The sequence below is a fragment of the Podarcis liolepis genome (genome assembly GCF_965112155.1).
Source record: "Podarcis liolepis genome assembly, chromosome: 5".
Classification (NCBI taxonomy): Eukaryota; Metazoa; Chordata; class Lepidosauria; order Squamata; family Lacertidae; genus Podarcis; species Podarcis liolepis.
In genome coordinates, this window is record NC_139556.1 from 19,634,086 (window position 1) to 19,706,174 (window position 72,089).

A 72,089-nucleotide genomic window follows, 5' to 3' on the forward strand; every position below is an offset into this window, starting at 1 on the left:
CACACACCAGCCCCTTCATAACCACACTCTGTCACTATGTAGAGGGGAAATGGTAGCCACAAGAGGAGGAACCACCCTTTCTTCCCACAGTGACACCACATACAGCGTTTTTCTAAGGGAGCAGTTTAGGCTGGGGTGAGGTGCTGAGGTGTGTCGGCCAAATAGAGCTCTGCCACAGCACAGCTCCCTCCTCGTATTCAACAGGCACAATGTTATTTGATTCGGATGCAAAAAAACAAAACAAAAAAACCCACCTTTGCGTTCTCTCAAGCCTTTGCAGCTTGGTGATTAAAATCTGAAATAAGTAGTGTTTCTGTGTCCTTCAAGCATTGGTGGTTATTTTCGTTTTCGTTTTGTGTAAATCTGAATTGCTTCGCTATCGATCGAGTTTTATTTGTTCTGTTCTGTATTGGAATGCTTTATCTTATGACATGAGCCAACTTGGGAGTCCCTGACAGGGTCAAAAGGCAGGAAATAAATATTTTTTAATCTAGATAGCACCCCATTGAAGTGAATGGCAAAGTACCAGTGTGAGAGAGATGTGTGAATAGCTCCCTCAGGATGTTTGCCTCAGCTCTAAGATCACTTGTTTCTTATTAAGTTCTAGAAGCTCAAGTCACAAGAGGATGTATTTAGATTGGCTGTAAATCTTACGTTTTTGCAGGTTCATTCAAAATAATGCCTCCATTGATCTTACTGTAAAATGTAAGGGTTTCAGGGCAGCGACATTAATGACGTTAACGAAACTATCAGCCCAAATCTGTGAAGGGAAATGCGTCTTTGGAACTCACTTCTTGGATAGGAATAAATGCCTCATTAATCTTAAACCATCAGCCCAAGAATACTGTTTATGTTAAATAGAACAATAAATTACTTTACATGAAATATACAATAGCAGATGCCTGGGTGTACTCATTCATTAGTCACCCTACATAGCTGTGCCCTGATTTCCATCCTGAGACATTTTAGGCACACTGTGATACAACTGTAAAGTTTAATGGCTTAATGGCTGGCAGCTACATGGGTACATAAGCCAATTTTGCCGGCCGCAGCTTTCTCCCGATTGAAGTGCAGAGGAAACCAAAATGCTTGTTTACAAAGCTATTGTACTACCAACCTTACTTCATGCTTGTGAAACATGGACCACTTACAAACGCCATCTCCAACTTCTCGAAAGATTCCATCAATGGTGTCTCCGAAAAATCTTACACGTCACTTGGGAAGACAGGCGAACTAATATCAGTGTGCTGGATGAAGCAAAGATCACCAGTGTTGAAGCAATGATTCTTCAACATCAACTTTGTTGGACTGGTCATTTTGTAGGGATGCCGGATTATCATCTTCAAAAGCAACTATTCTGAACTCAAAAATGGAAAGCGTAATGCTGGTGGTCAGCAAAAGAGGTTTAAAGACTGTCTCAAGGCAAATCTAAAAATAATGTAGTATAAACACAAATAAATGGGAAACACTGGCCTGTGAGCGCTCCAGTTGGAGAACAGCCTTTACCAAAGGTGTCATGGGCTTCGAAGACACTCGAACTCAAGATGTAAGAGAGAAACATGCTAAGAGGAAGGCACACTTGGCAAATCCACACCATGATCAACTCCCGCCCAGGAACCAATGTCCCCACTGTGGAAGGACGTGTGGATCCGGAATTGGTCTCCACAGTCACTTACGGACTCATTGTTAAAACCATGTTTATGGAAGACAATCTTACTTGGCTATGAGAGATCACCAAAGAAGAAGAAGAAAGACATAAGCCAATCCCTCATGGCTGACACCATGCAGCTGCAAGACTTTAGACATTACAGCAGCACCCGTGGAATGAACACACAGAAAATCAGCTCCCAGGTCACTGGTGTGACATTTAGAGGGTTCCCCAGTGATGCGGATATTCACGCATTAATATTTTCTGTACTTCCAGTTGGAGGTTCTCAGGGCAGTATAAAATAGCCCATTAAAAGACGCGACTCAGTATGAGAACCATAAAACAAAACAAAAACCACAAGAAATTAGAAATTAAGATAATCCAGCATTTGCTGAACTGGAGATCATAAGCATGTCCCTGGCTGCAAGGAAAGACGGACTAATGCTGTACATGCTGAGTTAATAGCACTGTAGCTATGAGCATGCTGTACATCAAAGCAGAGCCTTAATTACAGCATAATTATCTTTTCATTTATTTTCTTCGGTGAGTAAATTGATACCTCACTAGAACTTTCCCTGAGACTGTAAATTAAACTATCATTAATAACATTATATTTGTGCTAATTTGTGTATCCACGCTCATTTGTCTGGTTTTTATTAGCGAAAGCAAAGTAGGTTTGTAGAAATCTGGCAAGTAATCTATTTGTAGAGTGAAGTAATGCCAACTGATCCCCATGATTTGTTTAGTCGTTTAGTCGTGACCGATTCTTCGTGACCCCATGGACCAGAGCACGCCAGGCACTCCTCTCTTCCACTGCCTCCCGCTGTTTGGTCAAACTCATGCTGGTAGCTTCGAGAACACTGTTCAACCATCTCGTCCTCTGTCGTCCCCTTCTCCTTGCACCCTCCATCTTTCCCAACATCAGGGTCTTTTCCAGGGAGTCTTCTCGTCTCATGAGGTGGCCAAAGTATTGGAGCCTCAGCTTCACGATCTGTCCTTCCAGTGAGCACTCAGGGTTGATTACCTTCAGAATGGATAGGTTTGATCTTCTTGCAGTCCATGGGACTCTCAAGAGTCTCCTCCAGCACCATAATTCAAAAGCATCCATTCTTTGGCGATCAGCCTTCTTTATGGTCCAGCTCTCACTTCCATACATCACTACTGGGAAAACCATAGCTTTAACTATACGGACCTTTGTTGGCAAGGTGATGTCTCTGCTTTTTAGGTTTGTCTTTGCTTTTCTCCCAAGAAGCAGGCGTCTTTTAATTTCGTAGCTGCTGTCACCATCTGCAGTGATCATGGAGCCCAAAAAAGTAAAATCTCTCACTGCCTCCATTTCTTCCCCTTCTATTTGACAGGAGGTGATGGGACTATGCCATTTACAAAGTGGCTAGGGTTTTTCTGTAGATGAAGAGGCTATGTTAATTCTAGGGAAATCTCTTTGCATAGCACAAGAGTGAGCGGGGAAATCCACATTTGACATCAGAATGTACATTTTTAAAAATGTTTACATACATTTTCTCTTCAAATGCACTTTGGACTGTTGGTAGCTGCATCATCAATTTACAGGTCTGTGGTTCAAGTCGATTGCTTCCTCTTGGAATTTTTATCTTCAAAAACTTAAGTTTTTCAGCATAACAAAACTATTTTCAATTCAAGTTTCTCAAGATGAATCCAAAATGGAGGTCTCTCCTTTGTGACTCCACACCTTGGAACTCCCTCACCAGGGATATATGTATGGCCACATCACTGCTGAGCTTAAAAAAGAATCTCTGGGCACATATCTGCAGCACACCCTTAACCACGTATACTCGGGCGACTCAGCTAGATTGGTAAAGAAAAAACGTTTTAGATGTGATATAACACTGTAGCAGCAGATGGCACTATGGAGTTCCGTTTTTGCCGACGTGATTTTTCTTTATAAAGGTTACAACACATTTTTCCGAAGTGCTTCTTTGATGTGTCTAGATCCAGCCTGGTTCTGCATTCTGCATTCCGGCGGAAGCAGTGGGGCAAGTGGGGCACCGCCTCTTGCTTTTCCGCCCCCTGAGGCTGAAGGAATGGGTTTCCAAAATCCCCAAACCTGACTGGGCAGTCAGTCTGAAACAGGCCCCAAAATCCGCATTTTTCCTTCTCCAAGCGAGCATTTCTAAAATGCTTTAACTTGAGCTCTTGAGCCAAAACCCAGCTGTATAAACAAGTGCTGAAAGCTCTCTCCTTTATCAGTCCGTGACGCCTAATGAATGGCCTTGTCCATTCCAAAGTGGAGCAGGGATGACGCATCTGGGTCTTATCCTACACTGAGGCACAGACCTTGTCAGCCACCCGGGAATGGCGCCAGGAGTTGGTGACCTCTTGCTCCAAGATAAGAGTATAGGAACAGGAACACCCTTTTATAGTCAGAGTACAGGAAGAGGAAAACCCTTTTATGGTTAAGAGTACTGGAGCAGGAACATCTGTGATGTCAACCTGCATGTATAAGCTGACGTGGCTGGATTCCTGGGGAAGGGGGAGAGGGTGCCTGGAGGATATATATACTGCCTGAAATTTCTCATTTCTTTGGACTTGCTGTGGACTGACCATGCAAGTGCCTTCTGCTATCCAGAGAGCAGAATAAACTCTTTCTCTGAATCAACCTTGGTGTCATTTGACTTCCTTCCTCCCTCCCAGGAGCAACGCAGACCCCACCAGTCAGTAAAGTCTAATAAGGCTACAAGGCAACTGCTTCACCCTGCCTCATAGGTGGGCTGACTCTGGCAGAGTTAGGAGCAAAGTCTTGTTCAAATCTGTGCTTGGGTCACTTGTGGTGTACTTGGGGAGAAAATGTATTTCAGGCTGGTATGGGTGAATGCTGTCACTGAATTTTCATGTGTTTTAGTGTATTTTGTAAGCTGCCTGGGGAGGACAGTGTGCCCTGAAGGAAAGGTTAGAACTGTTTTAAATAAATAAATACCATGGGACCTAGCATAAATTAGCAAAGCACGGTCAATCCCATTAAAACATGCCATCTACTAAATATTGCCACATATCAAGTGTCCAATATCTCATAAAGAAATAAAATATCAAACACTGAAAGCAAATGTAATCGGACGTCAGATATATACATATATCAGCTCTTCAGTGAATATTCAGAGAATATTGAGTGTATTTAGTGAATATTTGAAATAGACATTCGTTAGAGGAGAATTATGGGAAGCAAATGTGCTTCATCTCTAAATAGCAGTTATTTCTTCTGGACGAAACACTAAACTTTACCAAATTAGTTCTGAAAATAGTTCCAACATAAAGTGTAAAGTGTGCCTACAATTGGTCTTGTGATCAGAAGGGCACCTTAATAAATACAAGCCAACACAACTTGTGATTCACCAAGTTACATGCAACCCATCAGCCATGTACTGTAGTTTATATACTGCTGGCTTACTATCAAAAGATAATAGAAGTTGATACCTTTGTCTTTACTCGTTTAACTTGCCAGTAGCTGGTCACCTAAACTTATTCTCCTAGCCCAGCTCTGATCTCAGAAGTGAGCTGGATTTGTAAAGTGTAGGTTGGGTCCCACAAGGCAAGACACAGTGATAACAGCAAGAACCTTTATTGAACTACATAGCTAGGAAACAGAGGCAAAGCAACTGCTTATATACATTTCTGAAAGCCTGAGCCACTCCCACTCCCAACGTGACTGGCTGTCTAAACTTCCAAGCTGCGAATCACGACTCAGAGTTCAAGGGCCAATGGCAGAGGCCCAAATCCTGAAATGATTGGACATCATGTATCGAATCAGAACACAGGAGCTCAGAGCTCAGGCAAACACAGACCACTGAATACATAACAATTTGGAAGCGAAGTTTATGGGACAGAGAACCACTGGGGAGTAAGGCAGCAAAGAGGAATTGGCTCTCCTCATCTGCACTCCTCTTTTTAGGTTAAAATGAGATACCCTCCTACCCCCCCTGGTTTATGCATGAATGAAACAGGCATGTGATGCAATGGCTATTGCCATCAAGTCACTCAAGATACAGGAGATGTGTCATCAGGGTCAGGGCCTTATTTAGCAGATGCAGCACCGGGGTGCAAATATCTGCCCAGCGCCCCAAGTTACCACGGATAGTGTTTGGGTGGCCGTAGCTGTGCACTGCCTGCCACCGGGGGGGGGGCGCAACTCTCCCCCATGCCACTGTGGGAGAGCGATCCCCGCAGAGGCTTGGGAGTGAAGTTGCGCCCCTCCCAAGCCTCCTCAGGAGGAGAGGCTTAGGGTGGAGGGTTAGGAGGGGCGCAACTTCACTCCCAAGCCTCTGCGAGGATCGCTCTCCTCCCGAGGAGGCTTGAGAGGGAAGCTGCACGCCCACCGCCTTATGGTTGGTGGGGCACAGCTGGCGGGCGTGCAGGGAAAGGGGAGGCCGTCGGCAAAGCCACGCAGCTCCCCCACTTGCTGGGGCGCCCCTGAGAGGCCAGCGCCCTGGTGCAACGCACCACTAAGCCCTGTGTGAAAGATGGCTCTGATCAAGGTCTGCAAGCATCATTGCTTGTGTCCTAAGTTTGGAGCACTGATGCTCCTTCTACTTTGACTGTATCCCTCCTTTCCTTCTTCAGTGGGATTGCAGCGGGGATGCCTTCTGGCGCACAGACAAATGAAAGAAGTCATACCTAAGAACAGTGAACGGCAGCATTCCCTGAAAGTGCTAAATGGGAACAATACTTAAAACATTGCTGAATTTCCAAAGAGCAGCTGTTAGATATTTAAGCCCATCATTCTCTACTGAACATGCATCACATTCATTTTGCGGTGCCGTCATAAAAATGTATGAGAATGTAAATGCTTGAGTGACCCATTAATCTTTCGAGTAGCAAACGTAAAATGTTTTTAACCCTAGCGATGATATAGCCATACTTTATTTTGAATGAAAGCTTTATCATGGATCTGAAGATGTTCTGTGTCTTTCTGGGGTGTATAAATAAGAACAAATTAATATTAAAGTCTGATTGGTATGAAAAGTGTACCGTTCTATAGATTGCAGCACAAAGATGTATTTAGCAAGCCAAAACTACACTCAGCTTCTGATGAGCACGGAAAATCTAATAACAACACACACAGTATGTATGCTCATCATTTATTGAACTCAGCAAACAGAATGTAGCTATTATCACTATTATCGTTTGCTAACTGACTCAGTAACAAATCTGGGCCTTCCAAACCTCTCAATAAAACATTCCCCTTCTTTTTTTATGGGCCAATTTACTAACTGTGCTCCGAGCTGTGTTCTGGTGAGGAAAGGCTCCCCCACTGGTTCTGCTATCACCTACAAGTAGTTTAATGCATATTTGTCCCAGTCAACATTTTAGAAATGGTTTTGATCATATTTTATTAGGTTCCGTTGCATAATGAATCCTCAAAATGAGGGGAGGGCATCCATAAGTGGTGCAGGATGTTGCTAGGAGACTTGTGGCTTTTTGTTTAATATGCATCTTCCTCACACACACACCTCTGTATGGTTGCACCTGAAGGCAGCCATGAAGTGCAGCCAGAGACAGAGCTTTGTGGCAGAGTATTTGCATGCACAAGGTCCCGGAAAACATTATCTTTCTGCTGGAGCAGAGATAAACACATTGCACGCATTTGCACAAGTTTCACCTTAGACGGAAGAAGAGTGTCAGGCCTTATCCACACTTTTGTCTGAGCATTTTGGGGGTTTTTTGCCCCAGAGCTTTCCCCATGAAAACCTGCTCTTTAGCGCTCAATCGGAGCAAATGACAATTCAGGTTTTCTGCAGATTGCTGTTTGCTCCGATTGAGCTTTAAAGAACAGGTTTTCACAGGGAAAGCTCCAGAACAAACAAACAAAAAAGGGCACATGGACATGTAGCTTTAATAAGACCTCACTCTCCTTACCACTTGGCAGAATTATACAGATGACCAAGCTGCCCCAGCGTGAGAGTGCTGGGTTGCCTCTGTCTCCAGCCTAGCAAGATGGGAGGAGGAAATGAAGAGTAGTTACTGCAGTTCTCCGTCTGGGGAGGAGGGGCTAGAGACCTACTCGCATTTTTTAATCCTTTGGAATGCTGCCATATTATAATACTGAATGAACAGACATAAAAGAAATATGCTGAATCACTCGCTCTCCCATCGTAAAGTAGTCTATAAAAGGTCTGTGTGCCTGGACACACCATTTTTACAAGCAAGCAATTAGCAGAAAGGTGAACTTTAAAGCACGTCTTTCCCATTCCACCTTTGTCCGTTGCTATATTTTCAAGATGATATAAAGAACCCAGCTCAGAATAAATCTTCAGCATTTTAAGGATTTGGTAGCATATACGTAAGGTTAGTTATGAGACCTAACTGAAGACATTCTGTACAGTCACTTTTATATGGTGCTTTTCAAGAAGAGCTGTTTTGAGCCCAAAGGGCCACATTGCCACACAAGCAGCCTTCCAGGGGCCGTATGCTGTAGGATACAGTCATACTGTAGGATACAGTCGAGGCACAAGCGTTTCTGCACATACATCTCTTCAGCCAGGATCATATAACACCGGTCCTGAAAGAACAACATGGGCTCTCAGTATGTTTCCGAGCACAAGTCAAAGTGTTAGTGGTGACCTTTAAAGCCCTAAAGGGTCTCAGCCCTGTATACCTGAAGGAGCGTCTCCACCCCCATCGTCCAGCCCAAACACTGAGGTCCAGCTCCAAGGGCCTTCTGGTGGTTCCCTCATTGTGAGAAGTTAGGTTACAGGGAAGCAGGCAAAGGGCCTTCTCGGTAGTGGCACCAACCCTGTGGAACGCCCTCCCATCAAATGTCAAGGAGATAGGAAACTATACAACCTTTAGAAGACATCTGAAGGGAGCCCGGTATAGGGACATTATAAATGTTTAATGTTTTATTAAGTTTTTGTACGTGCTGGGCAACCTAGTCAGATGGGCATGGTACAAATAATGAAATTTATTATTATTATTATTATTATTATTATTATTATTATTATTATTATTATTATTATTCAGCCAGGCAAACAGCAGACAATAGCAGGGTTCAATTAAAGTTTCCAGCCAGGCAAAATGACTGGACCAGGGGAGGTGTGGCCTCAGAGAATCCCAATAGTCATACAAGGGGCTACAGTTGACCTCAAGGTTCTCCATCCCTTCTTTCAGCCCAAAGCCTCCTGAAGCATAATCTGACTGTCATAGCAGTCCACCCCCTGACAGGTGTTTCGATATTAGGATCTGTCTTTCAGGATTTCAGGATTCAAGCCTCCATTTTCAGGGACTCTGGGGGAAGCAGCTCTGCTCTCATGTTCATCGAGCTACACCCTGTCCCAGAAGAAATAGTTGAGGCTCTGCTCCCCTCAGGCTCTGCTTGGCTTCTCTTTGGAAACTGGAAGATTCAGTCCCATGACCTATGAGGCACCACCCCTCATCTCAAGATTAGATGTTCATACTAGCATTCCCAAGGGCTGAAAGCTTCGAGCAAAGCAACCAGAAGTGGCATTCGATGTGCCTTATAAATGGTGGTGCCTTGAGTGCCAGCCTAGGTTTCTTGGCTATTAGTTGTGTCCCAAGGGAGCTGTAACGGCTGCAGAATCATGGCGTTCTGCCTGATGAACAGTTTGGTCTATCTCTATGACTTGCATGCATCAGGCATCTACACAAAAGTAAGTTGAACCAGTAAACAATATCACGGAACCTAATTTTCTTTTTTCCCTATGCCAGTGTATCAACTTTTTTTATCTGCCGCGTGTCATTTGTGAAGCATTTTCAAGAATGCTTTTGAGCTGTGCCAGAGCACAATAAGAGCATGACAGCATTATCATTCTAGATAAATGGATGCCTTCAGAGGTGTGCCTACTTATCTGGCCTGTATTAATAGGGTGGGGGTTGATGCAACATATTATCTCTCTTACTTTAAATTACTTCATTACAGCTGGTAAGGCACAGCTTAATCGAGCCCTCTGTTTTGTGGCACAGAGCATTTTAGACCATAATCAAAGATCCAAATTGCAGAAAAGCAAGGGAGAGGGATAGCAGGAATTAACAATGTCAGATGTAATTGTGCTTTCATACATACCCTCACAAACACACACAAAATTAGAGCATTTCTAGCTTTTCAAATATATTAAAAGCATTTCTTGCCTGCTGTAGAAACAAAACAAAGGTTTTTATTGACCATGATGGTCCATGGGTGGACAATTCCATGAGTGTTAAGACAAAACTACAAGAGGGTTACCATGGAATAATAATAATAATAATAATAATAATAATAATAATATAATAATAATAATAATAATAATAATAATAATAATAATAATAATAATAATAATTTATTACTTATACCCCACTTATACCCCCACCCATCTGGCCAACACAAAAACATCAAATATTAAAAACTTCCCTAAACAGGGTTGCCTTCAGATGCAGTGGCGTAGCGTGGGTTGTCAGCACCCGGGGCAAGGCAAGTAATTTGCGCCCCTTAACCCGGTAGGGGCAGAGAGCTGCGAGTGTGAGCGCGCCCCCCCCCCAGATGTTGCGCCCGGTGCGGCCGGCCCCCCCTGCACCCCCCACGCTACGCCACTGTTCAGATGTCTTCTAAAAGTCAGATAGTTTCTTATCTCCTTGACATCTGATGGGAGGATGTTCCACAGGGCGGCCACCACTACAGAGAAGGCCCTCTGCCTGGTTCCATATAATTTCACTTTTCACAATGAGGGAACCACCAGAAGGCCCTCGGAGCTAGACCTCCGGTATACAGGGCTGAAGCCATTTAGGGCTTCAAAGGTTAAACAATTAACATTTGCACATATTTGAATATTTGCAGGAAGACTGCCTCAATTTTACAGACAGGAAACTAAGGGATTTGGAGGTGGGAGAAAAATAAAATGAATTCTGTTAGACACTTACAGCAATATACCACTTGAAACAGTCACAGCTTCCCTCAAATAAACCTGGGAAGGGTAGTTTGTTAAAGGTTCTGAGTTGCTAGGAGACCTTTATTTCCCTCACAGAGCTAGAATTCTCACAGTGGTTTAACAGTTAATCCCTCTTTTCCCATGGAACTCTGTGAACTGTGACTCTGCGAGGGGAAAAGGCACCTCCTAGCACCCTTAACAAACAACATTTCCCAGGATTCTTTGGGGAAAGTCACGATTGTTTAAAAAGTGGTACAGTGCTGCTTTAAATGTGTAGGACAGATGGCGCGATAGTTGACTGGAAGTTCTTGCACAACAAGTCTACTTCCAAAAAGGTAGGATTTTTATGGGATAATACTTGCTCTGATGCAACGTCATCTAACCTCCCCACAAACAAATCAGGATGAATCCGTAATACACATGTGTCTAAAAGCACCTTAACTGCAGCACTCTTCAACAGGCTTGAACACCTCAACTGCAAACTCGTGTCTGAGTCCAGAAAGCCATCCAGCTTGGGGGGGGGGGGGGCTTATTGTGTTGTTTTTTAATTTTGATTATATGTTTTGTGGTTTTATATTTTGATTTTGTTCTGTGAACCGCCCTGAGACCTCCGGGTATAGGAAGGTTTATCAATTCAGTTAATCATCATCTTCATCAGGCAGAAAGGCAGGGAAGTCAACTTTGAAGTAGACCAGCAGCAACAAAATAAGAACAGAAAAATAAACCAAGCACTGCCAAATTCATTCACACACTCTTGCCGCCCCCATGACTCAAAGCCTTTCACAATTCTCAGTTCATTGAAAGAAACAGACACATAAGTCCCATGGCAGCAACCCCGTCCTGAAGGCTCCTTGAGCAGTGCAGCAGAGATGAAATCAACCACCTACCGTATTGGCCTGAATATAAGCCGCACCCGAAGGTAAGCCGCAACTTTAAAATTCAAAGGAAGGGGGGAGAGAAAAAAAGACCATACCCAAATATAAGCCACTCCCTTAAAATTCCGCAGGCACTCGCCTCTTCCGTTTTATTGTACAGTGGTGCCTCGCAAGACGAAATTAATCCGTTCCGCGAGTCTCTTCGTCTAGCGTTTTTTTCGTCTTGCGAAGCAACCCTATTAGCGGCTTAGTGGATTAGCGCTATTAGCAATTTAGCGGTTTAGCTGCTATTAAAGGCTTAGCGGCTTAGAAAAAGGGGGGAGGGGAAAAAATCGCAAGACTCGCAAGACTTTTTCGTTTTGCGAAGCAAGCCCATAGGGAAATTCGTCTTGCGAAGCGCATCGAAAAACAGAAAACCCTTTCATCTAGCAGGTTTTTCGTCTTGCGAGGCATTCGTCTTGCGGGGCACCACTGTATGTCTGTTTCAGCAGCGATATCATAAAATCCCATTTTTGTAAGGTTGCAAATGTAAGCCACACTTTAACTTTTCATGGTTGGAATTTGGGAAAAAAGTGAGGCTTATATTCAGGCCATTACGGTATGATGACAAAGTGGGTGGGTCCTCATCAGAGGGTCACAAAAGGGGTTACAGCCAGGGCATCAGCAGTAGTGGCACTGGGCAAAACTGTCAACTTACAGATTTGAAAATAAGGGACCAGCAGCCTCGAAAATAAGGGATCAGCTGCCAAAAGAAGGGATTTTGCTTAGTTTATACAGAAATCCGGCACTCATGGAGCCATGCTTATTTTGCTGCGACTGACTGTGTTTTGCTGGGGGTTGGACTACATAGAATCACAGAATCACAGAATCACAGAATCATAGAGTTGGAAGAGACCACAAGGGCCATCGAGTCCAACCCCCTGCCAAGCAGGAAACACCATCAGAGCACTCCTGACATATGGTTGTCAAGCCTCTGCTTAAAGACCTCCAAAGTAGGAGACTCCACCACACTCCTTGGCAGCAAATTCCACTGTCGAACAGCTCTTACTGTCAGGAAGTTCTTCCTAATGTTTAGGTGGAATCTTCTTTCTTGTAGTTTGGATCCATTGCTCCGTGTCCACTTCTCTGGAGCAGCAGCAAACAACCTTTCTCCTTCCTCTATGTGACATCCTTTTATATATTTGAACATGGCTATCATATCACCCCTTAACCTCCTCTTCTCCAGGCTAAACATGCCCAGCTCCCTTAGCCGTTCCTCATAAGGCATCGTTTCCAGGCCTTTGACCATTTTGGTTGCCCTCCTCTGGACACGTTCCAGTTTGTCAGTGTCCTTCTTGAATTGTGGTGCCCAGAACTGGACACAGTACTCCAGGTGTGGTCTGACCAGAGCAGAATACAGTGGCACTATTACTTCCCTTGATCTAGATGCTATACTCCTATTGATGCAGCCCAGAATTGCATTGGCTTTTTTAGCTGCTGCGTCACACTGTTGGCTCATGTCAAGTTTGTGGTCAACCAAGACTCCTAGATCCTTTTCACATGTACTGCTCTCAAGCCAGGTGTCACCCATCTTGTATTTGTGCCTCTCATTTTTTTTGCCCAAGTGCAATACTTTACATTTCTCCCTGTTAAAATTCATCTTGTTTGTTTTGGCCCAGTTCTCTAATCTGTCAAGGTCGTTTTGAAGTGTGATCCTGTCCTCTGGGGTGTTAGCCACCCCTCCCAGTTTGGTGTCATCTGCAAATTTGATCAGGATGCCCTTGAGTCCATCATCCAAGTCGTTGATAAAGATGTTGAATAAGACCGGGCCCAAGACAGAACCCTGTGGCACCCCACTAGTCACTCTTCTCCAGGATGAAGGGGAACCATTGATGAGCACCCTTTGGGTTCGGTCAGTCAGCCAGTTACAAATCCACTGAGTGATCCTAAGGGTCTACAACTCCGACCAAAGAAGAGTGGCAGACAAAACTGATGAACGACGTCAAGATGGCAAAGCTTACAGGCAGAATTAGAAACAAGGAAGAGGACCTCTTTAATAAAGAATGAGGAAAGTTTATAATTTATTTGAAAAGCTATTGTAAAGAGTTACATACATTGGTAGGATTGACAGAAAACTTGTAGTAAAAATTTGAACTATGGATGGACAAATGATTTATAAAAATAGAGTTATGAAAGGGATGCAGAGGGGGAAATCACTACATTAAGATGCTGCACTGGTTGGAGGGTATGCTAAGCAGCACGTCGGGGCTGCCATCGTCCTGGCGCGGGGAGTTCCATCGGCCCTTCCCCACCCGAGAGAGAGGGAGGGAGGGAGGGAGAGAGACTCTCGCCCACGCTGCCCAGCATGAGGCGGTTGCGGCGGCGTGGCTGCCGCTGAAGCTCCGCCCTTCTGCGTCCCTCCCCATCCCCTCCTCTTCCTCCTCTCTCATGCCGCCTCCTCAGTCGCAGCCGCCGCTGCCACCTCCGGCTTCCCCTGGCAGCGCGGTGGAAGTCTCGCAAGAGAGGGGCTGCCTGCCCGCCCGTAGCCACCCGTCTCCTTACGACACGCCCCTGAGGGGGAAAAGGGAGAGATGGAGACGGGGCAGCTCGTGTGCGCTCTCTCTCTCGAGGTGGAGGACCCCGAGCTGCTGCTTCCCTCCCAAGCCGGGCGAGCATGAAACCCAGGAAATTTAAGGGACATCATCAATCCAGGACAGCAACAGGAAATGGCGCTGGAATAAGGGAGTTTCCCGCCAAATAAGGGACGGTTGACAGCTATGGCACTGGGTGACAGCAGCCGCCCATCGCACAGGCAAAGAGCCGAGGCGATACATGAAAACCATGGTCCACCATAACCAACTCAATCCACAGTCCTTTGGATCCCGACTCAAAACAGATTCAATTTTGTATCTTCAGGTTTTTCCCCCTTCTCCTCTTCCTCTTCCCCCATCCCCATGGGTGAATACTGATAAAATGTCATCGTAATCAGAGGTGCAGAAGGAGACGAAAGATTCCTTTCGCACTGAACCTAAGGAAAGACCCTCAAAGTAAACGTGATCTTGGCTTTGGCACCTGGGAAGGCAAGCACGTTCAACTGATCACTTAGCAAAGGTTAATGCTGGCCGTCACTGGAACGAGCTGATGAAGCCATGATTAATATACTCCGCGTTTGCAAGTGCAAGCGCCCTGCCGAAAATACAAATAAAGCAAAGGGATTTTTCAGGGTGATTACATTTAAATTTCACAGTTGATGAAGCAAACCCAAAAATCTCTTTTTGCACACATGCTAGTTAAAGGCTCCTGACATTTAACAAGTTGGCTAGTGAAGTATAGCGGCTAAGAAACTGAGCTGGGAAGTTCATGATTCAAGTGTCTCCACTCACATGAGCTCGGTAGGTGGCTTTCAGCAACTCATCGCCTCTCATTTTAGTCTGCCCTCTCCACCTGTATTATCGAGTTCCTATTAGTGGCCCACCTTACAGGTTTGTTGCAACAATAACTTGAGATAATTCTACAGGAAGTGCAAAGGACACTCAAATGTGCTGTATAATTAAGAAATGTTATGGGGGGCGGGCTCCAGCCCTTCACTCTCCCATTCTACTTTCTCCCCAGCTCTTTAAAAACTAGTTTTACATTTTACTGACCCCTTTTTAGCAAAGCTCCCACTGCTATTTTTCTTCCTCCTCTCCTCCCATGAGATCACTGTTACACCAAGTAGGAGGAAATGGGTACAAGCCCCCTCCCCCACTGCAGGTCCAAATAACAATAACAAATTTAGTTAGTTAGTTAGTTAGTTAGTTAGTTAGTTAGTTAGTTAGTTAGTTTATATCCTGCCCATCTGGCTGGGTTCCCCAGCCACTCTGGGTGGCTCCCAATAGAATGTTAAAAACACAATAAAACATCAAACATTAAAAACTTCCCTAAACAGGGCTGCTTTCAGATGTTTTCTAAAAATCAGATAGTTGTTTATTTCCTTGACATCTGATGGGAGGGCGCCGCTACCGAGAAGGCCCTCTGCCTGGTTCCCTGTAACCTCATTTCTCACAGGGAGGGAACCGCCAGAAGGCCCTCGGAGCTGGACCTCAGTTTCCGGGCTGAACGATGGGGGTGGAGACGCTCCTTCAGGTATACTGGGCCAAGGCCATTTAGGGCTTTAAAGGTCAGCACCATTGCTATTCCTGCAGCAATCCACATCCTGGAGACTTAGCTTCTGTAGCAATAAGGCTCCTTGTGAGATTTAGAACCCTACGAGGGCACGAGGGCAAGTGAAAAAGCCCCATCCATGGTCAGAAAAGAAAGGAAAGTGAACTCTTCTCTCCCAGCCAAACATCCTCCCACAAACTCAAAAGGATAGCAACCATCGTCTTGCTACAAGTCAATGCCGATCTACAAATTTTGTCATGGCTCCATTGGTTAAAGCACAGTGCTGATAACACCAAGGTTTCAGGTACGATCCCTGCATGGGACAGCTGCATATTCCTCCATTGCAGGGAGTTGGACTAGATGATCCTCAGGGTCCCTTCCAACTCTACAATTCTATGATTCTTTGGTCAAATTAACAAGTGTCTAAACTTGAGGCCCTCTTTGAACTTGAGGATCTGGACTACCGGTAAATGCTTTCCTGGCCACTCCCTGATAGGCCCTGGGTGTCCCTTGAAAAAGAGGGAGAAAGATGGAAATGTGGGAGGTGGGTACTGTCTGTACTTGAGCAGCTAGGATGCTGCTCTTGGAAGTGATAGTTTGGGATGGGGGAACATGTACAGGGAGGTTTAAAGTTCTCCCTTCCCTCACTAAATTCCACACGGCAGCTCTATGCCAATGCAACTCCCATGCTGAGAACTGGCTGCCAGCTCCAGCCCTGAGCCTTTTGCAATATAGAGCACAATAAAGCAAAGGAGGTGGAATATGCCAAACACCACCCCAAGGCTCCTATCCCAGACTGGCTGGAGCCCTAAACAGGAGCTATGCTGTTAGACTGGAGGCCAGGGAATTCATTGCAACATCTTGTCAAGATGGATTCCTCACTCCCATATAAACTTTCCTTCTTCCCTCAAAGTGCAAGGTGACGCAAATATTCCTTTTGGATATTAAGCACTTTTTAATTTACAGCAAAACTGAAACCTTCTTCCCCCAAATAGCTGCCTTGACTTTCACGGCGAAGTAGATGCCATCGTGAATTAATTTATATGAAGGGCGGGTTTATAACTGCTAACTTAGCATCATGTCTTACAACAATTATTTTTTAAAAATCTTTTAAAAGCGGGCAGTAAATTTAAGTGCTTTTTAACAGCTGGCTTCAAAGGCCATCACCCCATATCAGATATTCAGTAAATCCTCTACTGAGACAGTGAGTGGTTACATCATGCCAAAGACTGTTTTAATTGTTCGATTTTGAAATAAAACGCCAGGTGTTAATTGATTTTTTTTCATGATAGCTTTTAGCAATGTAGTTAATAAAAGTTTTGGGCCTTCTAGCCAAATACTTAAAGCATTAATACTGAGAAACTACAGTGAATTTGGGAGTTAGGCCCTAATCTCTAAAAGGTCGTCTGTATGGCTGCCTATCTATTAGTTGTATACCTGAAGCTTCCTACAATCATCTGATGATAACGAGCACGCTTGTTTTTAATTGCATACACTCTTTACCATTGGACTGAGAACAAGCTGCTTCCATAGGATCTAGTAGCTGGCGCACTCAACTAAATAATTTTATAAACCTCAATTAAAATATTGGTGTATAAACTGCTCTCAGAGAAAACCTGCTCACATTTTAAATGAAGCAAATAATTTTAGGGTATGCTCCTATCCTATGCTGAGGATGCACCAGCAATAAGTGTCAGCAGTGCTTTTTTTCCCCTAAAAAAAATTGTGTAGGGGTACTCTCATTTTGACTCAAGAAAAATCACCATTTTATAGTTCAAATCAGGAAAAATAAATACAGTAAATGGACAGAAGTACAAAGATTCACAAAATGTTTAGGGGTATACGTACCCCCAGAAAAAAGCACTGGGTGTTAGCTCCTGGAGGCTGAGACACTCCCCCCCCCCCTTTTAGGGGGCAATGCCCTCTCAATGTTCAGAAGGGTTTTGGCTCCACCCCCGGCTCCTCACAACGTCATATGTGTAGTGTCAGGATGTTGCGCAACATCATGTGTATTATGTGAGGACATCGTGTTGGGCCCAGGGGTGAAGGAAGGCTAGCCAGCACCTGGTGTGGGGTGTCAGGGGCCGGGCAAACTGCCCAGTGGCACATGCAGGGTGGTTTGCCTACGGTGCCGCTTGAGCCCTGTATGGACAGCAGCAGGATCCTCCGCACGTAGCAGCGGCGCGATGGCGGCTGCTTGCGCCACCACCGCACCTGGCGGCAGCAGGGCAAGCCCCCTGCAGGGTGCCTTCTTGTCTCCCCCCTCAGAGATAATAATAATAATATTTATACCCTGCCCATCTGGCTGAGTTTCCCCAGCCACTCTGGGTGGCTCCCAATCAAGTGTTAAAAACAGTACAGCATTAAATATTAAAAACTTCCCTGAACAGGGCTGCCTTCAGTTGTCTTTTCAAGATAGGATAGCTATACGTCCCTATACCAGGCTCCCTTCAGGTGTCTTCTAAAGGTTGTATAGTTTCCTATCTCCTTCACATCTGAAGGGAAGGTGTTCCACAGGGTGGGTGCCACTACTGAGAAGACCCTCTATCTGGTTCCCTGGAACCTCACTTCTCGCAATGAGGGAACAGCCAAAAGGCCCTCGGAGCTGGATCTCAGTCTCCAGGCTGAACGATGGGCGGGAGCCGCTCATTCAGGTATATAGGACCGAGGCCGTTTAGGGCTTTAAATGGCACCTGGAGCGAACTGCCCCCCCCCCCGCCCCCTTCCTCCGCCACTGGTTGGGCCCTTTCAATCATCTTGAGAAGCTGTTGCCGGATGTTGTTGGCCAGTCAATAAGGATGGTCTAGGAAACTTGGAGGTTCCTCTCTCTCTCTTCCCTTTCCCAGGCAGACATCTCAGTCTCCTGTCCAAGCTGAGTTGCATCACAACACTTCCAACACCTTCGCCTGTGAATCCTTTCTGTTCTCGTGGGTTTTGCTAAAAGGAGTGATGAAATGTTCTCCTGCTGAGCATCTGTGTGATCTTGTTGTGTTACTGCCACTTACTGGGATTCAAGCGAGGCAGAGCTCCGTAAGCCAGAGCGGCTCAGAAACTTTGCCCATCCATTCCCCCTTTATTAACTCTGACTGCCCTCGCTGCTTTAGAACTCACTTATCACTCCCAAGGATCAACTTGGATGCTGTACTATAACACAATTTATTCTCTTGGTGACTGCATTTCTCTCTGAGAAGCACAGGAATGAATGAACATGGAACTCTATTAGGCCACATCAAAAGCACTGAACATCATCAGGAAACAAGGTAAGGATAAAATGAAACCATTTCTTAGGGACCGATAAAATGACTTACTCGAGTCCCAAAGACTAATCCAGACAACTTGCAATGAAATGCACTAGAACTCCCAACAGCTGCAGCTGACAAGTTAGCAATAGTAGGGTATTTTGGTGGCATTTGTTTTATGCATTTTGTATTCCCCTATCCCGGGGGAAGGAGGAGATATATTAATTGTCAGTGAAGTGAAGTTTACCTTACCTGATAGGCACTCTGCAGTTATGTATGTTGGCTTGCACCTTAAAACTGAGATACCAGAATGAAATTTTATACTGTATACGAGCTCAAGACAATATTCTGTCCTAGAATAAAATACTAGATCAACACACTCCACATTTCAAGGGGTAGAGGAAAAGTCACTAAACACATTGCATCAGGTGGGAGCTGCAACTAAATGTTGCGTATGGAAGCGCTTGTTTTTCATGTTCCAGCTAACCAGGGAAGCCCTTTTCCAGAATACTTCATTCCATTCCCCCTCCTTTGCCATTTTCCATCCCTCACAACAGCATGTTCAGTCCTTACCGGACTGTATTGGGGAGATTCTTCACTCCACCCCCGTTGTTTCCCCCCTAAAACCTTTTTCTGTATTTGCAAACCTAGGGGTTCCAGTCCCTCTGAATGTGCTAATGCCTTTTGGCTATGTGCTAATGCCTTTTGGTGTACAAGAGCATGAGTTAGCTATTCATATATAAGTTTGATGATATGGCGATGCCTACTCTAAAGAGGGAAACACTGGAGTGAAATTTAGTGTGTGCATTCAGGTCACAATTCTATGTATAAAAGCAAAGTGTTTGTCCAAAAGCAGGGAGGAAACCCTCCAAAATCCTCAATTAGTACTGACCAAAATGGCACAAATGTCTTATCAGGCAAGACGTTCAATATAACGAGTCAATCTGAGGCAATACTAATACTAATCATAATCATAATCATATTTGTACCCCACCCATCTGATTGGGTTACCTCAGACACTCTGGGCGGCTTCCAACACACATAAAAACATAATGAAACATTACACATTAAAAGGCTTCCCTATACAGGGCTGCCTTTAAATGTCTTCTAAAGGTTGTATAGTGACTCATCTCCTTGAAATCTGCTGGGATGGCTTCCCACACAGTAGGCGCCACTACCGAGAAGGCCCTCTGCCTGGTTCCTTGTAATTTCACTTATTGTAGTGACGGAACATCCAGAAGGTCTTCGATGCTGGATCTCAGTGTCTGGGATGAACGATGGGGGTGGAGATGCTCCTTCAGGTGTACAGGGCTGAAGTACTTTGAATTGTGCTTGGAAATGTACTGGGAGCAATTGTCTTGGGCACAGGGAAGTTGTGAATTGGCAGCAGGGCAGGAAATCTGCTTGCCTCATTATTACACACATGCCTGCCTGCCCGTCAGCCAGCCTTCCTACTCCAGCTATAGCCAGTGGCCACCCACCTGACCAGGCTCTCTGCGGCCTCTTCCACCCTCTCGCTGCCTTGCTCCAAGGGAGGACAGCAGCATGTGCTAAAACACCTGTTTGACCCCTGCGCACCCATCTTCAAAGGTGGGTGGGGAAATGTAAAATGTGTTGCATTTTAAAAGGCCTCTCCTAGTACAGTGGTAAAGGTAAAGTAAAGTGACCCCTGACCATTAGGTCCAGTCGTGGCCGACTCTGGGGTTGCGGCACTTATCTCGCTTTATTGGCAGAGGGAGCCGGCGTACAGCTTCCAGGTCATGTGGCCAGCATGACTAAGCCGCTTCTGGCAAACCAGAGCAGCGCATGGAAACGCCGTTTACCTTCCCATTGGAGCGGTACCTCTTTATCTACTTGCGTTTTGACGTGCTTTCAAACTGCTAGGTGGGCAGGAGCAGGGACCGAGCAACAGGAGCTCACCCCGTCACGGGGATTCGAACCGCTGACCTTCTGATCAGCAAGTCCTAGGCTCTGTGGTTTAACCCACAGCGCCACCCGCATCCCTAGTACAGTGGTACCTCGGGTTAAGTACTTAATTCATTCTGGAGGTCCGTACTTAACCTGAAACTGTTCTTAACCTGAAGCACCACTTTAGCTAATGGGGCCTCCCGCTGCCGCCGCGCTGCCAGAGCACGATTTCTGTTCTCATCCTGAAGCAAAGTTCATAACCTGAAGCACTATTTCTGGGTTAGCAGAGTCTGTAACCTGAAGCGTATGTAACCTGAGGTACCACTGTATCGTGACAAGTTCTGATGGCAGAAATCCTCTCCTTGGCCTGTATTAAAACTATGCTTACCACTAATGCTTCCCATACATTACAGAGCAAATGAGAGGAAGAAATGTAATTAGAAATTAAAATGTAAGATTCCAGTATTCACACAGGCATATATATCCAGGATGTTTACATTATAGAGCTAGAGGGAAACAGATGCACTTAAAAGCATAAATGGTTTTCCAAAATGCAAATTAGTAGGCAGCTTGCACAGAGCTACTTGAAGCCAATGGGATTCATGCACCCTAACGAGGCACAGGATTGCACCCTCTGTTTTCCTGCCACCCTTAGATGGGGACAGGGACAGTCTGTATCTAAGCCCCTTCCGAATTTCTGAGCTAGTCCTCTCATTCGGGCCTTTTTTCTTGGAGAGAATACGTCATCATTTATTCTATTAGAAAATAAATGTAAGGATATATTGTGGAATTTGCATTCCATTACCTTGGTTTGCATGCCATAAAACATTTATTACACCCTTGGGCTACAGGCTTAATAATGACTGGGTGAAATGCACTAATGTGGTATTGGCCTTGCTATAGAACAAAAGATTAATGTTCTTTGATGTCACCCAGCTAATAGTTGGGCTCACCAATTTGTCCCTTCAAAAGACATTACAGTCATTGAGACAACCCCACTAAGAAGAAAGGAAGCAAAAGAAGACTGAAGTCGAGCCATAAACTGAAGCTCCCTGAAACTATGTAAAAGTTTACATGGGATTTTTCTATCCATGAAATAAATAAAGGCCTAGTTTAGATTATACTCCCCACCCCCAAGCATGGCAGCGAAGTGAGACGTAGTCTTTCGCCCCATCCACTCAGTGCACATCTACTGCTTCAAAGACCACACGCCTTTGAAATGAAGAGGTATCCTCTTATGAGCAGGAGAATTTGATGGCTATATTGGAATTTTCAGATCTATAGACAGGCTTGAGACGACAGCGATAGTCCCAGACCCTCTCAGCTTCTTCTCATATAATTAACTTTAGTTGCTTCTTGTAAAGATAAAACTCTGTAATATTTTTTTCCATGCTGTTTCTCCTCAGAATACAAGAGGAAGAAACTTCCAACAAGAGCAGCCAAATGCGACATATATGTTTCTCATAAGTGTCCCATGTTGTTTAATCAGGTTCATTCCCAGGTAAATGTGCATAGTGGCGCATTGTGCAGTCTTGTTGCAAAATGTTCATTGCCTAATCTCCACAAAGTGGATGTGAATACCTTATGTCCTACTGATTTCCTTTAGAAGTTTAAGTCAGATCTTTTCCCGAAATCTCTCCTACTGAAAGGAACTAGACTTGTGTATTTATCCTTGGCTGAATCATTCACTTAAGCATGAAAACTGAACATACAAAGAGGCACTGCTATTCCAATTGTTTTGTTTTTCAGATTCCAGAATGTAGAGTGTTTGAAGCTCAGGATTCCATGTCCTGATTGTATATACAGTGGTACTTCGGGTTACATACGCTTCAAGTTACATACGCTTCAGGTTACAGACTCCGCTAACCCAGAAATAGTGCTTCAGGTTAAGAACTTTGCTTCAGGATTAGAACAGAAATCGTGCTCCGGCGGCGCGGCGGCAGCAGGAGGCCCCATGAGCTAAAGTAGTGCTTCAGGTTAAGAACAGTTTCAGGTTAAGAACGGACCTCTGGAGCATCTTAAAAAGCAGAGACATCACCTTGCCAACAAAGGTCCATATAGTTAAAGCTATGGTTTTCCCAGTAGTGATGTATGGAAGTGAGAGCTGAACCATAAAGAAGACTGATCGCCGAAGAATTGATGCTTTTGAATTGTGGTGCTGGAGGAGACTCTGGAGAGTCCCATGGACTGCAAGAAGATCAAACCTATTCATTCTGAAGGAAATCAGCCCTGAGTGCTCACTGGAAGGACGGATCCTGAAACTGAGGCTCCAATACTTTGGCCACCTCATGAGAAGAGAAAACTCCCTGGAAAAGACCCTGATGTTGGGAAAGATGGAGGGCACAAGGAGAAGGGGACGACAGAGGACAAGATGGTTGGATAGTGTTCTCGAAGCTACCAGCATGAGTTTGACCAAACTGCGGGAGGCAGTGGAAGACAGGAGTGCCTGGCGTGCTCTGGTCCATGGGGTCACGAAGAGTCAGGCATGACTAAACAACACTACCACTGTATACTGTTTTGGAGCCACAGGGGAACTGTCTCTTGTAGGTGTGTGTTCATGCCATTGAGGAAACAAAAGCGAAAGGGATCAGCTGAACTGCTTGGTTCTCTTCCAAAACATTTTGGTAGAGAATATAATTTCTACATTCTGCCAGTGCTTTTTGGGGGTGGGGGACACAGGGGTATGCATACCCCTAAACATTTTGTGAATCTTTGTACTTTTGTCCATTTACTGTATTTATTTTTCCTGATTTGAACTATAAAATGGTGATTTTCTTGAGTCAAAATGAGAATACCCCTAAAAATTGTTTTAGAAATAATAAAAAAGCACTGCATTCTGCTCCACCAAAACCATGCAAATGGGTTAGGGGGCAGAATTGATTCCACAGTCCACTCTGGAAATGGCGCTATCACTGGTAGCTTCCAAATTTATGAAGAAAGGCATCACAAGGTTGCACTTATGAGTGTTTGTTTCAGGGTAGCCTCGGATGCTCAAAGACATTCAGCAGGCTGAGGAAGGCATGATCCTGGCAATCATGCCAGAAGCCTCTGGGCATATAAGGTAAGGCCCATCTCCAAGGCTATTTTGAGAACAAACCTGGAACCTCCTAGAAACTCAGCTTTACCCTCTGCCGGAATATGGGACTATGGCCGTTGCAGAAAAAATAATAATTGGGAGTCTCTCTCAGCCCCTCAGTCTGCTGCTGTTGTCCAAACAGCTTTGTTAATATTCCAGAACATACAATTTCCCCATTTTAGATTTATGAGCTGCGGCGGGTCTTGACAGCGTGACCGTTTTGCCATTTGTTTCCCTCACAAGTTCCCCCTCCATTTCTCCAGCCGTCAGATCCTTCTGAGAACTCCTCCCTCCATCGCCCGTCCTTCGCTGGCTCTCGCTCAAGAGGCTAACAGGCAGTAATGGAATGCCGGGCAGCCATGAGAGGCGAGATTCCATCGCCCTGCATATTGCTGACCACGGATGCCAGCTCAGCACATCTTGATAACTCATAACCCCTTGCCATAGGTTTTTATAGAGTGCCTGGTCTATTGTAAATCACTAACTCTCTGTCATCGACCCAGCTCCATCCCTGATTCATAGCATCAGGAATTAAACTACTGTCACACTGTGTGGAGAGAAGATAACCATTTATGGCACCAGCATAATAAAAACAAAACGGGGGAAAAACAAAACAAAAATAGACTGTCTTGGAAGCAATGAATTATGGACCAGCCTCAAAGGTCAAATTATTATCTTGAATTTCTTTATTTAAGCAACCCAAACAAATATTTCTTCACCCTCAAACCCCCATGATTTAAAGGTGAATGACAAGTTATAGAGACTGGCCTCTTACCACAAGTGTTTATTTTGGATGGCCCAATACTGAAGGCCACTTCATCTTTAAGACATTCTCACATTCTGAACTCTGGTTTGGCTGAGTGAAACCGATGGCTTTTTATTCTCTTGTTGTTGGTAGCACAATATCTCCCTTGAACATTGAGACTTCAGAATGAAAGTTGGTGTGCACATTCAGGACATCACAACATTTCCTATTTTAACACCAGCAACCTCTCCCCCTCCATAGTCCTGTCTCTTTTTCTACTCCTTCAGATGTGGCGGCCATTTTGTGTTATGCCACACCCCCACAGTAGCCTGTTTGTGGCTGGCGCCCACAGCACTTTTTGGAAATTCCAAATGCCCATTGGCCCCAAAAGGTCAGTGACCCCTGGTTTAAGCAAAGCAAAATCCCCACAAGCCCAGGATGTCATGAGCAACTGCTGCTTGTTTCAAACCACATTCAAAAGTTTCACCTTATGGGTGTGAAAAATCGGGGAAGTGTATGTAAATCCAAGACCAACCATGGTTTTTTATTGCCCGTGAATCAGACTAGTGCCTTTCTTCCTATATACATAAAAGTGTAAGACTGTCGTCATGCTGCAGCTCATGTGGCTGCTGATAGGTGGCTATGCCAGCTCCAGTTAAATGCAGCTGCAGCAAGGTTTAACAGAGGGGAGAGGCATTTCACAGAGCAATTTAGCAAGCTGCTCTCAGGAGCACCTCCCTGCTCCCTTAAAATGGGGGATTTGGGGTGAGCTATGAGGGGATAAGTGAAGGGGTGGGTGAGTAGTGAAAGAAGGGGATTTGTTCAGGTGTGGGGAAGGGCAGTTGGCAAGCAGGTTGAGGTAGGGGAGTCCAGACGTTTGGTGCCACAAAATGAAATTCTGTTTGTGACAGGGATCAGACATTTTAAAAACATGTTCTCTGGGCCGGAGGCATGCAGTAGCTTTTAGGTGTCCAAAATGAGACTTCACGCCCTGTGATACACAAACATGCACCATGTTCTCTTGCCTCCTGTCAAACAGGCTTTTCAGGAGCATGGCAAACACCCATAAAGCCAAGAAACAATTGCCAATACTGGAATGAGCATACATACCACAGGCAGTTGGATCACCTGCAAGTTAGTCTGGAGAAAAAACAACCCCTCTTCTGCTTTCAGTCTCAGTTCTGTGATAGACCACTCGTCACGTGGGTTTCCTCCCTCCGTTCTCCGTATCTTGAAAAGAAGCGAGCTCATTTTAATCAATAACAAAGGCTAGACATTTTGTTGTTGAAAGCTACAGAACACAAAAACATGGGAGTTTTAATTAAAGGCTCTGCATGTCTTTAATTAATACTGTTTGCCAACAAGAATGTCTTATTGAGTGTAAATGGTGGATTTGTTGATGCTATAACTCAAGCCAAACCTTCCCCACAAAGAAGTCATGTTAGCAACTGTAATTTAACAGGGAACATGGAGTGCCATAACTAGACAGTTCTGGTTCAAATAATATGCCCCCACTCCACCCCTGGGAACCCCTAAGGGTGAATTAAGAATGGCTGTTGATGTGAAAGGGTACTGCGGCTGAAATGACAAGTTCTCACTGTTCAGGAAGGCTACTGTTGTTGCTTGAAGGTGTGGTGCAAAAGTGTTGCTGCTCTCCAATGCTGCACACCAAATCTCTCTCTTCCCCCCCCCCCGCCCCGTTTCCCCGTCTCCCACCAGCAGTATGCAGGGGTTCAGTGTGCAAAACCACAGCAGCATGAGTGTGCCTGACCTGAGACCTTTTCTTCAACTCTGAGCAAGCTGGTATCTGATTATTCATCCAACATTTCAAACATGTGCCTAATTTCCCCCTGAAACAAACCGTGACCTCAGGTTTCGATAGGAAACTAAGCCACACTATGGCTTAGCTCCTAGCAGCATGACAGCAGCAAGAGCAAAGGAGCAGAGGCGGTTTGAGGGTAATTCAACCGGTGCAGCTGCAATAATGCTGTAGAAAGTCTACCACTGCAGAAAAGGAGCAAAGCACCTGCAGTTTTGACCTCTGCGTCGGCACGCTGCAAATTCACCTTCAGACCATAGTTAAGCTTAACTATGGTTTAAGGTGGCATGAGAATCAGGCCATTTAATGGGCCTGGTTTTTCAGCATGGGCAGGACTTACTTCTGAGTAAACACACAGAATATTTCTTTTTTTATTTAGTGGCATTGTGTCGTATTCGTTTGTTTGTTTGTTTGTTTGTTTGTTTCCCTCCATAATATCTAGCTCAGGAAGTTTTGTATTGTTCGCTTCCAGATTGGTTAAGCCAAAAACGTTTTGCTGCCTGTTCACTTCTCTCCTCTTAACACACGCACTCTCCAATCTCCGTAATTTTGAGTATCCAGCATTTCCACATATACACTCCCAATGCTTCCTGATGTGATGTTCCAGGAGGCTGCTGCTTGAAATTAATTGCAACTAATTAAACAGGATACAGTTAGAAGGACAATTGGACAATGGTGCCCTGGAGATTGCTTCATTCCCAAAGGCATTAGCAGCTGCCACTTGCACTGGTTCAAGCCCACAGGAAGGTGCTATATATCATAATGTCATTTTACATTGTTATTTTTCTGAAAGCAGCAATTTCAAAGTCTCCAGTGAACCTTGAGCAACTTCACGCTAAAAAGAAAAATGTTACTGTTCAAGATCTGTATATATATATATATATATATATTAAAGATCCAAAGGAATTGCCTGGCAAGACTGGTAGCATTAAATTTCTCCCATTATTTCCATGTAAAATGTAATGTTGTAGTAAAAGGCTAACAAAGCATTTAGGCTGCAACGGGGATCATTGATTTTTTTTGTGTGTGTGTGTCTTTGTTCAAATGTGGTCTAGCACTCTCAAGAAAACCATACCGTGCAGCAAATTGCCTGTGGCACCTATTTACAGTAAATCAGTAGTGTCATCTTGGTTTCTGTTTGGGGGGTGGGGGCTTTCAGTTGGCTAAAGCAAATGAATACTCACAATGCAGAGGAAGGGCTTTTTCGTTCTTTTTTTTTTTTTTTTGAGCAACACACTGGAGATGTGGCATAAGGCTCAATTTCATGCTGGGATGAAGGCCAGGCATTTCAGGAATCATGAAAACGAGCCCTGTAACCAATGCAAGCATGGAGCTAAAGAGCTTCTTTGATATGCTGCCTCGCTACTATAAGGAGAAGCATTGAGAGTACTAAAATTAGCTTTTGACCTACGTCCCAGAGCGACAAATCTCCATGGCCACACAACCCTTACTTAGCAAACTTTGCTCTAAAATTCCATACAATGGCCTATCTTGTGACTAGAATAGTTTGGAAGGATGGCCTGAAAATGCTCCTTGACAGGCTACTTTTAGATGAGAGGAAGGGTTTGAAAGAGGAACTGGCTCTAGGATCCGTGGCTGAACTTGATACTGTGATAGCAGAGTTTTCCCATGGAAAATGGCTTCTCTAGTAATGTCAGGATCAGGACCCTCAAGGTCAGGAGTAAGCAAGCTGACAGCCATGTGGGAGGCTGGATTCATATGGTATCATTGAAAACAGTCAATGGTTCGGTTGTCAGAGTGACAATCAGGGCATACCCCCCCCAACATTTCTCCAGTGAAAATAGGGGTGTCCTCTTCCATCATACGGGACGTGGGTGACACTGTGGGTTAAACCACAGAGCCTAGGGCTTGCCGATCAGAAGGTCGGCGGTTCAAATCCCCGCGACGGGGTGAGCTCCCGTTGCTCGGTCCCTGCACCTGCCAACCTAGCAATTCGAAAGCACATCAAAGTGCAAGTAGATAAATAGGTACCGCTCCAGCGGGAAGGTAAACGGCACTTCCGTGCGCTGCTCTGGGCCAGAAGCGGCTTAGTCATGCTGGCCACATGACCCAGAAGCTGTATGCCGGCTCCCTCGGCCAATAAAGCAAGATGAGCGCCGCAACCCCAGAGTCGGTCACGACTGGACCTAATGGTCAGGAGTCCCTTTACCTTTACCTTATTCCATCATAAAATTAGTAATAATAATTTCATTATTTATCCCCCCCCCCCGTCTGACTGTGTTGCCCCAGCTGTTCTGGGTAGCTTACAACATATATATAAATATAATAAAACATTGAACAACTTCCCTATACAGGGCTGCCTTCAGATGTCTTCTAAAGGTTGTATTTACCTCCTTGGCTTGGAGGTCTTATAATGCCATACCCTCCAACATTTCTCTGATGAAAACAGGGGCAGAGAAAAGCGGCACATTCTGGGATCAAATCAGAAACTGATATGGCTTCTGTAAGTCCAGGACTGTCCCTGGAAAACAGGGACACTTGGAGGGTCTGTTAGGGTGACAATTGGCCAGAGGCAAGAACCGTAGTCCAGGCAAGCAGCCATTCAGGTTTCAAAGTGTCAGCTACTGTGGTGGCAAGTAAGAGCTCAGCCCAGCAAATTAATCAGCCTGGTTCCTTAGCCTGAGGAGGTGGCCCCAGTGCTCAGTCTATTGATGGGTCTTGCAATGCTGCCTAAAAGGCACCAATCGACCTGCAAGTTCTTCCATCAGTATGGAGGTATAGGAGGACTGGCGCTGGAGCCTGGGCTTCAAGAGCCCCACTTTGGCACATCAGGAGGTCATTGTGTCAGTTCCAGAGCATGAACAAGTAAGGAGCTTGTGCTGGTGAAGATTAGCGTGTGCTCCACAGCACTCTGTAGAAGGAGGAATCGGCATGAATTCAGAAAATGGCATTCTCTCGCCAGCAGGAGTTAGGCTGTTGAAGATGTATTGAGGACACCACCTGCATTTTGGCAGCTGCGGCAAACCCCAAAATGGTGTCCCCCCCCTCCCCACCAAGGAAGAAGGGGTAAGGAACAAGGGGAGAAGAAAGGTTGACATCAGGATCTGCTGCCTCCGGGGACCCTGCCGCCTGAGGCAGTCACCTCACCATGCCTCATGTATGGTCCAGCCCTGATTGAGGAGCATATGAAGCTGTCATAAGCAGAGTCAGTTCATGGACCCATTTAGTTCTGTTCTGTACATTGTGTCCAGGATCTTTCTTAGCCCTGCCTAGAGATGCTGGATCTCGAATCTGGGACTTGAGCTTATGGCCTATGCTGCCAACTTCTACTTCTTCTATTTCTATTTCTCTGTCTCTCTCTTTTTCTGAAAAAGCCCTTCCCCCTCATGCTACCTTTTGCATGATGGCTTCTTGCACATGAAACAGAGCCGTCATTGAAATGACATCACCATGCTAAGTCTCTCTCATGTCAGGCATAAGGTTTTTCAACATCAGCACCTTGTGTGTTTCCCTGCCCATAAATGGCTGCTTTGGGGCAAGGGTGGATTGGAGAAATGGATGGTGTGATGGAACCACAGAGCTCATTAAGTGACACTCTGCGTCAGGGTGTGAGGAAGAGAATTTGGCATGGCATTGCCATATCTGGCAATGGCTTCATGTCTTGTCTAATCTGTACTTCATGTGCTTTACAAAGATACCGGTGTGGCTAAGGATTTTTTCATACATTGCACCGAGAAACACATCTGCATTCCTTATTGATTTTTGTGTCACATGTGATGCTGTGAGAACCTGGAAGAAAAATCAAATGTGCATCCCAGCCAACGGTGGTCTTTGCATTTGCTTTAGGAACTTATTTAAAACAAAGCCAATTTAAGCCTCGTGTGTGGAAATGACCTAAGTCAGAGGGAATAGTATGCAGGCTGTCATTCCCCATTGCAGCAATTACAGGATTAAAGCAATCAGGAATAATTGATAAAGCTTAGGAAATGACCTTGGTTAGCCTATTGATGCACTCACAAAGAATGCCAAATCACAAAGAATGTCAAAGCGCATCATGATTAAGGTTGCCAGAGAATCTGAGTGTCTCTTCAGCAACTTTGAGACCGCCAAAGGCAAGACACAAATAATGGCATTTATTATTATTATTATTTTATTTATTGCCTCTGTTACCCCACTCTTTAGCATGCAATCAGCATGGGTTTAGCACAGATTGCAGGGATCAGGTACACTTATTCTGTGCACCTGACATTCACAAATCCCACCCTATAGAATCACAACCTTAGTCAGGTCTGGAAGGAAGACGGTTCAATACTTGGGAAGCAGACAGACACTAAGAATGTTCTCCTCGTGTGAGTTCATAGAACAGAATATGCTCTTACGCTGCATTCATTGATTTTCTTTTTCAGTCCCTTGTAATAAGCCTGCTGCTTTTTTGACTTTATTATGTCAGCCAGGTGAGTACTTTTTCAGGGGATTTGAAAGGTCTCCTTCCACAGCTTCTAACACATTTTGGCCAACTTTGAAAACCAGCAGTTCAATTAGTAAAATTACTTGTGGCTGCATGTTGAGAACTGGTATCTTTGAACAGTGGCGTAGCGTGGGGGTGCAGGGGGGGCCGGCCGCACCGGCCGCAACGTCTGGGGGGGCGTGCTCGCACTTGCAGCTCTCTACCCCTACCTGGCTCACTCACTCTAGGGGGCACAAATTACTTGCCTTGCCCCGGGTGCTGACAACCCACGCTACGCCACTGTCTTTGAATGTTCCCCCAACAAAACCATATCCTCCAACACTTCTCCCATGAAAATAGGGACATCCTATTCCATCATATAATCATAACCAGAATAATTTTATTATTTATACCCCACCCGTCTGACTGGGTTGCCCCAGTCACTCTCGGCGGCTTCCAACATATATAAAAACATAGCAAAACATGAAACATCTAAAAACTTCCCTATGCCTTCAGATGTCTTCTAAAGGTTGTATAGTTACTTACCTCCTTGACTTGAGGGGGGGGGTCACATAACTCCAGACCCTCCAACATTTCTCTGATGAAAATAGGGACATCCTGAGGAAAAGCGGGACATTCTGGGATCAAATCAGAAACCGGGAAGGTTTCTGTAAATCTGGGGCTGTCCCTGGAAAATAGGGACACTTGGAGGGTCTGCAAAACAAATAACAGTCCCAGGGCATAGAATGGTAGCACACCAAGGAGAACAATTTGCTCTGGCTATTTTTGCATCTTGATTTGTGGAGGAATCACTAAACGTGCAATTCTGATTCTCTCCCCTCCCCCACAGCCTGAAGTAGTACCATTCATAGATAATTGTAACATGGTTATGTTGATTGCATAAAGCATGTTCTAGTTTAAACAAACCGAGCCCTGTAACACATTTCTCCCTCTCTCTCTCACTTTCCTTCCCTCCTTCACCGCATCCAATAAATTCACGCCGGTGTTCTGCCAATTCTCCGCTCATTTGTTTCCTAACCCTGGGTTCTGTTTCTCCCCCTCCATCATCAAACAACTTTCAGGGAGAATGACAGGAGCACACAATATTACGTCTTAATATTCACATAATAATCTAAATAAAATGTGCTGAGTCTCCAGGTACTGTACTTTGCCCACGTTAATGGCATACTTCATTTTATGTACATGAAACAAATTTACAGTAAATGAAAAAGCTTTTATGTGGCACCAATTAAGAGAGAGTGCACTCGTTGGAGCCTTAGCATTTACTTCAAGTGAAAGATACCTTCCGCATAAAAATATAGCCAGAAGCCCTTTTTCGGCAACTAACGGCTTGAGATGACACTTTCGGTGGAACAGAAGTGTATGGCAGAGCCCTTTCTACCAGGAGCAGGAGCTCCTGGGGTCAAGCCCAGTGTGCCTTGTAGGGTTAAATCAAAATGCAGCAGAAAAGGCTTGATGGGGAAAGACCCAGTGGTTTTTGTGTGTGCAGGGTACTGATACCTCCTCTTTTTTGCTGCCCATGACAGCCATCTTGTGCTGGCACCCATGGCCCCTTTATCAAGACACCTCCTATTTTTACCAAAAAAGAGAAAGAACCCCGCTAGAAAGTCCTTTCTTTCTTTCTTTCCTTATACCCCCCCAAAAGTTTTGAAAACTAACAACGCTTTGAAAATTAGAGTTGCCACTCAGACAAAATGTTATTGCTCTAACCAATTTCCTACTGGATTAGAGGAAGATATTGGATTTTGGGGGTGGGCAGAATCCAGCATAGCCATTCTTGTTAAGAATGCATGTCAATGAGGTGTAATACTGAATTTATCTATTTAGTTATTTTTATTAGATTTATATCGGTCCAGTATATCTGAAGGAGCAACTCCATCCCCATCGTTCTACCTGGACACTGAGGTCCAGCGCCGAGGGCCTTCTGGCGGTTCCCTCACTGCGAGAAGCCAAGTTACAGGGAACCAGGCAGAGGGCCTTCTCGGTAGTGGCACCTTCCCTGTGGAACGCCCTCCCACCAGATGTCAAAGAGAAGAACAACTACCAGACTTTTAGAAGACATCTGAAGGCAGCCCTGTTTAGGGAAGCTTTCAATGTTTGATGTATTACAGTATTTTAATATTTTTTTGGAAGCCGCCCAGAGTGGCTGGGGGAGCCCAGCCAGATGGGTGGGGTATAAATAAATTATTATTATTATTATTATTATTATTATTATTATTATTATTATTCCACCCTTCATCACCAGATCTCAGGGCGGTCGTTTACAAATATTAGAAATCTGGAGAGAAATCCAGGATTTTACTGTGACTGCAATTGGGCACCAGTGGATCCACCCCCATCCCGCCCACAGGGGCAGAGGAGGCCACAATCTTCCTAGCTCAGGCATCATTTTGCATTAAATGGTTTGGGCCAGCATTACAGATACAGAAACAGAAACAGAAACAGAAACAGAAACAGATACAGATACAGATACAGATACAGAAACAGAAACAGAAACAGAAACAGAAACAGAAACAGATACAACGCCTCTTCTGAGGGAGCTCTGAGAACTGTAGCTCTGTGAGGAGGAAAGGGTATCCTAACACCTCTAAGCATTTTTAACAAACTTCACTTCCCATGATTACTTGGGGGGTGCCATGATTGTTTAAAGTGGCATGGTACTGCCATTAATGTATAGTGCAGTTGCCCATTATCAGCTCAAGGAAACATTCTAGACAGACAGATATACTCTGAAAGGTTGCAAGGCAGGACCAGTGAGGGCTGTGGCTTTGGGAAATACTCAAAGGCCAGATAGAGATGTATGGAGGGCCACATTTCACCCCTGAGCCTGCAGTTCCCCACCCCTTGTACCTTTTACTATTTAAGAGCTTTTGTCTGAGGTCTGTGGCCTGTTGGGAGCAGATAGGGAGGTATGACTACCCCAGGATAAATTTTTGGTTGTGGCAAACAGCTCACTGGACATATAAAACCACTGTGTTGGAGCAAGGAAAGGAGGAAAGTTAATGATAGGAATTATTAGGAAAGGGACTGAGGATACAGCAAGCATTGTCGTGCTGCATTTAAGTCTATGGCGCAGCCACATTTGGTACATGACATCTCATCTTGGAAAGGATATAAAAGAGCCAGGAAAGTTGTAGAAAAGGGCAGGCGACATGATTAAGGGGTTGGAGAAGCTTCCCCAATGAGAAGAAGATGAAACACCTTTAAACTGAATTAAACTGCTTTATAGTTCAAGGAAGGAAGGCATGATAGAGGATATGAAAGGTGTCAAAAGAGGATAATTTTTTTCCTTTTCCTCACTCATCATAATAGGCAAGAGTTCATCTAATGTAGCTGATTGGCCAGTGGCTTGGGACAGACAACAGGAGGTTCTACACAACACAGCACTGAATTAACATATGGAATTTTGAGTGACTTTTGCAGCTGTTGTTAAAGTTGCAAAGCAATGAAACACGGGACGCAGAAATGGAAGAATTTCTGGAACAACAATGGGATATGAGCTCCACCCAAGGCATGACATATAACAGCAGCAACCAGGGTAAAGAAAGACATAAGGACAGGAAGAAATACCATGGACAGAATAATTGCCCCACACAGGAAGAAGAAGGATATGATTTGAGTTCCTCACTTGTAGTTTTATAAACCATTTAATGCGTCAACGAGAACAGAAGTTATTAATATTGCAGTTGTTGTATAAGGGATTATTATTGTGACCAGAATGTAATGGAAATTAATAAGATTTTGGAACGCAGAAAGCATCAAAGCATCAAATCTAGCATGCCACTTTATCTAAATTATATAATCTGATATTTGAACGATTGGTATTAATAATTGTATTATAAACTGGTATTGTTATAATGAGGCTATTATGGGACTGTAATTGAAAACTAATAAGAAATTATTGTGAATTAACATATGGAATTCACGACCATGTGGTTTGGTGATGGTTACTAGCTTAGGACAATAAAACAAACTGAAAGAGGTTGTGTCTTTCAATGACCATTTACTATAACAGTTAATTGGATCCTCTATGTCCAGGAGCAGATATATTTGAATGTCCAATGCTGGTGGACAATCAATGGGTTCTAGTCAATGTAGCATCGGGTAACACATTCTGTCAGTGCAAGGATTTCTGCTTGTGCAACGGAACTTCTCCCCCTCCTGCTCTCACGCCCCCCCCCCCCAATTATCTAGTCTGAGATTTCCAGAGTAGATTTTGGGATGGTGCATATGGGAAGTGGAGAGTTGGGGAGGGGGGAGCTCCATTGCAAAAGCAGAAATCCTTGTGTTGGCAGAACACATAAAGTCCAATGGGTTGACCACCATCTTCATCCTTTGCATATGAGCATGAAGAGGCATATGGCTGGCAGAGTGCAGGATTGGATAGGCTTTGGTCTGATCCAAGGCAATTCTTCTGCTCTTATGAACCACTGAAAATTCATTGTTCAGGCTTCAAACAGTTCCCTACAATGTTAGGAAGAGGAATAGAATAGAATAGAATAGAATAGAATAGAATAGAATAGAATAGAATAGAATAGAATAGAATAGAATAGAATACAACGGAACAAAACGGAACGGAACGGAACGGAACAGAACAGAACAGAACAGAACAGAACAGAACAGAACAGAACAGAACAGAACAGAATCCTTCTCCCAGCTTTCTATGTGCAGGAGAGCATTGAATCAATTGTGCCACCATCTTCAGTGGTACAACACCGTCACATGAACATCACCTTCATGAGAAATAGGCCTCAGCTCTACAGAATTCAGAAATGGCATCTGATGGTCTTTCCAGATGACAACAACAGCATCCCATTTTTCTCTCTCCACAGCCTTAGGGTTAATTCACACTGTTGTATCAAATCACTCTACTCCGTCATGCAAGTGCACGATCATATGGAGAATGCTTAGCATGAACAGCGCTGCAAACATGAAAAGCTGGCAACGACCTTCATGAACACAGCTGCCAGGGGAGCGGCAGCCATGAGCCCAAAACAGCCTGCCCACACTTTCATGTGTGAGATCATGAAAGATCACACTTTTGATCACATGCCAGCAAATTCAGGCTGTGCAGTTATAGTTGACTGGGAGGTCCTCCTGCAGAACAAGCCCACTTCCTCAAAAGATATGAGTTTTTGCTATAAGAAAAGTCATGGGTAAATGCAGTGGGATAACACTTGGTTTGGTGCAACATCGTCTGCACTTCCCGAAAGCAAATCAGAACAAGTGCTCATTGAGTAGCCAATGTCATCTAATCTCCCTGCACACAAATCAGGACAAATGGCCAATAAACAGATTGTCTGGTCTGGAAGCACCCTAAATCTGCAAATAGGAGGAAATACAGTGTGCCAAATACCTCCTTTAACGACCCTTCAGCTCATCAGCATGATAAGCAAAAGGCAAAAGACAGTGGGAGCAAAGTCAAGAAGAAAGTTCTCCTGCAAAAGACAGCAATGTATAGTGGTTAGAGCCTGTGCCCCTCCAGTTACGGTTGACCTCCAACTGCAATGGTGGCAAAGCATGTGCTGGTACTCCCAGAGTCCGGGTGGAACGTATTTTCTTCCCAGGGACTAGGACTACTGGTCCCAGAATCTACAGCTAGAAACTCACACTCTGTGCATCATTTCTGCCAGAACCAGCACATGATTGGAGGGGGTGATTGGGCAAGACGGCCTAGCCATCCCTCTACTGCAAGTTTGCCTCCACCCCTGAAAATGCCCCCCTGCCAGATGCATAGCCTGGTTCTCACATGAGCCATGTAGTCATCTACCTTTGCACATCATGGCAGGGAGGAATTTAACCAAATGCTCTCGTTCTTAGAAGCATTATGTCTGTTTTCCCCACCCCCTCCTGTTTCATGTGTGTATCACCTATTCCCCCAGCAAAACAGAAATATAGATTATGATAGACGCGATATTAACGATGGCTACTGTTTCTATAAAGGAAAGGTGTTTTTTTTTTAAATAAAAATAAAAATAAAAAATCACTAAGTCTCAGGAGAGAAGAATAAGCCATTAATGAATTAGTACATTAGCAAGGGTAATGTTTGCACTAAGTTGATAAATGCTGTCTCCATAAATCACTTCGATCTATCTTTCCTTGTCTCGGCTCAGACCACTTGCAATTTGCAAAGGTTGTAGACTTTTTCTCTCTCTTTTTTGCACACACTTAGTCAATGACTGGCAACACAACTGTGGCCGCTGCAGTCATTCACGTTGTCATTCAGAAGCCCTTGTTAATGTGCTTGCCAATGAAATTCTGTGCTTGTTTAGAGGATGTAGTGTTCCAGATAATAGACCCTCCCTGCCCCCAATAAGGTCAGCTTTCTGATAAATAAGTTTTTCATTGTGCAGCAACAAGGCAATACCCAAACCAACATACGTTATGGCTGCCAACTAATTAAAGAAGTTCTCTGTGCAAGTCCTATCGCACCCTAATGCTTTATTGCTGCAGAAATTTACACTTTTCTGGCCCATGGTCTCAAAGTAGCTTGCATGTGAGTGAATTTATCTATATGCATACAGACATACACAGAAGGCGGTTGTATGGACAGCACACTATGTAACATACAAATGTGGTTTATCCAGCTTTTCTTTAAATTTAGTACAATGGATGATGCTGTGATCAGGCTAAACATCCTTCTCCTTAGACAACTGGCCAGGTATCTCTGCAAATACATACAGACCCAGTGTGATAAAGTGATTAGAGCTGGGAAAACTCAGTTGTGAAGTTCAAAAGCGACCTTAAACCACACACCTCCTTTCAGCCTAACCTACCGTACAGGTTGTTGTGATGACAAAATGGAGGAGACCATGTACACTGCCTTGGACTGGAGAAACTGGAGAAAAGGTTCATTCTGCAAGGGAGGGCCTCCTGCAGGTGCCATCATAACAGGAGCTGCATTCTGCACAATGTAGGAATCAGGTCTTTAGTGTTGTGGCACTTTTGGAGTTCCCTCCCCTTGAATATTAGACCACTACCAAGTCTGTTGTCTTCTTCTTTTCCTTTATTAATAGTCTTACAATACATTACATAAATATATGATACATCTCATAAAGTAAATTGAAGTTTCAATCATATACACAAAAAAAGAAAAGAAAAACATATACTTTATCTTTTCTTACCTATACTGTATATAAACCTTGAACTTCTGCTGTATTTATGTTACCTTTTATGCAATTATTAACAAAAATCCTTATCAAAAATTATTAACAAAAAATATCCTAAGGACTTTGGACTGTCAATTCCCGTTGTATAATTTTATTTTGATAGTGAATGTACCTACCATTATTACTCTATTCTTTATATAATCTCTAATACATTCGTACAACAATTCGTACCATTGTTCTTATTTCTCATATGTTTCTTTATCCAAGGTCAGTGCTGCCATAGACGATAAACCACTGGCATATTTTTGCACATATCTCTTATATTTGTCCCATTTTTTTTCAAATTCTTGTCTTGAATTACCCCTTAAACTGTTGGTCAATTGTGCCATTTCCACAGACTGCCACTGTGGCATATAAAAATATTTCTCTTAAGTTTTTTGGGATATCTTTACCAACAATACTTAGAAGAAACGCTTCTGGATTTTTTTTAATGTTATTCCAAAGTTATTCTGTCCAAGTCTGTTGTCTTCTGGACTCCTGCTAAAAGCCTTCCTCTTTCAACAAGCCTTGAGATCTGACCCAGTCTGCATCTGTCCTGGAATTATTTTTAAGACTTTTTTATTATTTTATCACTTGTTGTTTGCTGCCCTGGGCTCCTTTGGGAGGAAGGGTGGGGTACAAATTTAATAAATAAACATAATTCTAAGAAATCAATGCTTTTAATGACATATATATATATATATATATATATATATATAGGACGGGATCCCAATCATGCAGCGCTTACATTAGTGCTTTGTGCATATACCGTATTTTTCGCTCTATAAGACGCACTTTTTCCCTCCTAAAAAGTAAGGGGAAATGTGTGTGCATCTTATGGAGCAAATGCAGGCTGCACAGCTATTGCTGAAGCCAGAACAGCGAGAGGAATCGCTGTGCAGCAATCCCTCTTGCTGTTCTGGCTTCAGGGATAGCCGCGCAAAGCCTCTTCAACAACATTTGATTCAGAATATTTTTTTTCTTGTTTTCCTCCTCTAACAACTAGGTGCATCTAATGGTCGGGTGTGTCTTGTAGAGTGAAAAATACGGTAAGTAAACACTCAAAGCTACTTCTACATTTAACAGCAATCAAGTTCACAATCCTCTCGCACAAGGATAGCCAACTGGCAGGCCGCATGCTGGATCCAGCCCACAAAGCAATTTTATCTGTTCCCCAACAGCACGGCCAATAAAAAAGTTAGCCCATAACTCCACACGCCAGAAAGAATAAATCCTATGTGGAGTTCAAGCCTCCTAATGAAAGGGAATATATGCCAGGCTAAACTTGTCCAACTGGTTTGACCCACTCCAGCAATCTAGTTTCACCCCTGGCAAGGGTGGGTGTAATTAATTACAATATCTCATCATAATCTCATTGTAGCTCATCATGTCTCATTGTAATATAGAATACTTCACATTTCAGAATTATTATTATTTTTTAAAAAGAACACCTTTTAATGCAACATCTCTCTTGGGGTTTGGTATGCATTCTGTGCCTTAACACATATATGCTGTAAGTGGCAAACTCTAGAGTATTATTTTATTTATTGCATTTATATCTCACCTTTTTCTTCAAGGAGCTCATGGTGGCATACATGGTTCTTTCTCCTCCACATTTAATCCCCACCACAATCCAGTGATGTAGGTTAGGCTAAGAGGCAGTGACTGGCTCAACATCTCCCTGTAGGCTTAATGGCTGAATGGGGATTGGAACCCTGGTCTACCAAGTCCTAGTCTGGCACTCTACCCACTACTGCAGGTGTTTCAGACTATATCTCCCATTGGCTTTAGCCAGTATTTAGCCAGGGAGATTGGGGGGTGGGCTCCAAAGTATCTGCAGGGCATCAGGTCATGTGGGATGCTGCTACAGAGCCTGGCAGTTGGCTTAACAGGTACATTTCTGGACCACGGACCCAGTGGCGTAGCATGGGTTGTCAGCACCCGGGGCAAGGCAAGTAATTTGCGCCCCCTAACCCTAACCCCCAGATGTTGCGCCCGGTGTGGCAGACCCCCAACTGCACCCCCCACGCTACGCCACTGCACAGACCAATGAACGTAGAAATGGAATGGCTTCAAGCTGGTCCTACCTGCCCAGAGAAGCAGAAATCATCATGAAACAGCATATCCATAACCAGGAACTGTATACGCCAGTATCATTAGCATAACAGCAGGTGAGGATGGAGTCGTTTCACAGTGAGTGCCATTGTTGCATCATGCTGACATCACAGGCAAAGCCTTGCTATGAAAGAAAAGATGGAAGGAGACCTGAAGGTGGGAAGACTACAGTGGTGGGATGCTGTTGGCCCATGGCATTCTGGAAGAAAAAGCGTCCTCAACCAAGCCCAGATTGATTGACAGGATGGGGGGGGGGCTTGAAGAAACCACCAGGATCAAATCATCACAACCTGAACCGATCTAGTGATTTGTGTGCACCTCCTTTAAAAGGATGCTTTGAAACCCAACAAGTGATACGTATTTGTTAGAGTTTCTTCTGACGACTCAACCAGATCTATAAAGATGTTACGCGGTAACAGGCCATGCAAACAAGGTCAGCATTTAGGGGATTTGTCTGGTGAATTGAGAGACTTTCCCTGCATCAGCACACTCATCTTGTCACCCCCCACCTTATCAGCAGTCAAGCCTTTTTTTGCTGAGGCTTCTGTAGTTTGCGGGTTGCAGTTCCAATTTTGCAGCCCTGCTGATAGCCACCTTTAAGGGCAGGCGAAAGGGCACACTGCTTAGCACAATGCATAATGGAAACAAGTCACAACGTAAGCACATGTTTCCTTTGCTCTTTCTCTTTCTGCCCTGAGAACTAACTGGTAGAAAGGTAGTGTGCAAGGCATATCAAATAACTGAAGGCTGTCATTTTCAGTGGCCTCCCCAGGAAGATAGTTGTGTGTGTCCCAGCCCAGACTCTAGAGAGAGGATTCACACATTAATTTTAAGTAACTGCCAGTCCGTGGTGAGCCTACTGTCTCTTGCTTGGCTACCTATTGTTGATCAACTGCTTGAAGCAATGCAGCATTTGTCTATTTCTGAGCTTGATCATTCTTTCATGTGCTCAGGCAGTAACTGTACTCATCCCTTGGCTATAGGGTGCACATCCACCTTGCTTATTCCCTTGTCCACAGCTTTGGGCAGCGAGCGGTAAGCCCAGGAATATGGCAACCTTCGTGACTTCATGGAAAACTTATTCCCAAAGGCTGCCAGAGAGTCTGTTGCTCCTCTGCATTCAACTTTGGAAGTCCTGGTTGGTCAACAGAGACAGAACTGTTGTAGACTGCCAGGAAAAGAGCAAAGCTGCAGAAGGACTACGCAGCTCTTGTTGCTCATTTTGTACAAGATTGTAGTTGTACAAGAATTTGTTTAGCTCAGCCTCTTAACAATCCTATGGTCATTTTCATCAGAGGAAACTAAGGCAGGGAGGTGGCCAAGTGGCTGAGAATCTACGTTTTCCTGAAAATATGCTTCAGTGGCATGCTGATCACTGGGCTGTTTTGTGTCAGCTTCTTCAAATGCTCTGGTTTGGGGTCATTGTATCTCCAGGCCCATTAGGCAGCCACTCAGATACTGGGGTTGGAAAAGATCTCTCTGCTTTTGGCCTCAGAGAGCCACACTGCTAGTCAAAGTGGACAAAATTGGGCTAGATGGAACTATGGTCTAATTCAGTGTACAAATCCCTGCTTGCTTCTTGCCAGGGAATATTCATGCCTGCTATTTAGGAGTGCAGTTGAACTCAAGCATCTGTCAAAGCAACATCTGCCTTGCCTGGGAGCTGGTTTTACAGAGGCTGCCTTTCTTACGTGATCCTGGCTACCTCTTACTTGCTGCAGGGCAACTCCTAGTCCCCTCTAGAAACTTTAAGGCCCACCCAGCAAGCTCACAGCCCAGCCAGAAGAGGACACCAGGGGGCGTTTAGATCCCATGCAACTCAAGCTCTCCAGTAGCTTCCAATTTCCAGAATCTTTGTGGCTCAGTACTCAACACATTGAGTGGGTTGACTTCCCCCCTCAGAATAACTAACAGTGCAATCCTGCATGTGTCTATACAGAAGAAATTCCCATTGACTTCAATAAGGCTTACTCCCAGGTAAGTGCATATAGGGTTGCAAACTAAGGGTGCTTCCAGACTGTTGCTATTTTGGGGGGGAGATTCAATCACATGTGTCACGGCTGCCTCAGGTCCCAGCTCACAAAGGACCAACGCCAGTTTCTCTTTATATACAAAGGTCTTTATTGAAGTCCATTAGTTGTTCCACAGTAGCGGCGCGCAGCCGTACGTCTGTTAGCTTAGACTGTAGAAGTCCCTTCTGAATCAGTCCCTCCCCTACACCAGCTTAAGATGCTTGCTTTGCTCCACCTCCTCCTGTCCTTCCTTTTCCGCAGGGTCTTTCTGCTGGAGTTCCACCCCTCCTGGATTCCTCTGACGCTGAATCTCCCGATGGCTCTCCCTCCCTCCTGCGGGCTTTGGGACCTGGCTCCTCCCCCGGGCTCTCCGTTTCCCCGCGCGCTTGCACATTTGAACTTGGCGCGTGCGCCCAGCCTCCAACCTTTCTCCTGACGGTAATGTCACTCCTCTCACTGCTCCCCTCCCCTTCCGGAAGAGTGGCTTGTTCTGACCTCTCCTCCGTTCCAGCCAACGGAGCTGCTTCTCCTGACACACTGGAACTTCCCCCCCCCCTTCGCTACGCTCTGGAGGGGAAGCCGGCTTTGATGTCCAGCTGCTGCTTCGGGATTCCCTGTTGGCTCTTTCCCCCTGATGAGTCCCCCCTGGGGCTCCCCTCCCCCTGGCTACAGGCGCCCCCTCCTGGGAATCCCCTGATTCGCTGGAAAAGCTCATGGAGTCCCTTGGGCCACAGTCCTCCTCCTCCTCGCTGTCCTCGGACTCTGCCCAATGGTCCTCCCTCTCCTGCCTCCCATGTGCCTCTGCCCCTGAACCCCTGACAACATGCCAGCAAATTCTGGCTGTGCAATTATAGTTGACTGGGAGGTCCTCCTGCACAACAAGCCCACTTCCTCAAAAGATCTGACTTTTTGCCATAAGGGAAGTCATGGGTAGATGCACTGGGATAACACTTGCTTTGGTGCAACATCTCCCTCACTTCCCGCAAGTAAATCAGAACAAGTGCTCATTGAGTAGCCAATGTCATCTAATCTCCCTGCACACAAATCAGGACAAATGGCCAATAAACAGATTGTCTGGTCTGGAAGCACCCTAAATCTGCAAATAGGATACCGTGTGCCAAATACCTCCTTTAACTACCCTCCAGCTCATCAGCATGATAAGCAAAAGACAGTGGGAGCACAGTCAAGCAGAAAGTCATTCTGCAGAAGATAGCAAAGTACCGTATTTTTCGCTCTATAAGACGCAGCAGACCATAAGACGCACCTAGTTTTTGGAGGAGGAAAACAAGCAAAAATGTATTCTGAATCTCAGAAGCCAGAACAACAAGAGGGATAGCTGCACAGTGATCCCTCTTGCTGTTCTGGCTTCTGGGATAGCTGCGCAGCCTGCATTTGCTCCATAAGACGCACACACATTTCCCCTTACTTTTTAGGAGGGGAAAAGTGAGTCTTATAGAGCAAAAAATACGGTATAGTGGTTAGAGCCTGTGCCCCTCCAGTTATGGTTGGCCTCCAACTGCCATCATCCCCAGTCAGCTTAGCCAATGGTTTCAGAATGGTGGGAGTTGTAGTCCAGCAACATCATGGGGTGGGGTTGTCCGCAGGCTCCCCAACCCATATAGAATCTTAGTATCATAGAGCTGGAAGAGACCTCATGGGTCATCAAGTCCAACCCCCTGCAATGCAGGAATCTCAGCTAAAGCGTCCATGACAGGTTGGCCACCCAACCTCTGCTTAAAAACCTCCAAAGCATTGGACTAGGAGCATATTGATCATGCTAGTTTAATCCCCACTCAGCTAAGAAGCTCACTGGTTGACATTGGGCCACTCGCAAGCTTTCAGTCTAACCTACTTCACAGGGTTGTTGTGTGAATACAATGAAGAGTATAGCATCTAGATCAAGGGAAGTAATAGGAGTATAGCATCTAGATCAAGGGAAGTAATAGTGCCACTGTATTCTGCTCTGGTCAGACCTCACCTGGAGTACTGTGTCCAGTTCTGGGCACCACAGTTCAAGAAGGACACTGACAAACTGGAACATGTCCAGAGGAGGGCGACCAAAATGGTCAAAGGCCTGGAAACGATGCCTTATGAGGAACGGCTAAGGGAGCTGGGCATGTTTAGCCTGGAGAAGAGGAGGTTAAGAGGCGATATGATAGCCATGTTCAAATATATAAAAGGATGTCACATAGAGGAGGGAGAAAGGTTGTTTTCTGCTGCTCCAGAGAAGCGGACACGGAGCAATGGATCCAAACTACAAGAAAGAAGATTCCACCTAAACATTAGGAAGAACTTCCTGACAGTAAGAGCTGTTTGACAGTGGAATTTGCTGCCAAGGAGTGTGGTGGAGTCTCCTTTTTTGGAGGTCTTTAAGCAGAGGCTTGACAACCATATGTCAGGAGTGCTCTGATGGTGTTTCCTGCTTGGCAGGGGATTGGACTTGATGGCCCTTGTGGTCTCTTCCAACTCTATGATTCTATGATTCTAAGAGGTGTCGAGAACCTTGTAATGCTGCCCTGATCTCCTTGGAGGAGGGGCAGGATGGAGACGTAACTTCTAATAACTGAGATGTTTTAAAAGCTACATTGAAATGAACAGGAACTGTGCAAGAGCTGTTGTAGCATGGCTTGCATTCCTTTCAATGGGGTTTGTGCTGGGCTGTACCCAAAAGTGCGTTTCGCCTCCCTTTTTCTGTGAATGCAGACTGTGCACAGGGTGGGGGAGAAATCTGCAATAGTGACAGGATTTTTAATGGCGCCTCACCTTAAATGCATTTTAAAATATGTAAATCAATAAAAAAATTATTTGTAATAGCTGCGCTAAGAGTACTGGTTAGCCTTGCCGCGGAATGAATTGCAGGCTCCAGGCTCGATTACCATACATCGTGGGAGCTGTAGTTAGGATTAATCTGTCAAAAGGGATGGTTTAGTGTTGATGAATATGACATGTGACCATTAATGATGTTGATTTTATCTCCTGAGATTAGCAAGATTTACTTCAGATGGATAATAATGTCATTTGCTTGATGCGGTAGATCTGTTTACGAGCTGATTAAATTGTGAGGCCTTGCTTCATTTCATGCTATTTGCTTTACAGCTTCATCACGGCAATCACAAAAGCTGTGGAAATGTCCCACATCCCATGTCACAATAAATCATTGTTTAAGATTGCAGCTATGCATTTAGCAGTTCAGTTTTCCATAGGCCGCACATTCCTTAATGAATATGTAATTGGGAACACATTAAAAAAAGATTTTTGGGGAGCATACGGCTTTAGAAAGGTAGTAGCATTGCGGGGGCTGTGGGGAATCAGTCCTCTATCTTTTAATTGAGATTAAGGAAGCATTTGAGTAATTAGCTGTAACAAATTGCCTTATTATTTAGACAGCAAAATAAACGGTTGTGTTTTTTTTATTTAAAAAAAATTCCATGTGTGGCAAGAATTATTATCATAAATCAATGCAAAAGTGACAGCCAAACTACGATGAAGGAGGCTTGCAAGCAAAGTATATTTTCTGCCTACTTACTTTTTGCATTTCAGTAAAAAGTATCAGAAGCCCACTTTAAAAAGAGTAGAGTGCTTTCTCCCCAGAGGCTGGAGGTTGTGGGAATGCCCACAGTGCCACTGGAAACCACTGGGTCAATAACAGTAATATATATAAGAGCATTGCAGTATGAGAACAGCCCCAATTTACGTATTTGCTGGGGGGGAAAGGACTTGCGTACTACAATTTCATTAAAAAGTATCAAAACGGTTAACAACAATTAAATAAATACACACAGTGAAAATGACACAAACGTTTGAAAACCTATCAGACGGACTCAAACCACAGGTCAGTTCTCGCACTCAGTGTTCAGGAGCTTATGAGGAGGATATCTGAAGACGCTGGAATAAGCCCATAGCTCAGTGCTAGAGCAAATGTTTTGCATGCAGAAGATCCCAGATCCAATCCTTAATAAAGTGTGGGGGGGGGAGGGAATTCCTGCCTGAATCCCTGGAGAGCCTCTACCAGTCCATGTGGACCATAGATGGACCAATGATCTGACAAGTCCCTTGTCCATCTCTTGCTATTTGCCCTGATCTGCTGGTGTTCAGAGATATATTCATATAGAGATATTTCATTTTACTATGATTGCTGTTACCTACGGTTAGGCCTGTTCTCCAAGCTACTTACAAATGCCACTGGATGTTATACTTGCATGTCAGGTTGTGCCCCACCTTCCCCACCCCATTGCAACATTTGCATATTCTTCCCAGTATTGTGATGTCATCACACTGAGCAGTTCTCTGGTGACAGCCATTGATGAGGAGCAAAGGCAAGGAAAACATGGGATAGGATGTCATCGCAGTACAAGTAACTGTGCCTGAACACTGTGAGCAGAGGCGAGAGAACTCAACTGCCATTGTGGCAGGGGAAAACATCATTGTATATCCTTGCATTGTGTCGAATAGTACTTCTTTTTATCTGTGCTGATCCTTCTCCCAATCAATTTCACTAGAGGAGCCCATTCTAGTATTAAATGAGAAATGGATGGGAGGGGGAATCTCTGCTCATTTTCTCCACAGCATTCATGATTCTCTCAGCCTCTCTTATGCCCTCCATTGTTTAAAGTTTTTTTAACAAAGGGGGGGAACAGCTCCAAATGCCTTCGATGAATCCAAAACCACGTAAATCACAAGGCGCTGGTAATTAGCCCATGCTAATGACACTGTAGTTAAGACTGTTTGAATATTTTCATTATAATGCCTACCCCCTTTTTCGTCGTAAATGAAAAGACTGGAGATAAATATTGGTTGTTGTTCACATGAAGAAAATTTGCATGCAAAGGTCCAGAATCACACTGAGTTTCTCTGGTTTTAATCTGCTTTATCACAGTCATTGAAATCACTGCTAAAAACGAGAGCAAGGAAAAAATCACCTCGACATCTTAGGCTTCATTTTAACTAGTTTTTTAGTGCAATTTTCAATACAGCTAGAAGAAATAGCTATAGAGAAGCAGTAACGATTGTCCACCCCTCTTTCTTGGTGAAAACAGAGCAAGAGACTGTGACTCGCTTCACGCATTATGTTTTTGGCGCACACCTTAAAACATAAGCATTCTTCTTTAAAAAGTGAGTATGACAAAAACATGGGCTTTATACAGATTCCACACCTTAAAGAGCCGTTATTTGCTGCTGCTTCCTTGATGAGTTCAAGATGCCTTTCTGCAAAAACATGTGAAATGGATAGCTATATTTCCTTGTTTGTGGGATCCAAAGAGAGGAAACAAAAGAGCAGAGAATAGCAAGTGAAAGCTTTGTTTCTTTTGTACACCACTAAAATGGTTGACATGGAAGTCAGTGTGGTTAACTCAAGTCAACAGAAAGCTGCACTAGACCCATAGAGACCCAGAGATTCAAGTATCTTCTCAGCCATGAAGCTCAGCTGAGGTGACTTTGGCCCAGTCAGTTTCCCTCAGCCAAACTCACCTCACAGTTATTTTGAGGACACATTGTGAAACTGTAAGGAGAAGGGGGTTGGGGGGGCAGGAAACACCTCATAAACAACCCTGAGCAGCTTGGAGGGTGGGCAGAATAAATATTGTAATAATTAAATGACCAAAGAAAGGAAATGTGATTGTTTTCTGTAATGGAACAGATCTTTTGTAATGCAAGTTATAGTATGAAGAGGAATTTCTCTCTCAGCAAATTATGTGCTGCAGGCAAAACAATATATCCTTTTTCCTATGTTATTGAGTGCTAAGTCTTTTCTGCCTTAACCACTTGGCAAGTTCACCATCTGTATAAAATAATCTGTGGCAGGTGACCTCCAATAGGAAAGTCCTTGCAGCTTGAGCTGCTTTTTTAAGCAGCAGCTTGTCTCAGACCCTCCAAGTTACCCTATTTTCCAGGGACATCCCTAATGTATACAAGCCGTCCCAGTTTCTGATTTGATCCCAAAATGTCCCACTTTTCCTTAGTAAGTCCCTATTTTCATTGGAGGGTTTGGTAGAATGTCCCTATTTTCATTGGGAAAATGTTGGAGGGTATATGGTGTTATCTGCCATCTGAAGGCAGTCTTGTATAGGGAAGTTTTTTAAAAAAAATGTTTAATGTTTTATTGTGTTTTATATATATATTGGAAGCTACCCAGAGTGGCTGGGGCAACCCAGTCAGATGGGTGAGGTATAAATAGTAAAATTATCCTTATGGAATGGAACGTCCCTGGTTTCATCGGAGAAATGTTGGAGGATATGTTGTCTTCTATGCTTCTACATCATAGTTTTCAGATTTTAAGTTCAAGATTCCTGTTCCAAGTGCTGTTTATTTGTTTTCATGTTCAGAACAAGGTATGGTGGGACCTGAAGTCAGGTCAGGTTCCCCTGCTGCCCTCTCCGCCCTCCCTCCCTCTCTTGTCCCATCTTGCTCTGCAACCTTGCTCTTTAAAAAATAAGCTTTTTCATAATACAATAAAAGAAACTAAACTCGTCTAAATGTCTTCTTTAAGACGTAAGAGGGATTGAGGTGCATCTTGGAATTTTAGGTTTGCACAACTGAAGCAGATTAAAGTTCCCTGCCCCCCTATCACAACAAAACCACTTGACAACAACAGACTTTTGCGAGTTTGGAAAGTGTCGTGGAAATGCACAGAAAATGGATTCCAAGGGGTTTAGGCAGCAGCAGCTGAGCCTGAGTAAGGAAGGAGGCAGCAACCTGAAATGTAAGCTGGCAAAATGGTGGTTGAAGCCCTGCAAGTGGCTAAAGGCAGCAGCAAATGTGTCAGGGTCACTTGTCTACATCCCCCTTGATCTGCCACTTGAGGCAGGGCTCTCTACTTACCTAATGGTAGCGCCGGTCCTGTATATCATGAAATATTTATTTTTGTGATTTATTTTTAATATTCTGTTAAGGTTTGGCTTGGCTTGAGAGGAACGCCTTGTAATATTAATACATCTTTATATATGAAATATATAAATAAAATTCATATGCGCTTTATTCCAGATTAAGCAAACTGTCTGTTTGTTGATGAGATTGACATATCTCTCAAGTTACAGTTCTGGGTGTGTTGTATACCGAAAGAGCTGGGTGGGGTTGTACGTGTTTAATTCTTGATTTGAAAGTGTGAAATTACATGCAATAGATGGGCTTCACAAGCTCAAAATTTAAAAGCCTTTTTCACCCCCCCCCCAAGAGTAAGTGGGTGGGAGGACAACTCCGGAAAGATGAGTTAATAAATCTGTTATTGACCTCTTTGAAGCAACACTATTCTGAGAGTTCCCAGCATGAAACTTGGTTACTTTGGCAAACTATGCCATGAGATGACATGTTAATTGTGAGCACTCTGACTCTCAGAGGTGAGGGAACTGGCAAGAGAAGAAAGCGAAGTGCTTAAGGTAAGAATTTGTAACATTTCACAGAACCTCTGGGGGAATACGGAACTCAAGAATCAATGGACCTCTGGTTGAAATACCCTGCCCTAAACAAAGAACCAGAGAATAGTGAAAGCATTGCAGCCATGCATGGAGGTATGGGTCTTCACTCTTCAGCAACAAAGCCAGTCAACAGTAGTCACAGAATACCACAAAAGCCAGCCGCTGTTGTTTTGCTGCATGTTCTGCACATTTCAGCAGGCAAACTTCACCACATTAACCACATCCATTGGTTGTCTGTATTCACCCTCTAATTATTTGTTCTTGTGTATTATCACAGTAACTTTCTATAAAGGAAACTCACCTGGTAATGAGCAGAAATGGTTTTTACAGAGCTGGTAAACCTCTGTCTGGCATGTACCAGTTCAAACTGTAGCGGGGCAGAATCAGATAATTGATTGTTCCTCCAGGCAAGCCCTCCCTGCACATAAAAAAACTAGCATGTCTGGGAGAAGCCTAGGCTAAAACTTGTTTCCACAGTACCTAGTTTTCATGATAGGTTATGCATTTTTTGACCACTTTCCCCATCTGCAGTCTGAAGTGGTGTGGCCTTGATACAGGTTAACCACCGCAGTGAGACCTAATTTTCAGACAAACTGGTGATTCTTTCTCTCTTTTAAAACTGGAATTTTCTGCAGTTGTCCACTCAATATATAAAAGCATATCGAGACACTGACTTTGGTTTTGTCTTTTGAGGATTCCAGAGTCTGCAATTGTAACGTGTTACATTTGTTAATACAAGAGTCACCCAGTATCACTGGGTGAACAATGAATGCTTTGCTTTATAAACAATTTCTCTCTTTCTCTTTAAGTTTACACATCAGAAATTTGAAACAGAGGAACTGAACTCTGCTGAGAGGCTTGCTTTGTCTTTTATCTTCTGAATCATTGGTCAAGCTCACAAGGGTGTTCCAAAGTCTTTTAAAAAGCTAATTGACTTATAAGTGGTTTTCTTTAAACATAAAACCTGTCGAGCTCTTGATTCTTAGGAACCCGCGAGGATAGATTTGGCCTGGCTTCCTGTGCGCCAGGGGTCTCTGAACCCTAGGAGAATGCTTTGCAGAATGAATTGGGCCATTCACAAAGAGGGTATATTTTAAAACCCAATTGCCTTAAAAAGCTTCATTTTGTATTTTTAGTTCTTCCCTGAGCACAAGCACTCCTTGGGGACACTGCCAGAAGCCTGGACTGCATTCATCCTTTGATTTCCTTAAACCTTTGTGTATTTACGCTTAATAACCAACATTAGTGACATTAAAATTCTACTCACTGCAAGCAGCAAATAATCCATTCTTGCCTCCTTTTTCCTTTGATAACTGACCTTTAATATAGATCCAAGCTTAAACTCTCCAAACAGTCATTTGCACACTCTCGCAGTAACATTCATCACTATTTTCAGATAATTGCCCGGACACATCAGTCAAGAGTTGGATCCTATATGAAAGAAAAGCAGAGATCCAGAGTGAAAGATTAGGGCTTGGGCAATTTTTAAGTGAATTTCAACTAAGGACAAACATCTCCCTGGTATTTTATTGAGGTCAGTATTTAGATGGATATAATGAAAGGTATATAACTACTGACTATTTGCCATTTTTAATTTTGGGGTCAACGCTAGCACTTTCTCCCCGAACTATCTAGAATGTGAGAATGCTCACCTTTATTTTCAATCCTGTTCAGTGCTGTTGTTTTCCCAAGCTACTGCTGCTGCAACTGGTTTTTCCTTTGGCTGACGCTCCTTTTTGCTTCTTGGATTAGTCACGTGTGATAGTTCCACATAATTGGAGAGTGTGTTTTAATACTATGTGTGTGATGATGCTACAGACAGCAAGTGAAGATTATTGAGAGTGGTGGCAAGCGAGGGCAATTCTGGTGTTTGGTGAACCATTTTTGCAAGGCATGCCAAAAAGTTCCTAAGAAAAGGAGAGAGCTTTTGACATTGCCAAAACCACATGTGGGGGAGAGAAATTGCTTTCAACTCAGTGCCAACATTCTAGAACAACACAAAGAACTCATAACCCACCTACTCTCAGCAACCAGAAACATCATAGCCAGACACTGGAGAGACCTGTCAGGAGTAAGCATGGACCAATGGTACCAAATAGTATGGGAAACAGCCTTACTAGAAAAATTAACCAATAAACTGAAACTGACACGGGGATAAATAGAAGAAGATGCTTTCACCCCGGTATGGCTCCCCTTTATCACATACACAGCCCAACAAGACAATGACAAGAATCCACCAACAACATATGAATCAATATGGCTAACCTGATTCAAAAACACCCACCCACCCCACTCACACACGAAAACAAAGTTCAACACAGCCAATCACAAACAAACAACCACACCCTAGGCCAACCCCAACCTCTCTCACCACCAAAGGAACACAAGCGAATAGCAAAGAGAACTCGCACAAAAGAAGCTGACACAAAACCCCACACATACATTAAGCAAATTAGACACATCGCTTCCCAACCACAACCCCGCTCGCCTTTCCCCCCCCCCTCCACCTCTTCCCTCCTTTTCTTCCTAATGTAACCCTAACATCTCAACAAATGAAATTGACCTATGGAAAATGTAACTTGAAAAAAGAGACATTGCGCATACCTTTGTCAACCAAGAAAACTTTAATTAATTAATTAATTAATTAATTAATTAATTAATTAATAAAACGACACCTAAGCAAGAAGCCAGCCTAACATAAATTCCAATATTTATTTCATTTTATTTATTTCTTCATTCCATCCTAAATGTTTAGGGTGGGTGATAATACAGAAGTAGTTCTGGTGACATCTCTCAAAATGATCCTGTCAGGGAACTGCCATCAGCTCAGAGGTGGAAGGGCAGTTGTGTTACAGGGAGCCTCCGAAGTTCTTCCTCTGGCGAGGAGGGAAGCCCCACCTCCAGTGGGGAAGGGGCACAGGAATCAGAAGATGCTAGGGAGAGCCTCAACACCAAGCCTGAGCAAAGCGGAGAGGAGGCAAGTCCCCCTTTGCCAACACCCACTCTGCGCAGTAGGTTTGTGCGCAGAGAGGGGAGGAGAAGGATGGGGGTCACACGACTGTTATGCTGGGGAAGCTTTAAGGACCGCCCACTCCCAGATTCTGCTAGCGACTGAGCAGACATGGACTTGCGACGCTCTGCACTGTAAATAGTTTTGTACAGATAATAAAGCCTGGAAAAGACAGGTTGGAGTCTTGCCTGTGTGCTCTCGAGCAACCACACCAGCACCTGACAGATCCATAAAAAAAAGAACCTGGATTTGCAATATTAAGTGTGCCGTAAGAATGTCCACTGGTCTAAAGAGTTATCCGTTCTTGGTTGGGCTGGGGAGTTACTTCCTTGCTCAGCCATGAAATTACCCAACGGCCTTTGGTAAGTCACTGTCTAACCTACCTCCCAGGAATGCCGTGAAGACTAAATGCAAAAAAACTGGATGTTCTCGATCTGGAGTTCCCTAGGAAGAATGGTGGAAGTTTAAAAAAGTAAATATAATGCTTCTTTGTAGCTGATTAGCAAGCAGTTCACCTCACTGAGTCTGCCTGCATTTCAGGAAAACATTTGTGTGCTTCCATTTTTGGATCTGAAAGCAGTTGATTACATGGATATTTGTTACCGCCACATATTACTGCAATACATAGAGAGGGGTAAATTTTGGCCTGCTTTATGATGTTAAAATTCTATTTACGGTACGCAATACAAACTAATGATTAAAGGAAATACCAGTAAGCGATCAATTGTTGGCATTCCAATGTGCTCGATAGATTACTTATGACCAATCTGCTAATTGCAATGTGTGACTCAAGCCGCTCACTTATAATATGTAGCAGTAATGTAGTTCTTTAAACAAACATGTTTAGCATTATGGATTCCCTGTTAAGTGGGATGTTTTCTTGGGAACTGAAGTAGTTTCTTTCATATATATATATATATTATATAATAAGGCAACAGTCAGTGAAAGGCCAGTTCCCTCCCTAGCAGAAATGGAAACTGCAATGCATCAGAGAGTTACTTGTCAGGCCTCGATAAAATGAATGGCAACTGTATTATAGCACAGTGGATGGAATCACACCTTTTACACTGCCCCCAAGCACTGGTGGAGGAAGAGGAGTGAAGGGGGAGCGCACCGCCCCCGGCAGTGCGATCCCCAGGGTGCCATCGCAGCTGCCCCCCTGCCCGCGCTGGGCGCCCCGCCCCCAGGATGCGTGCTAGCCCCGCCCCCACCTGCTCTCCACCCCCACCCCCGGGTGCCAGAGCATCAAGCTCCACCACTGCCCCCAAGAGCACACTGAAAAGCCCATCTTGCTTTCTAAAACATACTTTTTGAGGTACAGTGGTACCTCAGGTTATATACGCTTCAGGTTACATACGCTACAGGTTACAGACTCTGCTAACCCAGAAATAGTGGTTCAGGTTAAGAACTTTGCTTCAGGATGAGAACAGAAATTGTGCTCCAGCGGCGCAGCGGCAGCAGTGGTGCTTCAGGTTAAGAACAGTTTCAGGTTAAGTACGGACCTCCAGAACAAATTAAGTACTTAACCTGAGGTACCACAGTATTAGAATCCAGCCTGACCTTGGCTATAGTCACACCCCCAACATACCCTCATGTTCCTCCCACCAGTAGATTTTGGATTTATGAGTGTGTGCACACAAGGATAGCACCGAGAGAGAGAGAGAGAGAGAGAGAGAGAGAGAGAGAGAGAGAGAGGCTTCTACCCACACAGTTTGGTTTCCTAGAAAGCTTACAAGATGATGCATATGTCAGGAAGCGAAACCACATGGGCAGATGTTTTCGTGCCTATCTAAAGCAGAGACTGCCACAACCATGTCAAGAAATGTACAAACGAAGTGGGTTTCAGACAGTCAGGCTGAGTCACACCAGTTTCATTTTAACAAAAGGAAAAATGTATTCTGGAAGAGTTTCCTGCATACCAATCAACAGAAGTTTCTAGTCCATTAAAATGTTTTGTTTGCTTATAAGGCTTATGTGCCTCCTTTCAGGACAAAGCACACGCGAAGTGGATTAGGAAATATCATTTGCTTCAAATGCACAGAAGGAACATTTGGCTTCCAAGAAGTTTTATAGAACAAGCCACTTGCAATGCTTTTTGTCCAGGCCTGCAGTAGCTTCCTTTTATCAATCCACCTGTCATTCAAAATGGCTGGTCAATTCAGCAAAGTTGTCCCCACAGGCCATATGCCTTCCTCCGCCCTCATTCCACTTCCTGTCATGGATAATCTGATGCCTTGGTCCATGCTTTTCTAGTTCTAATAGTGGGCAGGTTTTGGAATTTGAACAGTGCTCCTTTTCAGGTATAACTGCCTTGACTTTCTGTGCCCAAATAACCATCCACATCTGCATGATAGACAGTAATTGAGCAGATCACAGAGTTGGGTCTATTTGCTCAACGTTGCCTTTTTGTGCCCACATTCATAATAATAATAATAATACATTTTTATTTATATCCTGCCCTCCCCAGCCGAGGCCGGGCTCAGGGTGGCTAACAACAATAAAATAATACAACATTCTAAAATCATTTCATTAAAAAATTACTTCAAATCAAATTGATGGCAACCATTGGGCTAGAGTTCTGTGAAGATTGCCAAAGGAGGGAGTCAGGCTGTGCCCTGGCCAAAGGCTTGGCGGAACAGCTCTGTCTTGCAGGCCCTGCAGAAAGATGTCAATTCCCGCAGGGCCCTAATCTCTTGTGGCAGAGCGTTCCACCAGATCGGAGCCACAGCCGAAAAAGCCCTGGCTCTGGTTGAGGCCAGCCTAACCTCTCTGTGGCCACATTCATAATGTGAAAGGAAAAGGAAAGAAGCATCTCTCTCTCTTTCTCTCCTGGTTTGGCAAAAGCTTCTTTCGCCTAGCAGTCTGGAGGAGAGTCTTCAGCCTCACAGGGGACCAGGCTTAGCCTCATGTAAACAGATTTCCATGCAATAGATCTCCCAAGCTTCCTCACCTCCGGGTGAAAGTGACCCTGTACAGACTGCTCAGAGCTTCCTATCCCTTGGAGGAAGATGAGCTCTAAAAAAATAAAAAGCAGTGTCTTTGATATGTTGTGCGTTCAGGATCACTGGCAGGTTCAATATTAGAGACAGGGAAAAGCACTGAACAGACAAGACAGATAGTTGTTTGGTTTGACAGCACTCCATCATGCACTCCAGCACAGTCTGCAAAAAAACGGGGGGGGGGGGCAAGTCCACAGGAGAAAAAGAGCCTGCCATTTCAAAAAGAAGGAAAGAAGAATCTCTTTCTAGTTCTTCATTTTTCATACAAGAAAGACAAAACGGAGGTCTTTTAAACATAAAGGCTTGTTTCTCCCCTCCCAGCTTAACCACCTTGGCTTGCCATTTGTATTTTCCTGTCCATGCCACAGAAACCTTTTGCTCCTAAAGTGGTGAGGTTGCAGCTGTTACATTTCCGTCATTCAACCTTTTTTTGCTAGTTTCGGTCACTGTGATTCTTTTGAAAAATAAATGAAGCAAAGCAAAGCAGCCGCTTTGTACTTTATATGTGAGACCCCTATATAAATAAAAGCAAAACATCCATGCACTGTCCCTCAGACTGTTAGAGAGAAACAGCAGTCCTAGCTTTGCCAGCCTAACTGGGGTTGGGGGGAGAGGCTGGCCTCTTAGCTACGTGGGGGCCAACAGGCAAGGCTAAGTCCTTTCCGGACATTTTTACTGAATATACTATGAATGCAGGGAGCCATCACATTGGCAGTCTGTGTCCTGAAGGGACGCAGGTGGCGCTGTGGGTTAAACCACAGAGCCTAGGACTTGCTGATCAGAAGGTCGGCAGTTCGAATCCCCGTGACGGGGTGAGCTCCCGTTGCTCGGTCCCTGCTCCTGCCAACCTAGCAGTTCAAAAGCACGTCAAAGTGCAAGTAGATAAATAGGTACCGCTCTGGCGGGAAGGTAAATGGCATTTCCATGCGCTGCTCTGTTTCGCCAGAAGTGGCTTAGTCATGCTGGCCACATGACCCGGAAGCTGAACGCTGGCTCCCTCGGCCAATAAAGCGAGATGAGCGCCGCAAACCCAGAGTCATTCACAACTGGACCTAACAGTCAGGGGTCCCTTTACCTTTACCTTTACTATGAATGCAGGGAGCCATCACATTGGCAGTCTGTGTCCCGGACATGTATACATTCATTGCACTGTCTGAAAAGACCCCTGCACATTACAGTTGCATGGATGTCTACACAACTCCTCTCCAAGCGTTTGGAAACTCTGGAAAAGCAGCATTCCTCAGTGTGTACAGTTGTTTGTGTTGGCTTAGGTCTATGAACCTCCCAAAAGGCAGCAGGGTGGCATGGTTGAGCTATAGGAATAGAAGGTGAAGAAGGAACAGTTAAATAATATTAAATGATTATTTGTAATGTGTTTAGCCCACCTTTCCACCCACACAGAATGATAATTCACTATCTTTTTTAAAAAACCATGAAACAAAAATCAAAAGTGGGAGGCATACTGTCAGGGAACTGCCATCGCAGTCAGGAGTGGAGGAAGGGCTCCCGAGCGATGCCGGAGAAGGTCCCAGCAGGAAAAGAGGGGACTCAGTGACCGGGGAAGGAAATCAGCATTACACCAGGGAGAAAGGCGGGCAAAGGCGGGCTTCGGAAGGATGGCTCCAGGACTCTTCGCCAGAGACCAGCGGGGAGAGCATTGGTCCTCCACTGCCCACACCCACCCTGCGCAGAAGACTTCCGCGCAGGGAGGCTAGGTGGAGACTATCCGTCAAGGAGCTTTTATGTTGGAAGAAGTTCAGGAAACGCCCACTGACGGATTCTGCCAGTGACTGAGACAGACGCGGAATCAGGACTGTCCAGCCAGGGAAAGGTTTATCCAGGCAACCTCACCGAGAGTGGCGGCAACTTACGCACGAGCAACCCCCAATTCCCATTACACATACCAACTAGCAGAAACAGAAAGAATCAGTTCATACTAGGACAAACTTTAATTAAAGCTTTTTCAGGATTTAATTAAAGATTTTTCAGTACATCTTATCTTGTCTTCTTCAGGACTGCTGAAGTCCAGCCAGTAGATTCATCGCTAGTCTTTCTCCATTGATGTTCCATCAACCATCCTTGCTATTGCATTGCTTCAAGCTCTCAAACGACAACAACAAAACAGGTTGCTCATCAGGCTCTTGCAGACAGGAGAGGAAGTGTAGGCTAGACCATTTCGACCACCTAGATCTTTGCTCCATTTCAGAAGTCAGCTAGGTTCTCCACAGGACCACCAGATGTGGCAAAGAGAAAGTCCCTCAGAATTAAATTTAAATTTTAATGCAAATGTATTGATCCATAAAAGTTGCTTTAAACAGTTTCATTGTATTATATTTTTTAAAAAAAATCTTCCTTGATCCCACACCCTTCCCTTCCAGTATTGCCACAACAATTTTGTCCTACTCCAAAACTGACCCCCTGCTTTAGAGGGGGAAAATGCACATTGTCTCTAGTTGAGTCCTTTATCCATCCAGCCACACACATGTATGCAAACAACAAAAGAGAACATCAAAGGAGCAGAACAGTCGGGTAGAAGGAAAATAAAAGAAGGAAGAGAGAGAAAAAGAGAAATGAACACAACAGTGTCACCCATGTCCCAAGTGGGAATGGCCAGGAAAGGCCACAGGGCAATGGTGTGGGAGAAGGAAGAGGGTGAAAGCCCAAAGAGCCGGCCACAATCGCTGAAGTAGATTATATTCTCCTTTGGGCATCTTTTGTATCGACATTTTCCAACGTGACTTTTGAAGTTCACTGTTTCAGTTTGGTATTGGATTTTCATCGCTGTCTTGTATTGGATTTCATCTCTGTCTTTTTGGAATTCCAGAGTGGTGCTGTTATCATTCAGCTGATATTTCATACATTTTAATATATCGTGTTGCCTTTGAGTTACCCATTTTTGTGTTGGCTTTTCTCCTAAAATGGGGCATATCCTATCAGGATATTATCCTATGGTGGGGTATGTGCGTGTGTCACGCATACCTGTTTCTGTTTTTCATAAGCTTCCTTAAGCTCCATCTTGTAAGAAAGGTTGGGGTATAAGTCTAACTAACTAATAAATAAATATCCTCCTTCCCCTGTTTCTTATGGAAGTGTTGGGACGCAACTCTACTTGCAATGGGAAAGAGTAGATAGAGAAAGGAACCTCCAAGTTTCCCAGACTGCCCTTTCTGATGTAACCTGTGCTAACCTTCCCTAAGGTACTAGATTTATACTCTTGCTGACCTCATTTCCTGCTCCTCCTTCTTCCTTACCTTGGGGACATGTTTGTATGTCTGCTGCTGAGAGCACAGAACTTTGTCTCTCCAACGTAGTTAGAACTAGGATCTGTTCTATCAAGCATGTATAGTGGTACCTCGGGTTACAGACACTTCAGGTTACAGACGCTTCAGGTTACAGATTCTGCTAACCTGGAAATAGTACCTCGGGTTAAGAACTTTACTTCAGGATGAGAACAGAAATTGTGCAGCGACGGCGGCACGGCGGCAGGAGGCCCCATTAGGTAAAGTGGTACCTCAGGTTAAGAACAGATTCAGGTTAAAAACGGACCTCCAGAATGAATTAAGTTCTTAACCCAAGGTACCACTGTATTTCCTTTAATAAACTTAGCCTTTGGCTGATTGACATCTGGTGCCCTTTTAAATGTCTTGTGGAAGGGGGGATTATTGACTTGTTTTTGTTCTTATCATATACGTATTTTGTTTTTATACTGTAATTTTATGTTGTGAACCACCCTAGGATCTATGGATATAGAGCGGTATACAAATTATTATTATTATTATTATTATTATTATTATTATTATTATTATTATTATTATTATTCCCCCTAAACTCAATGTGATTACATCCAAAAATAGAGTGTGCTTCTCCAGCAGGAATTCAGTGTTCGGTTCAAACTTCTGCTGATGCAGTTAAACTCCAAATGCCATCCTTTTCTGTTGCAGATGAAAGAAGAATACCATCTCATTATTCCAGAGAAGGTCCTGCCCTGCTGCATGGACACAAAAGCATGGATTAATGAGGGCACAATCCTCCAATAAGTTCTCCTGCACAAACCCAAACCGCTGAAATGAATGGGCCATTGGTGCAGCTACCAGTCATTTCAACGGGCCTTGGAGCCAGTTTCTGTCATGTGAAAAATACATTTTTCTTCCTCTGTTTTTGTACACCTCAGCAATTTAATCCCTCTTTCCTCCTTCTGATTTACAAATTTAACAGACAGCAACAAGGGCCGGGGGAGGGGAACATATTAGAGAATTACACATTTGAAAAGAAGAGAGAAGTCCCTCATCAAAGATGAGTGCTACAATAAGGCTTGGATAATGTTAGACAAATGACTACAGCATTTAAGAGACAATAGACTTTAATGTTATGATGCAGTAATTGTTTCCCATCTTGCAAGTAGCACAGCTCCCTCCTTTCAGTTTGATTTTGTATGACGATTGTTCTCATTTTTGGTCTATCCTGAATTGTGTGCACATACACCAGAGACTGAGTTATTATACCATAATGCTACTTCTAGTTTCACAAGAACGAGCAAAACGCCCGTCATTAGGACCTGTTGCTTGCACAGACATGGAGGTGCAGTTTGTCTCTTTGCCTAGCACACTCTTTTTGTGGAGATCACTCAGCCCAGTATGAGGGATTATAGTGCCTGGATTTGAACCCATGCCAATGACGGCAGCCATGTGGAAGAAAATAAAGGAGCCCTTTGGGACCCAACCTGTCCCCTGATGATCATGATGTTCCCAGAGCAAGAAGCATATTTTCCCCTTTATCATGTTCTTTGCAGCTAATAGCCCATGTGGCGCTGTGGTCTAAACCACTGAGCCTAGGGCTTGCCGATCGGAAGGTCAGCGGTTCGAATCCCAATGACAGGGTGAGCTCCCGTTGCTCAGTCCCAGCTCCTGCCAACCTAGCATTTTGAAAGCATGTCAAAATGCAAGTACATAAATAGGTACCACTCCAGCGGGAAGGTAAACGGTGTTTCTGTGCACTGCTCTGGTTCGCCAGAAGCAGCTTAGTCATGTTGGCCACATGACCCGGAAGCTGTATGATGGCTCCCTCGGCCGCAACCCCAGAGTCGTTCGCAACTGGACTTAACGGTCAGGGGTCCTTTACCTTTACCTTTTTACCTTGTTCCATTAAGCTCAGCAGGTCCCCATCAGCATAACACCACATCCCTTTTTTTAGCCTGTCTGCAGCCTGGGCTTCATTTAAGTGCCTAAACCAGCAACCCCTGCACTGTAAGGCCAAACTAAGCAATATGCTGAAGACTAGTCTACCACGTTGTTGTTGTTGTTGTTGTTTAAAAAAAAGAATGGCAGCTGCAGAAGGCTGACACTTTCAATGGAAAAAGAGGGTACCAGAGCCACAGCCAACAGGGGCCTCTGACTTTTGCTATAAAACAGAATCTATCCCTCCTAGAAAGGAAATTATGAAACAAAGTGTGCAGGCACCTTCTAAGCAATTATCCTGCCTGACAGTGTTTTTAGCCAAAGAGTGAAATCAGAACTGAGATAGAGGAGTTAATTGTTGGGACACCAGGCAATAGGAATCCCTGGGGTTCCCTTTTCCTGCTTCCACCTTGATAATGAGTCCTTGGAATCTCTAGTTTGCCCCTCCTTCCCCCCATAGTAACCAGGATGCATCTTACCCATCATGAGTTCATCTGATATCAGGTAGTCACTGGAAGTTATTTTTCTGCAACCACGACCAACTGTGGATAGATGTTGAAGTATCCACCACCACTACCAAATGGCAATTGCAAAATGTGAAAATTTGGGAAAGAGGCTTAGGCATGTCTCCTTGTGTTCAGTAGGAAAGACCAGGCAATTTTTAAGAATCCTCTGTATAGTTAACTTACAGTACAAGTTTATTGCCTTGCTTGGGAACCTCTGATCTACACAGCTCCATTCTGGGTTCTGTTCCTTTGTGTGATGCAAGTTGTATGATAGAGCCCTATCTATTAGCTTTTAGGTGTTTTATTCAAATGGACTGGTATTTGATGTTGGAAATATTTGTTTGTTTCAAAGTCATTTTTGCTTTTCATCTCAGGGGAGCTACATGTGCCCAAATATTTTCTCCCCTTCCTTCTTTCCTGTTTGTTTTACTTATATGGTTTCAAGCTGGAAGGTCTTCTCTCTGCCCACCTCCCACCCACCCCAGTCTTCCTAGTGACTTCCTAAATGATGGTTTATACTGATGATAAATCACTCAGCAGTGCTCTAAGTGCTTGGTTACTTACTCACACACACAAAAATACATATGAATCACTTCACCCATCATTGAAAGGCAGCTATTGTAAGAGTGAAATGCAGGAGCTTGCACAAAAAGAGAGAGGATGGCTCCCTGCCTCAGAGCATTACTGAGAGCAAGTTTTCTAGAGGGGCCAGGATCCAACAGCTCCCATTCTCCATTTACATAATCAGAGAACAGACATTGGGTATTTCAAAGGTGGGAAACGGGTTCTATCTGAGTCACAGAGAACATAGCAAGGGCAAAGGTACCAAGGCAATCTGTGCATGTTTTGTTCAGAACAGTGGTTTTCACACAGTCCACTTGCAGAGAGCCCTTTCCAGGTCAACATTCATGCAAAGGAACGCCTGCAGAAAGTTCTCATTCAAAGTCTTTGAAGAAAGACTGCAATCCTAAACATACTTACTATGGGGTAAATAAGTCTCACTGAACTTAGTGAGACATGTATCTCAGCAAGCATGCAAGTGACTGCAGTATGAGCAACACGGTTTGCAAAGCCAAAGCCTTTGAACAAGAGAGGGATCAGAACCCAGCTTATCTGAAATCCACTTTCTTTGTCCCTACAAATTTATAGCCCAACTTCCCTCCAAGGAGCTCAAGGTGTGCATGGTTTTCTGCCTCCCCGTTCTATCCTCAAAAACAACCCTCTGAGGTGAGAGACCACAACAATGACTGGCCCAAGGCGACCCACTGAGGACCCCCAACATTGTACATGCGCAGCGGCACTGTTTATCTCATTTCAACGTAAGCAGGGGCCATGCCCACCAATACTGCAAAGTTCTACAACAGCCGCACCTTCTGGACAATCCCACGGAGAGCTCCTTGCATTACAAATTACTGAGCGATTCGGTCACATTAGAATCTGAGTGAAAAGGCTGCAGTCCTCGACAGATGGAGCTGGTGGAAGGTCTTCCTGGTCGTCGTCAAATTCTGGCATTCTAGGGAAATCCATAGAAATGACAAGGTTTTGGACTCCAGTAGGGCTTTCAGCAGGAGTGTACCCTCAAATATGCCTGCGGCTATAAGTTACAGGTGCTCATCAGAGCTGGAACAAACAAGGCTGTTACCATTCAGGAAACAAGGACGATTTCATGAATTCTTAGCTTCTTCTTTTTTAATGTGACTGGATTCCCCTGTCGGGTCTGTCTGATTCTGGGCATCCCTGTCGATGCCGAGAGGCCCCTAGGCCCTGACTAGCAATGATGGTGTCATTGGCACATGCCAGTGTCTCTAGGCCTCAGTGCTGCTGGTTGCTAACTGAATGTGATGGAGCAAGGGTGGAGGAATTCTGCCTGTGGCCTCCAATTGCATCTCAGTCTCAGAGAAGCTCTACAAAGAAAAAGGTCTAGAAAGAAAAGAAAAGAAAAGAAAAGAAAAGAAAAGAAAAGAAAAGAAAAGAAAAGAAAAGGGCAAGGAAGGGTTGAGGCAGATTCTCATGGCAGTGCTGTGGTTGGCTTGTGTTCTTATGTTGTTCCAACCTTCGCAGACACAAACCTTTCTGTATTTCTAATTCAGACAGAGGGAGCCAGCAGTTTTTGGGTGGTTATTTACCCATCCTGCCACCCTTGGCACTAGCTGTACAAAAGCCATATCTATGATGCCAAATTTCCCCTTTTAATCACAATATAAGTAAATGTGAATTCTGGAAGAGTTGTCCTTTTTGTCTTTAAGTGTGCAATAGTGGCGGTGTAGGGGCAATAGCAGGCCTTACCCGAATGGATTATTTTGTCAGGAAGCTGGACAATGAAGCGCAGAAAGCACAGTGTCATTGAAGAGGGCAGGGCAGAAAGTCAGGCGGCTAGTATTTATTAAAGCTGAGCAGGAGTGGGACTGGTTGGGCAAAAGTCAGGGAGACCTACCGTAGGTACAGCTAGAGCCAATGGCAGGCAGAGTCCCCTTGATTGGTTGTAAATAAGAAGACAGGTAGGTGGGGGCTGTTTGCCCTAATGGACCAGCCTCTAGCTCAGGGGCCTGCAACCTTTAAGACAAAAAGAGCCACTTGGACCTGTTTCCGAAGAAAAAAAAACTGGGAGCCGCAAAACTCGTCATTATAAAAATAACTTTTTTGTCACTTTTTTATTATTTCTTTGTTTGACCCCTCAGAATTACTCCTCCTCATAGAAATAAACATTAAATTAACAAGTTACCTTTTTGTGTGTGTGTGTTCTTCACTCCCCTTCAAAACAGTGACCAGCGTACATGCCCCCTTTCAATGCAGTGACCAGCGTATATGCCCCTTACAATGTAGCGGGCAGGCGGGCGGGAAGGTGGCGTCGGGACGGTGCGTGACTAACGCACGCACCGCCCCCATGCAACGTCACAGCCAGTACAGCGCCCGCCACAGTGGGGAGTGTCAGGGTGCACAATGCGCCTCCTCCCCTCGCTAGTATCCGCCCTGGAGCCGCGGCAAAGGTGTAAAAGAGCCACATGCGGCTCCGGAGCCGCGGGTTGCAGACCCCTGCTCTAGCTGAACCAAGCATTCATGACTGGGGAGTGTGGGTTCCATTTTCCACCCTTTCAGACTAATGCTACGTTATGATGCTATGTCATACTCCAGGAGCATTCTGGAAGGAAACAATGGTAGCCAAGGACCATCAGCCACTACCATTGCCACAGAAGTTTTAAGAAAGGATAAGAGGGACTGCTACAATTGCCACTGCCAAAGGTATAGGGGAAGCTTGATACATGCAGAAAAATTTGCTTCCCTACACACACACAATGTGCAAAATCCTCCCCAGGGCCAGCCCAACCTTGAGGCAAAATGAGGTCGCAGGATCTCCAGGGGCAGCACATCCTGATGTAGATCTTCACCCTCCCCTTGTTCCCAATGTAGATTGTCACTCGCTCCTTCTTCCCTGGTAGGGAGGGACGTTGTCATTTTGTGGTTCGCCTCGGGTGCCAAAATGTCTTGGGCCAGCTCTAATTGCCTGCATTTTCACCATTTGCTAAACCAATTATGGTAGGTTTTTGCTGGGCAGGGCAGGGGCTACCTCAGCACTAGGCCCAGCTAATCTAGAGGCATTATACTGCCTGACAATTGCAGGGACTGACCACAGATGCAAACCCTGGTGCCTCAGCAAGCTGGGCCCTCCCCTGAGCTTAGTGGTTCAGTTCCTGGAATTCCTGACAGGCAGATTCAATACCCCTCAAGCAATAGGGCCTTCCTGAGGGAAGGCATGAAAGCTGAGTGGTACAAACTGATAAACGTGCTTTCAAAAGGGAAGGCGGTCATTGTGCAGAGAAAGACCCTAAGGGTGTTTCCAGATGATGCGTACAGTATAATTCACCACTGCTTGCACGATTATTGCCAAGTGATCCACACACACACCCTCCTCAAAGTAGCACTTCCATGGTGAGAAAAATAACCGTTTCCCAGCACTTAGCGACAAATGTTTTAAATGAATGAATAAATGGATGAATAAATGTTTAACGCTCACTCAGCTGTACGTGCCGCTAGCTGGAGGAGGGAAAAAGAGAGCATTTTCCAGCACAAAATATTGCAGCTGGGGAAAACGGGATACCTCGCAGCAGAGGGTTCCTTGGGGAAAGTCAGTGGGACTCTGGGCAGCAGGTGAGAAAAAATGGTGCATTTTGTGGAAAGTGTGTCATTTCCGTGTTTAAAAACAACTACCTTGCAGAATTGCCAGTTGCAGTTTCATTGCACTGTTTCTCAAGCTGGAGTGCATGTTGCCTAGACATCTCCCCACTGAAATAAATGGGAGTCACGAGAGAGAGAGCTGGCTCTTGGCAAAGTGAGACATGAGCAGGAGAACTTCCTGTTAGATCATGCCCTTCAGTCTTAAGGCTGCCATTCCCAGCACATTGACCTGGAAAAATGACATACCCTCCAACATTTCTCCAATGAAAATAGGGACATCCTAATCTATTATTATTATTATTATTATTATTATTATTATTATTAATACTCCACCCATCTGACTGGGTTGCCCCAATGCCTCTGGGCAGCTTCAAACATCTATAAAAACATAATAAAATATTTGACATTTTTAAAAACTTCCCTCTGCAGGGTTGCCTTCAGATGTCTTCTAAAGTTTGTATATATAGTTATTTATCTTCATAGCTCTGGAGTCGCATAACTCCAAACCCTCCAACATTTCTCTGATGAAAAGAGGGACATCCTACCATACCCGCCTCCAACATTTCTGCGATGTAAATAGGGACACCCTGGTAAAGTCGGACATTCCGGGATCAAACCAGAAACCAGGACGCCTTCTGTAAATCCGGGACTGCCCGGCACTCCCTGGAGATTTGGCGGGTCTGTCTTTGAATACACACTGAGGGTTCGGACTTCTGGTGCTAGGAAAAGCTCCCTTCCTTTACCTGCCCCTCAGATCTGAGAGGGGTCCTCAGACCTCAGAGCAGGGATTCTTTATTGCTCTCTATAGCGCAATGGTCGGCCTGTTCAAGGCTGTCAGACCTGCCGAGCTAGGAATGATCTGACTCGTCAGGGATGACTCGAACGAAACGTATTGGCATGCTCGCGTCAGAACGGAGCTAAACTGCTTGGAAAGGACAGATGTACACACACAGAGGAAGCGGCTTTGTACCGCGTTAGACCATTGGTCCGTCCCGTTCAGATTGTCTACACTGACCAGTAGCAGAAATCTCCAAGAAAGGTGCTCTCAGAGCCCGCTTTTCCATTGAGGGTCGGGGGTCTGAAGGACTCTGTCCGACGGGAACGTCTCCTAACTCCATTTAGATGTATGAGGCCTGAGCTGGAGGAGAAGGGTGTGGACGCACGGCTTTCGTTCAGCTGCATCCTCTTTTGCGCCGGAGAACTTCCTGGTACATTGCGCCTTTACGCTTAGGGCTAGAGAAATCAACAGTCAAGGTTTAAAAACCCAAAGGCTTTCCTCAACGCAACATCACCATAGCTGGGCTCTCTTTTACGCCTATGATTTTTAAAATGACCACCCCATGTTTGCTTTGAATCTCAGTGGCTATTTTAGCTGCTCGGTGGGCTAAGTACTTGGGCTGCACTCCTAACCCCATTTACCTGGGAGTAAGCCCCACTGAAGTCAACAGGACTTACTTCCAAGTAGACATAGTGAAGCTGGTGCGGTAAGTCTGGACAGCACCATTACTATGGATGGAGGAGGGCTACTCACTTGATTCGGTACCCATTCACCCCAAGGAAGTATCGGCAGGCCAAGGCCTGAATCGCTGAACAAAAAAACTTACTAGGAAGGGCACGATCCTGTCCCATCCGTTTCAATGGGACGATTAAACCTGCGCTTAGTTCTCGCCTGTCAAGAGCAAAGGGGATTCAAAAGTGGGTTCGCGTTGAGCAGATCCTGCAACAATTACAGAACATCCACACAGCTACGCTTTCTAGTCTCATTTCGTTCCGCCTTCCTCGCTCTTCCGCAGCTCTCTAAAAACACTAATATTACAGCCCGATACATTAAATGAGCTTGCCTTAAAATGGATACAACTCTTCTGTGTTTTACTGGTACGTGGGTGCCGGAGAATCGACTTGTATAACTTTTTTAACGCCCGCCTAAACTCCTATTTTGGTTTTAATTCCAACCTCCCTTAAAAAAAAAAAAAGCATTTATAGGTCACTAGAAAGGTGTTACGTTACATGGCGAAATTTAGGGGCGAAGTGAAACGCAAGCAGATCCGCTCGGTTTCGCCGACTTCTTCAGCTCTAGAAATGCGCTTCACCGCTGAGACCGTTGGATTAAATGAAAGCTCTCAAAAGCGCTGAACGAAGATTGAGTCTGGGGAGCGAGGGTGAGCTGTTGCGTGGAAATGGAATACCTTTGCAATTATTTATCTCGAGAATATGACCGCACAGTTTGGAGGGAGAGAGGTGAAATGTGGAGCAAATCAGCCCCAACGACCTGGGTGGGCACGCGCAGGAAACGTATTGAATCTTCCAGTGGTTTACTTCTATTGTTTTAATTAGGAGATCTGGCGCACAGCCGGGTTGATCTCACTCTGGGCTTCTCCATTGGCTGGCTGGATTCTTTTATTCTTTGGCGGAGGGGTGGAGTGAGACAAAAATTGGAAAGCGTTTTTCCTCTGGAAGTTTTGCTCAAATTCAGCTTGCTACAAGTAGCTGCTTAGTTTGTAGTGTTTATGGTGGCGGTCCCCCCCCCCCAGGGGAATTATGTAATTTCATGTCAATCTTCGCTTTTCTGGCCTGAATTTTCGCAACACCACACCCTCCAAAAATAAAAAATAGAACATAAATTCTAGGTTTCATTGCATTGCTTCACTAGGATTTGCAAAACCTTTGTACTTCCCCAAAACTTTTGCAACTTGTTTTGAAAAGGCGAGACAAAAATCCACTATCTCCAAAAAGTGGTGGAAAGGAAATCTGTTACAAGGAATCTCTGATAAGATGCCATCTGTTCTGAACACCTGTAGTCCTAAATTGCTTCGGATAGAAAATTCAGCTTTATCTGCCCCCTCGGAGTGAGATTCCCCGGAAGATTTCGAATAGAAAGAAGGGGAGGAACCCCTCTTCCTCCTCCCCGTCCCTCAGTCTTATCTACTCTTATCTTCCTCCCCTCCTTTTATACTGCACTCGTTCCCTTCCGATTACATCAAGGATTACTCCTATTCCTACCCTCCATTTAAAAATAACAAAATGTGATTTTTATCTGGTTCCATACTTCTCTTGTTTCCGAAGTGTGAGAGGTCATGCCGTTGCTTCTCCCTTTAAACGGAGCTAAAGCAATGCAAAACACAGAAGGAAGGAAGGAAGGAAGGAAGGAAGGAAGGAAGGAAGGAAGGAAGGAAGGAAGGAGGGAGGGAGGGAGGGAGGGAGGGAGGGAGGGAGAAACAACTAGTTCTCAATTTCCCCCGCCCCCGCGCGCAACAAAAAAAGACCAAAAGTCCACATTTGGATAGAGGTGGCAGTTCATTCCTTTGCTTTCACTGTCTTGCTATGGAGGGAATGGACAGCGCCGCCTGGCGGTGTTCAGCGGCTTGAACTCCGCCGGGAGGGGGCACCCAGGGAAAACAAAGCCGGAGAATTAAGCAAAATAATAAGAGAATTAAGGGTCCGTCTCATTTTCCCCATCTTCGGGCACCCTTGTATAGCATCCCAGTACGGCATAAAAGTCGAACATGAACCGATTGGGACGCACAGGATAGCATCTAAGCGGAGTCACTGCGTTTAATAGTTTTTAATTGTATTTTATTTGGCCAAATCATTGGCTTCTTCCTCGTCCTTCGAAAAGTTTGCGGCAAAGAAACAAGGGCGGTGGGGGTGAGGGACCACGGTTGCGGTGCAATCCAGGAGGACAGGACAAGGAAGGAGAGAGCTCCTGTGACCTCTTATCTAAAAGGAAGCCCCATTTGGACTCAGTGGGACTGATTTCTGAGCAAACCTGCCAAGGCTGGTGGTGCGCAGGCCTAGAAGGCTTGGCCTCGACGTGCGACCTCTCCAGCCGTTCCTCCAGCCCAACCTTCGCGATCTTCCAGGTTCCAATGGGCGTCTTCCTGCTGCTGGGTTACCATTCTTGCGTGCCTCGACGTGACGCTGAAGGCAGAGGCCAGTATTGTCTGGTTGTCTTTAATTCATTTGGGGAAGGGGGGGAAGGGGGGTACACGTCAGGTTTTCAGGGTGATCTCCCAGCCAGCCAAAATGGATTTACCCTTTTTCTTTTTCCACAAGAGCGGCTGAAGATACGCAGAAAGAGCTGAACATAACTGAAGACAAGCAAAAATAGCTGCATTTTAAGTACCAAGACACATGCAACCCACCAAGTATTTAACTCTAGAAACGAGACCTTTCTTCGGCTCCGCTACAGCTTTGTAGCGAGGACCCTGGAAATTCTGGAAAATATTCTGGGCTATGTAATATTCTAAACCATAAAGTCTCTCAGTCCCGTCCCCCCCACGGTCTGTCAACTTGGGGTGGTGAGGTTTCCTGATGAATTTGTGCCTGTTCCTTGATCACCGTCCCTTAATTCGCCATTTCATGAGGAATAGACTGCTCCTCCTGGACCATGTAAGCTTACCTTTCTGGGACATAAACTGCAAATACCTGCTTTCACAGGGATTAAAGAGCTTCCCATCAGCGCCACTTGTCTCTTTATCCATCAAAATGCGCGGAGGGAGAGACCGCCATGCCCTGGAGGGATGTGGCATAATAATAATAATAATAATAATAATAATAATAATAATAATAATAATAATAATAATAATAATAATAATAATAATAATGCAGTCAGGATCTAATCACTAAGGACCACTTAAAGTTGCTTCGGACTGGAAAACGCAGCACACGCGGTGAAGACTGGGACGTTACTGAGTTAACAGGTTGCACGCCAGGCGTCGAATAAAAGGCACACCTAGTACTACGACTACTACCCTTTATATATAATTAAGGTTTTTTTCTTTCTCTCCACTGTGTGGGAAGGGAATTTTAAATTCCAGACTCGTGACATTGGCGAGGGGGGAAACCCACGTTGGGTCGTTTATTATTATTAAATAGAATGCTCCCCGGCTTCCCATATTGAAGGGAAATTTTAAAAGCCGCTTTTGTATGAAACTACATACATTTCTCCAGGCGACCATTCGTGCCCTTTGTCCAGCCCTCTGCTCCCACGCTGCCCCACCCAACACGCAACACATCTGTTCCTTGGGTCTCATTTGGGGCTTATGAACAACACGCAACGGATCCCGTGCGCGTTTCGTCGGACCTTCTCCCAATCTTCCACGTTCCCCCAAAGTCAGGAGACACAGTCCAAGCTGAAGACCTCCAATCCTGGTGTCCACACCAGGCTTTCGACGACACCCTGCACACACACGCGGTCATCCTCACCACCAGCACCCAAGTCCTCCTCTCCTCTCCTGACCTCACCTGCCCATTTGCTCTCCGCGCCGCGCACTGGTAAGCGGGTTGACCTCATTCTCCTCAAAGAAGGCAGCGCGCAAAAGGCAGCGCGCAGTCTTGGCCTCTCTATGGGTTGCTGTGCTTCACCAAAACCAGGTCCCATTACGTTTCCCCGCGGAGAAAATAAACAGTGGGGAAGATACCTACGCACATTCCCCCCCCCCCAGCCATTCTGTGCCCTCAGTATTCGAATCAGAACCATAGCATTGTTGAGCTGGAAGGGACCCCAGGGTCATCCAGACCAACCCCTTGCAAACCAGAAAGGACAACTAAATAATTAGTAGTAGTCATGCTGTTAGGACTGCTACAGGAACCAGCGTACAGTTTGCAGAGAAAGGCAAATTCTCTGCCCGAAGAGCTTAGAGAAGAAGCTAACCAATATCAAACCACCTTTTTCTCTCTCCGAGCGCACCCTAACTTTAGTTCACAAATGGCCGGATACACAGTTCCCGCCAAAGCTCCCTCTCTATTTTCGCGACATGTTTTGCTGGGCCTAATAAAGGCATTGCCGTCTGTGCACCTTTGCCATAGAAAGGTACAAAATAATGGTTTTAGGCGGATCTTTTTTAGATGACAATGCAAATACAAAATATATACGGAAATAAATACAAAGAGGTCGGTCTCCCCGCGCTCCACACCCAGAGAGAAGCCGAGAGACTTGAGCGTTTGTCTGATGCAGACGAGGCTGAGCTCTTGATTTGGGGAGGGCTAGGAGGCTGCCCTTCTGTTGCCTGTCCTCTTGAAGGCGGTTTTGACGTTGAAATTCTCCGACGGACGTCGCAGGGACTAGCGGCTTGCTATCAACTCCACAATACAGCCAGTTTAGCAAGACAGAAATGGACTCGGGACCTTATCCGCATATTGCTGGTGTGTGAGTGTGTCAGCTCTGTCGCCCACTCGTCTCCTCCGCCCATTTATTGGCTTTTAATATTTAAAAAAATAATAATGTAGGCGACACTGGGCCAGAGCAAATGTTTGAACAGCTCAGGAAGTTTATAAAAAGCGACTGAAAGTTTGAGTTATACAGGCTAGCGTGAACAGCGCCGGCAGAGTCGCTTGATCGGACTCCAGCCTCATCCACAACTCTGTTAAGCCGATTTACTTAGATTTAGACGCGATTAGGACAGCCATTGACTTCAAAGACGCTGCATCGAGAAATTAACATTCTGTTTAATTGGCTTTAGCCAAGGTATTTGGGCTTAGCCGAGCTGTGAGAGACAGATCACTAACTTCCAGCTTTCTTGGCATTTTCACGCAGGCTTAGCAGAGGCTGAGCCCAATGGCGCACAATGGGACAGACTGCTGAGTAAACACGCTCTAGGATCACACTCCGGAATCCTATATATGCCCATGCATTCTTTTAAGTACAATGGAGCCTATTGCCGGGTGAATGTGTATATATATTTATATTTATATAACGCAGCAATAACAAAGGAACCTCTCCGGCGGAAAGTTATTCTGCGCCAGCTCCATTGAAATGAATGGGGCGCCCTCAATCAGACAGTCTTTCCTGG

At 44.7% G+C, this 72,089-nt stretch overlaps 4 long non-coding RNA genes across 9 annotated transcripts; 3 read left to right on the forward strand and 1 right to left on the reverse strand.

Annotated features, from left to right (window-relative positions):
* Positions 1–8,100: 8,100 nt before the first annotated feature.
* On the reverse strand, positions 8,101–51,263 carry LOC310706673. 3 transcript variants are annotated; one of them, XR_014526043.1, is made up of 5 exons: positions 51,089–51,263; positions 50,755–50,867; positions 25,612–25,731; positions 14,463–14,576; positions 8,101–8,177 (listed from the first exon to the last, which is right to left on the reverse strand). It is a non-coding gene; the product is annotated as an uncharacterized lncRNA (long non-coding RNA). The 3 variants fall into 3 exon arrangements; XR_014526045.1 differs by lacking the exon at positions 8,101–8,177 and adding an exon at positions 27,505–27,630 and having other exon boundaries at positions 14,262–14,576; XR_014526044.1 differs by lacking the exon at positions 8,101–8,177 and having other exon boundaries at positions 14,262–14,576.
* Positions 10,322–24,306, forward strand: LOC310706656. Of its 3 annotated transcripts, XR_014526014.1 has the most exons (5): positions 10,322–10,871; positions 18,380–18,793; positions 22,087–22,181; positions 23,657–23,741; positions 24,020–24,306. It is a non-coding gene; the product is annotated as an uncharacterized lncRNA (long non-coding RNA). The 3 variants fall into 3 exon arrangements; XR_014526015.1 differs by lacking the exon at positions 10,322–10,871 and having other exon boundaries at positions 17,846–18,793; XR_014526016.1 differs by lacking the exons at positions 10,322–10,871; positions 23,657–23,741; positions 24,020–24,306 and adding an exon at positions 22,296–22,628 and having other exon boundaries at positions 17,846–18,793; positions 22,087–22,247.
* LOC310706748 lies at positions 39,995–45,196 on the forward strand. 2 transcript variants are annotated; one of them, XR_014526142.1, is made up of 3 exons: positions 39,995–40,445; positions 41,599–41,989; positions 45,121–45,196. It is a non-coding gene; the product is annotated as an uncharacterized lncRNA (long non-coding RNA). The 2 variants fall into 2 exon arrangements; XR_014526141.1 differs by having other exon boundaries at positions 39,995–41,989.
* Positions 51,264–52,688: 1,425 nt separating the features above from the next.
* LOC310706731 lies at positions 52,689–59,610 on the forward strand. The gene is made up of 3 exons (XR_014526124.1): positions 52,689–52,808; positions 58,536–58,642; positions 59,387–59,610. It is a non-coding gene; the product is annotated as an uncharacterized lncRNA (long non-coding RNA).
* The last annotated feature ends 12,479 nt before the right edge of the window (positions 59,611–72,089 follow it).